This window comes from Tetrao urogallus (assembly GCF_951394365.1).
Source record: "Tetrao urogallus genome assembly, chromosome: 1".
Classification (NCBI taxonomy): Eukaryota; Metazoa; Chordata; class Aves; order Galliformes; family Phasianidae; genus Tetrao; species Tetrao urogallus.
The window spans coordinates 71,413,725-71,485,813 of NC_136813.1; the positions used below are offsets into that span (position 1 = coordinate 71,413,725).

General features: G+C 40.0%; 1 protein-coding gene across 1 annotated transcript; it reads left to right on the forward strand.

The window, feature by feature from the left end:
* Nucleotides 1–28,568: 28,568 nt before the first annotated feature.
* Nucleotides 28,569–49,780, forward strand: MSL3 (MSL complex subunit 3; the record flags this gene model as incomplete). Its single annotated transcript, XM_079549392.1, has 13 exons — nucleotides 28,569–28,667; nucleotides 30,942–31,024; nucleotides 31,587–31,682; nucleotides 32,413–32,513; nucleotides 33,314–33,402; nucleotides 35,946–36,068; nucleotides 36,510–36,670; nucleotides 38,146–38,304; nucleotides 38,764–39,026; nucleotides 39,208–39,317; nucleotides 39,509–39,608; nucleotides 40,015–40,099; nucleotides 49,681–49,780. The coding sequence occupies 13 exons, from the start codon at nucleotides 28,569–28,571 to the stop codon at nucleotides 49,778–49,780; spliced, it is 1,569 nt and encodes a 522-aa protein (XP_079405518.1).
* Between the last annotated feature and the right edge of the window lie 22,309 nt (nucleotides 49,781–72,089).

The following is a 72,089-nucleotide window of genomic DNA, read 5'->3' on the forward strand; positions in this document are numbered from 1 at the left end:
TAGGTTTAGTCCACAAGTTCTGGCCTGTTTTGTGGAATGTGTGCGATTAGGGGAAGCAGGGGGGATTTTGTTTTTGTCAAGGATTTGCTTTTATTACAAGCATCAAGTGTCACTGAATTGGCATAACCCCAAACATACACAGGCAAATATGCTGTTTCCACTACTTGAGTGGTGGCAGCAAGTGCCAGTGGTATAAGAGTGCTGCCTATCCATATTTGGGGTTGTACTGCAGCTTTCAATTTTTTTTCAGAATACTAGGGGCTGGAATCTGTCAAATCCACTGTGTGGCATACACTGGAGTAGAATGTTGGAGTTTCGTGCCAGTTGAATGATGGTTCAAGGATTCTGTTAGATTATTCATATTTATTTCTAAACTCTTTTTTTAGGCCCATAGGAAGGATTTTTGCCATCCGAAAGGATTTTGCTCAACAGATACCGTAGGATACTCAGCAGTGGTTAAAATAGTCTGATCTGGAAAGGGACAATGTTTTCCAGGATATCCACAAGTGTTCAGTGCATTGCACCAACTCTTCACTTCTCTACCTAGCAACATCTTGGGCCAACCTGCAGGGAAAGGAATGGAAACTAACACCATTTAATGAATGCTGTAATAGATCCCAATGCCAGCCGTATGGCCTTGGTGCTGTCTGTGTTTGGTATTCCAGATTACGTAACTTGTTCTGTTATCTTTGTTTGGATGTCTCCATTCTTGAGAACAGCAGCTCAGTTTTTATTTTACTACTGATACTATGTGAGCACCAGATGGAAAACACCTCTTGTATTTCATCTTGTCCTGTACGGGATCTTCAGTTCATAATGTTAACTAGACCATAACTCTCACAATAGCTGTTCTGTCAGTGCAGAGCTCCAGGCTGTTGCTGCTGGGCACCAGATATTCTCCATCTCCTTTGATTTTGTGGAAATTTTCCAATTAATTTCAGTATTGTCATTGACTTTATTTGCATCTAGAGAAGATGCTGGAAGCTATGTGAATTAGAATCAAGCTTGTTTATTTTAGCTACCTTGTTTATAAAATAACAACATTTGGCTTAAAGATCGGCTTGAATGTAAAAACTACAGTGCTATAGTCCCATAATGGAAAGTAAAAGTAAAACCTGCGTAGCCGCTGTTCATTGTGGGTTCAACTACTTCTCCATTGTTAGAGCAGTTTTTAATTGGTAGCACAGGGTATTTTATAATTTTTTTTTAAACAAGTCCTTAACTGAAACAATTGTCTGAACAGCTGTTAAATGTAGACCTGGGAAAAAGGTTGAGCTTGTTACTGGCGCAGCAGCAGCAGGGAAACACCAGGTGACCTATGGGTTTCCCCCTCGCCCACACACAGCTCCTTGCGAGCTCTGTGTTGTGTAACTGCTTGAAAGGAATAAAAGGCTGTGACTTTATGTTTGGGCAAGAGTGTTCTCTAATTTAAATGTGAGACAATAGGCTTTTGTAGTGAATAGACTTTGACCGGAATCTGAGTTTTTCTACCTTCGTCCTGTCAAGAAGAAGGGAAAATGTTTTACAGAGACCTTTTCTTCAAGATTGCTTGAATTGATTTTGTTTTCATGGCTTCAAAGGTTAGCGTTAGGCAGCCAGATTCAGTTTCACCTTCCCATTCAGCAGGACGCTCCTTACGTTTCAGCTTGTTGCAGTGTCTGTATCTCTCCAGTTTTGCAGTTCGGCAGAAGGTCAACCAGTAAAAATAACGTCAACAAAAATGAAAGGATGTATTTGAGGCCAGTTGTTATTTCTGGAGAGTGAGTAGAGAGCTGTAACTTCGCTTTGCATCTGGTAAAATGAGAAACCCTAGTTTTTGTTTAAAAGCAGTGATTGGCACGTGTGTTGTAGGATAGCCGAGATTCATTCCTACAAATCTGTGTTTGGATTATCTTTGGACAATTCTCAGTTTATTTTTTTTTAATTTCAGACTCCGTGAAAGCAGAAGGCCAGTTGGAATGGCAGGCAGAATAAGTGGGTGAGTTTATATATAAAACTGACTAACTTTGGTTTTTAAATATTTACAGATTTGTTAAATACAAAATTTCTTATTGGTGCCAACAGCCTGACTCCGTTGGTGTTTAAGTGGAGCTCTGGTATTCTAGTGCATTCTTTTACCTCTGCTTCTGTTGCGTTGCAAGCTGTGCTAGAGAAGACGTAGGAAATTCATTTTACCCAATCAGCAATTGTAACAATGGACTACAAACCTGCAGAGCAAGCCAGTTTGCTGGAAAACAGGAATTCCTGCAGCGCAGCACTTGTCACAGACTATCCAAAGAGGGCAAAGATTCAGGAAAGTGAATAAATTGAACATTGATTGAATGAGGTCAGGAACAGTCTCCCGGAGGAGAGTCCTGCCCTAAAATACTACTTTGAGAGTATAAGCCAATTTAATGCGCAGATTAACCCTTCTCATTTGAGCAAACTTGTGTGCAATCCTGGATCTTTGCAGATCACGACTGGACACTTCAAAAAAAAAAAAAATAATAATCTGTGTACTATATTTGCTTAAAAAATAAATCCTAATTTGTCTTGTTACACCTGTTAATTTTACTTTTTCACTGACACTATCTGCAACATAAATGTATATTTGACTTAACACAGTATCCTACATTTGCTATAACTCAGGTTGTTGACAGAATTATTCTGTGAGGCTCAGTACCACCTCTTCATTCTTCTCTGAAGAAAATTCTTTAGCCATTCCTGTCATTTCCAGAAGTAATTGATAGCCCACTTATGCATTGCAAAATTCTTGAACAGATTTAATAGCTGACCTAAATTATTGCTCTTGTTTTATCCTCATAGAATAGTTAGCATCTTGAACATCAGACCAAACTTTTGTGGTCTGGTGTTCATGAAAATCCTTCATTGGTTCATGGTTTAATTGTTTTACATCTCTGTATTTTGTTTTCTTTTCCTTTCCCTTTGCATACTAGGGAGTATGATCAAGGTAATACTATGATCCAGTAACGCGCTTGATGGTAAGGGTATGCCTTTAGTTGTTTCAGGAAAAAAAACAAAAAACAACCAACTGCCGTTATCTGCTCTCCTTTAACTCTCTTGATAGTTTCAATAATATGCTTAACATGAAGTGTTTGTAAATCAATTAAAAAAAAAATGTTTGTGACTTCACCTAAATAAATTTTTATATATATAAATACTGTTCTTGATCTTAGTCTTTGTTTTTTTTCCCCTCTCCCTTGCATTGTCACTTCCCATTCTGTAATCACTTTTTTCCATGACCTCTGAGCTTTTACAGAATTTGTGATTTTCAATTAGGAAAGCAAACCAGAGCCATAACTGTTGTCTGGAACAAAAATCAGCCTTTGAAATTAACTTTCAATATTTTGATATTTGAAGGTTGTAACTGTAGTTGTCATAGCTTATTTATGTTTGCCATTTGGTGAGATAACAGGCCTGGATCTGTCTGACAATCTGCAGTATTGAAACACCAGTATTTCAAGTGGTCTCTGAAATGGGATTGTGATCCAGTGCAGCCTGATGCTAGCATTTAGTAGAACAGAATGTAGAACAGTTTTGCAAATGTAGTTACAAGCTGTAAAAATCTTTTCATCTTTGAGAATGTGCTTAAGCTCAGAGTAATCACATGCAGCATTTTTTCCCTGTTCTGTTTTCTTAAGAAATTGAATTTTTGTTACTTGCTGATCTCTAACACGAGCAGGATCTGGAGGGACGGGAGGGCATCAGATGGAGGGAGAAGCAAGGAAGGATGAGCAGACATTGGTCACCTTTGTCCCAGTGACAAATTGCACAAGTGTGAGTTTTAACCTATTGACTCAGGGTGGTGAAGCAGCATCTGTGCTTTTCCTGCCTTACTTGGGAGCAGCACATCCAGCTGGAGTCTGTTGCATTTCCTGTGCCCTTTGCCGAATCCTTCTGCCAAGAATCTTGGTTTTGTTTGTCGCTCTCTCCAGTCCCTATGCAGGCTGGTGCCCTTCCTGGCACACTGTCACTTCCCAGTTTCCTGGCTGGCTGCTGAGACTGGGTCAGACCACCCTGTCTTCTGTGACTGTTGGAGGCCATTTCCAGGGCTCTGCCCTTCTCTCCAGTGTTGTTGACTGTTTTAAAATTGCTTCCTGCTTTCAAAAGGAAATTTGTCTTTCAAATCGTTAGTGGTGTTTTTACGACATACAGGATCTCCTCTTAACCTCCCCCTGCCTTTTTCTTTTATTTTTTTTAATTCTACTTCTTCATAAACTTGGCTTTCATCAGTGTCTTTGAGCCACTCAGTAATTTCACTGTGTGCCCTTGCTTTGGTGTTGACTGCTGGACACGTGCTTCTCTGCTTGTTGCTTGCAAGCTTCTGCATGAAAATTCCCTTCCTAGTTTCTGAGCTCAACTTCAGTGAGTTTCGTCAGTTTGGAGCAGTTGGTTACTGCTGGATGTGCTTTTGACAATGGCTCTGGGTGAGTGCTGCTCTTCTCCTTGGGTTGCTGTGTCCCTGTGGGATCAGTGTGTTGGCTGTGTTGAAAGGAGGGGGTGCAGAACCTCCAATTTTTTGTTCCCCACTGATTGAGTAGATTTCTTCTAGTGATTACAAGCCAAGCTTGCTGTCATTTACATAATATAGTGGGCAGCATGGAGATGTGTGCTGTTTGAAAGCAGGCATTGAGGGTAACCATTTAACTGAGTGATGTGTGAAGAACACAGCATAGAGTAGGTGAGAGGACTACAGTGGAAATCAATCCTGACTTTATTATCCATACACTATGACTGTAGCAGAAATTGGGCAAACATAATTTTTTAAATACTCTTTTGGTAACTTCTGCTACCTAGGTAGGATGGGAAGATGCTCACGCTTCAGTGTTACTGCAATTTCTGATGCTTTGCTTGAAATAAATCTTGATCATTTGTATCAAGTGGCAGCAAAGATGGAAGACTGATGTCATTTCCAGTTGGGAAATTCCGAAATGTGTGGATTTGTTAGGGAGGACCAGCATAGTACAGAAAAAAGTTTTCTTTCGGTTGACTGGAATAGTGTCGCATAGTTCAGGGGGTGATTTCAGATTAGTTAATTGTTAGGGATTTCTGGCAAGACAGGTACTTTTTTCACAGATGTGCTTTTTGTGGACTGGTTTGATAAGCATTTTTATTGCAAAGGGCTAATTAAAACCAGTGCAGCATGACTGGCAGCACTAAGTGTGTTGCAACTTGGAAGGGGATGAGACAAAACTGCGTAAACGTGGGCAAACTTGCAGGGCCAGGGAGTTCAAAGTCAGTGTACAGCAAACATAGAATCAAATCACTGGTTGTTCAGACTCCAACTGTGTGCAGCAGTGAGATGCGAGCATCTGAAAAATGAGACTTAGCACTTCTCTGCCCTTATCTGGTGTAGTGATGGGTCATAAATGTAAGTTGACAGAACATTTTGCACATGAGGTAGCCCTTCACATCTGCAGTTGAGGAAAATTATTACTTCTGGGCTCTGATGAAATCCTGTTGATTTTTCAGCATGACTCCAATTCAAGCCTAAATGTTGCTTTCCTATCCTGCTTTTTCTTCCATTACCTCATTGGCTTTGGTTTTCTCCTTGATAAAAATCTGGTGAATGCACCAATGTGTTCTGAGAGCCAGCCTTAGGATCAGGCAATGTCTGCTGGGCTGTCTGCACACACAGGGCCTTTCACACTGATGTGCGTAGTTATACCAAGTTAATATGGTCCATTATGAATAAATTTCATAAACATCTAGGTTAGCTTGCGTCTAACTGTGTGGGTGGAGTACACATGGGAGACTTGAGGCTACCTGCAAGGCTCATGTGTTTGTCAGGAGGTGGTGCAGCTATTCACAGATCTATCTGTGCACTCCCATGGTAAAATCAAATCCAGAACCCCAGAGACTGTTGTGAGCAGTGAGTGGTGGGATGTGAGTCAGTGCTAAAACCAAAGCGTTTGTGGAAATGCTGCCTAGTAAAGTTATCAAATACTTTGGGGGTCACCTGCTTAGTAGGGACTGCAACAACTGACAGTGCCTATGGGAGTGCTTTTGGCAGTTCTTTTAGCAGAGCATTTATGTTCCTGAAAATTTGATTATAGAGAAATGGTGACTATAGAGAAATTACAAAGCTAGATCATACTTTTCCCCTCTCATTTTGGCTCTTTTAATTGTGAACATTTGAGGCCATAAAATCCTTTTTGCACAGTCACTCTTTAGCTTAAGTTGTTACATTCTGTGTAGAGTCAAAAACTCAGCATTCACTGCAAGGTTTTTTTTTTTTTTTTTCTTCTGAATCTTGTAACGCTACTACTGGATCTGCACCTATTTCAGTGGATGTCAGAAACGTCACTGTCCGCAGTCAGGAATGACTGTTTAAAAACTGAAACATGGTTTGTAATACACTGTTAAATTTGTTTGCATACGAAGCTTCAGTGTATTCACTGTGTGACTTTTTCTTCAAAGGCAGATAGATGCAGGCAGCTGAAGGGCTGGCAGTGCTGACTATGCAGCTGGTGGGGCTGTCATCTATGAGCTGCAAGGCAGCATGGTGGCAGGGGCCCTGGACTGTGTCTTCCCCTATGTATGGGTCTTCCAGGTGTGGACAGGACAAGACAGCTTCCTCAAAGGGTCTAGCAGATCAAGAGCTCTTACCTCCACGGCCCAGGCTTTCCACCCTTCCTTTTGTTACTCTGGCCTTTATCTTCCACCATAGCTCCCTCTGCTCCTCTGTTTTGTTTTTTCATTTGTTTATTTTTTCCCCACTCTGTAACAGTCAAATGTCAGTCGTGCTCTGGTGCTTGGAAGGAAGGAAGGAGTAGCACTTCGCGCACGCAGATATTGTTCTCTACCCAATGTGTGTCTCCTGGTGATTATACAGTGTGCCAAACAGGCTTTTTTTCTTCTTAAAGCTGAGGAATGAGGTTTATACAACTATTTAACAGGGTTTCTGGAGTTAGAAATGTTTGCAATCTTGAATTCCTGACGATGGAATATAGTTTGGTTCAAGGTTAGAAACTGTGTGGGGTGCTTCTGCTCAGAGAGTGCAAGTGTGTATCTTGCTGCCTTTGGTGTGACTGCAGATAATGAGAGGGAGGGATTTGAAGCAATGGGTTTATCAAAGTGCTCTGGATTGAGAGGAGAAGTATTTCACATTTCTCCTTTCCATGTTATTTTTCACATCCTTTTTTCCTCATCAGCAATCTCCCATGTCAGATGAGTGTTCAGTTACAAGCTACTAGTGGATAACAGGAGAAATCTTCATTACATTTGATCATTAAAGGAAATGTGTGACTTTTTCATCTTCAAGATAGAGATTTTCCATAAGAAGCACAATAAATTTGGTGGTGTTGAAGGGCAAGAAGGTGGCTTAAGGGGGTCCGGTCTATCCTCTTCTTTCCCTCTAAGAAAAAGGAGACTCAGCTAAGCAGCTTGATGTGGTACAGGTCAGTGAAAAAAACTACTTGTCTTGAGGAAGTTTGGTAATGAAAGGAAAATAAAAGCACACATCCTTTCTGGTGTGCAATGCCCTGAAGGCCAATATGTGAGCAGAATGGTTTGGTGGGTAGGTGAAGGTGGGCAGGCTGCTGGTCCACTCCACCAAGCACAAAGGCACTTTATGGAACTGGCTATAGAAAGATTGCTCCTGTTGCTGCTTCTTAGCAAGGAGACAAAGTGCTTAGCTTGTATAACTGGAATGTGCAACAAATAACAATGTGCAACCTACAGTTGCAAATGCTTTTTTTGCTAGGAGAGTGGGTGGTAATTTGTATGCAACATTTCTGAAAATGTATATTGTGCATTAAACATATTGATTGCATGCAAATGAGAAGGAATAAAACTGACTCTTCCAATGCAAACAAGGTACAGAATGATACATTTACCTTTGTTAAGATTACTCACTGTTTTGTGGCTTTGTTAGCAAGCATTTAAAAACTGTATCCCTTTTCTCATTGCTGAAACCATGGGAAACATACAGTTTTAGCATGTTATAACACTGGAGGCAAGGCTTGCTTGTGCTCTGTGTCGTGCAGAGATAGATAGATATATATAAGTATGTGTGTATGTCTCGGTTGTTCCTCAGAATAGAGAGGAATGGATAAGTGCCACATTCACATCACTCGTGCAACATTCACATCCCTCTTGCACAAAGAAGTTGTTAATGTGGAGTTATTCCCAAAGTTAAGAAGCTGCAAACAAGACCTTGGGTTCCCTGTGATTCATGACAACTGAGCTGTTGGGCCTTTGATTCTCTTGGTCTCTGCAGCCCATAGTTCCATAGGAATAATGAAAATCCAGAGTGTGGAAACCAAGATATCCATCTTCTTTGTGGGAGGGCTTTTTTTTGTTTGGTCTGTTTTGTTTTTTTCCTCCCTGATATTTCTGCAGCTTCAGCCTTGAGACCTTGTTCTGTGAAGCTGCTGGGAGACTCATTGGATCCGACTAACAGTAAGGTGAGGAGGGCTGGTAGAGACATCTCATAGCCAGTGTAAGGATAGAGCACTGAATGCTACTGAGCTTACTCCAGGAAATGTTGCTGATAGTTTGATTTGTATCTCACAGTGGTGGAGGCCCAGACAAGATAAACGTGCTTAGTTAGTGCTATGGTTTGTGTTGACTTGCAGTTTATGGCAACTTACCCTGTGCACCAGCCTGTAGTGGCATGGATGTGGGATGGTTTGGCTGAGGTAGGAGGAGAAAGCTTTCTGGCAAAAACACGTCTGAGTGGGATTGTTGGCTCAGAGGCTTAACATTGTAAACTCAGGGAAGTAATATGCCTCTTCAGAATGCAGAATTTACTTTCTTGAGATCAGGGTGTTGCCTTGAGCACACTGTGCCTGTTTAACATAGTGAGCTTTTTTAACACGGTATTATAAATGGTGAGCCTGGTCAAGCAAGAACTTGAAAGCAAAGAGATGTTAGCTCTTGACAGCTTCACCTGTTGGTTTGTTCTACTTAAAATCTACTGCCAATGCAATGAACTTCTCTGTTGCTATTTTAATCCCTGTGAAATTCCACAGAGAGTTTCCAGTGATCTTATTAATTACTTTATGAACAAGAAGGAAAGGGCCTATTCTGCCAATGTGTTTTTTTCTTTTGTTTTCTTTTTTCTTCTTTGTGTGAGAAATGCCATTGTTAAAAGAAGGTGAGTGATTTCAGATTTCAACATAAAAGCTTAGAGCTGTTTAGGAAGCTTCTTAGACTTCAGTGTACCTGAGCTCAGAGTTGTGCTGGAACATTTGCTAGTGTTACTGGGAACAGGGATGGAGAACTGTGATGGGATGATAGGTGTGGACAATATGGCATGCTAGCTGGTGCTATGTCACAGCTGGAGAGCAACCAGCTGAGCCTATCTTGCACTGGGAGCTAGTGGCAGAAGCAGGAATTTCACTGATGTCTAGAAAAGTTCAGTTTTACATATTTGTGTGTGAACATCAGAAGTTGTGGCTACAGAACATCAGGAAGCTGGAGACAATACAGTCAATAGTAAATGACAGGAAATATGCTTATTTTGAAAAAGGCTTCCAAGTAATAAGGAAATAGCAAAGTCAGACGTTGCTCCATATTGTGCTGAAGACAGTACTGAGATGCAGCTCAGAATTATGAAGATGCAGGTCAAATTGTGAAAGTGTGCCATGTAACTAGTTCTTCACTATATCTCCTGTTGTGGTTTCTAATCCAGTCTTTATCCCAGCACCTCATCTGTTGACGGGTTGGGGTTTTTTGAGGAGAAGGTCCCAGAAGCCAGGCAGTGGTGGTGCCCTGAGTAGAGACAAGCTTCTTGTCTACCTTCCGTGTACTCCTTTGCTTTTATTTGTACTGGATGCTGTCTACTGTTGTTCTGTGTAGTCAGGCTGTTTGGTTTTGCTCTGAATTTCCCTTAAAGATGGACTAACCTGTATAATTTGCAAATATTCCAATATTCATTCTGATTTCTTCTCAGTGCAGGTTCTTCAGCATCACATTGCTAGCTAAGTGGGTAAGAGAAGCTCAAGCTCTGTGTCCTCCAGCATGTTTTGTTCTTACTAGTTCTGTTGTCCTCCAAGTCAATGTGCTGTTCTTTACAGTACAAGCTTCTATTTCTCATGTTTCTAAAACAAAGCTTGTACACATGACCTTGGATTCACCATTATGCCAAAAAAAGCAACCATATTGTTTAAAGTAACACTGCTCCTACAGCAAATAGATGATAATTATTGCAAGCTTTCCCAACAGATGGGCTTCATATGTTCTGCATCACACCTGCGTGCATTTTTTTACTTTAGAGAGTATTTCCATTTGAGTGTTTTCATCGTTGAACACTTATTTTAACAAATTCACCATGAGAAAAGTTGTTTTTTTTTCCCCTCAGGAAAATAACAATTTCCATAAAACACAAAAGGTACTAAAAACCCATCTAAATAATTTTAAGATACTTTTGCTCCATTTTAATATGTGAAAGGAAAACAGATTAATCTGAAATTCTGAAGTTTGCGCAGAAATGCCTTTTACTTTACTGCAGAGACTTGCCGTAATGAATTACAGGCAGCCTTTTAATGCACAAAGGAGTGTGTGCTAATACAAAATGAGGTGGATTTTTCAAAACACAAACAACTCAGAAATTTGAAGTTATTCCACGCTCTACTTACAAGATAGCCAAACTGATGTAAACCAATTTGTAGCATCATCTTCAGTTTCTATTTCAGCAGTTCTGCTTGAAGCCAGACCTTTTTTGTTAATATGGAGTTCTTCTGGTTCAAGGTAAAAATTGATGGTCTGCTATTTCTAACATTTTACAGAAACCTCCCCTCTGAATAGACTTCTCTAAATTAACCATTGCATGTGCAATTATTTTCTACTTCTTACAAAGCCAAAGCTGAAAGAAGCAATTTAAAAGCTCAATTGCTACTTGGAATTTAATCTGCCTTTAACATGAAGAAATTCTCATTTCAAGATTTTTTGCAGTCATTTCTCTGGTCAGTGTTAATGGGATTTTTGGGGTGTGCACAGACTTCAGGATCTAATGCTTAGGGATTTAGAAATGAAGAGCTGTCGTGCAAGTGATTCCAGATGGTTGGATTCTTTTGTCAGACAGTATCCTGACTCTTCCCATGACATAAATTGTACCAAACATCTCATGATTGTAAGATGCTGCCTCTCAAGTGGCATTTTGTGTAGCTGGGCTGCACTGAATTTATCTGATCCACATGTTTCACTGTGGAGAAGGGAGCTATGTGGTGTCAAGACAGCTAAGCTGATCCCGGGTTTAGATACCACAGAGCCCCAGCAGCATCCATGTCCTGTTAGTCTGCTGAGTCCAAGTCCTAGGCTTTAGGACGTAGCATTAATCCACTCACCACAACCAGTGCACCCAGGAACACACAGCAAGTAAGCTGCTGCTTGTCACTTATGGACAAGGCAGATGTCACCTCTGCAGTGTGAGCTACAGAGCCAGGATGTGACTCAGAAAGCAGACTGGGCATACAGGACCAATGGATTCAACCCACAGCAGTTCTGATGGCAGCAGGGACCAGGCCTGTGTGTGACCAGCATCAGTGCTGTCAGCTGCTGTACATGAGGCCAAAATATTGTGCTTGGCTACCTTTATTCCTCTTTTCCTCAATACATAAATCTAAGTTTAAATAAATACATTTGAAAACTACATGTAAATATAAAGTTAATTTCATTTCCAAGTCTTAACTGAATGCTAACAATCTAAGCATAAATAAAAAAATAAATGCCCATCTGTGTTTGCTTTATCCGATACCACATTTGCATCGATGTGATTCAGAAATGGAGTCCTCGGGCTTTTCCTGTTACTCCAGCAGGGAGGGAGTCCTCTATCTGGAAGCTGGCTACCTGATGCTGCAGTGCTAGCAGAGGTGCTGCATGCACCAACTGCAGCAGTAGCTGTTGTCTGAACTTCGGAGGGTAGTATACCTCAACAGCATACCACAGAGCTTTGGCCCTGCACATTCAAGGCATCTTTTATTGAACCAACCACAACAAGTGGAGTGAGGACAGAAAAATAGGCCACGAGCAGTTTGTAAGTGTTTTCCAATTGCTCTCTTTATGCCCATTTGTTGTAGTATCTGAGGAATATTTCCCACCATCAGAAAAAAAAAAAAAATTGGTCATTTTTTAAGACAGGCTCTATCTTCTCATGCATGGAATTGGTAACCACTGAGCTTCAATATAAACTTTTCTTTCCTGGGTAATAAAACTTCTCATTATCCTCTTGAGGTACTGACAGTCTTCATTTATTGCTTTCAGATCTCTCAGGGGACTGCAGAGCAGATAAAAAATGAGTACTTCAATTTTTACAAACTTTTAGTAGATGCTATGTTTTCATAACACAGAAAATATTACACATCTTGTCTTCCTGGCTGGAGAAATGAGCTCTTTCATATTGCAGTTTTAAGGGGATGAATTCATCTGAGAACTACCATTTGTCCTGGGAAAAAGATGAGAAGAGATAAACAGAATAAATAAACATTTGAAATGGAAATAGTGACTTAGTAGCTGCACGAAGCTGAAAGCAGAATCCAAGGGATTTCTTTGCACGTATCGTAGTTTGACATGTTAAATCAAGAGAAAGAACACACGGAATCTGCCCATTCTTTCCACTGACTGCTTACATGCTCAACTCTATTAAATAATATTAACAACTCCCAGCCAACCAATGGACAATATATTGAAATGGTTAGTTCACCATATTGTTAAATCTAATCCTTTTCATTCCCATTACATTAAGATACTCAATTTGCTTTCAAGCTGAAGCTTTACACACTTGGGGGCTCTTGTGTTTGGTTTCATCCATACACACCCATCAATAACTACCAAGATATCAATATCGTAAAAATGAGGTTGCAATGCTCTTGAGTTGAAGTTTTAGGAAAGGTTCCATCCCCTTTCGCAATGTTCACAGATCATACAAGGGTTTCACCACTGGGGGAGGATGTGTGGCTTCTGTGAATCAGCAGAGCTGGCTGTGTACTTGGCCTCCTGCCATCACCAGGGATGTGCCTGCTGGTATTGAGAGACTGCTGTTAGCGCGCTGCTGGCACACGTTGGCACCAAGGTCCCTACAGCAGACCAGTGTGATGCAGAGCAGTCCTCAGGACCAACCTCACAGCAGCACGTTGGTATGAAGTCGCTCTGTCATTCTCTCTGGGATGCGCCCAGCAAATCCCTGGCTGAGCCATGCAAATAGGCCTTGGGCACATTTCCAGGCTGCGTCAGTGGGTTACAGTGCCTGACTGGGAGCAGGGCATCAGTCAGTAGCTGCATGATGCATGAGCTCCTGCTCTGCCCTGTGCAGAAAGGTACTTTGGCATGCCTTGGGAAGAGTAGGAGTTTGCAGCTTGCAGGATACCTGTAACTGTTAGGGCTGAACCTCAGACTAGTTTTTCACCTCTTAAAGCAAGCCAAAATGTTAAAAGTAAAAAACTCCCTCAGCCTTTTTGAGATGAATTTCTCTACCTTTTTTTTTTCTTCCCCAACCCCCCAGTAAACAACGTTTTTAGACAAAGTTAGAGGGGATTAACAGGCCTAACACTATTTCCTACTGATAAGGGACAAATATCATTAGAGAAAGCACCTTTACAGAACACTATGTGTTCTTTATCAATACTGGCCACAGCGAGTTGTTAAATCTGAAATATTCCTCTTCTGAAGTTTCTTGTGAGCTTTCTATTCTTTGCATATAGTCCCTACCCTCTGTTTCTTTCCTCCTTTGCTGTTTACTGCTGTTTTAGCTTTTAAAAAATCCTTTTGCTCTGAGTCAGATCAGCTCAATCTAAACAATACTGTCCTGTGAGTGTTTTTTTACTGCCTTGTGGCTGAGGTCTGCATCCCAGGTCCCATCCTGGACCTGGCCCCATGTTCCTGCCATGCACTCAGCTCCAGAGTCCCACTCCCAACTCACCCTCATACTGAAGGGCTCCTTACTGCTTCTGCTTTGCTTTCCTTCTTACACACTGGCACACCTAACTGAGCAGCTTGGGAGCTGGTTAAAAAGCGTTTTCAGTGTTTTGGTCTTTCTTTTGCAATAGATAAGTAAATAGATCTTTCCTAAACTCTGTGGCTCTAATCAGTAAAGCAAAGGTGGAAAAAAATCTTGGCCTAATGGAAACCACAAAGGTAAGATCATGCACTACGGGAGTAAGGACAGATGAAGCAAATGATACTCAGTTTCACAGCCAACTTGTTTCTGTGTTGCTTTTTTTTTTCATTTTTTTCCCTTGTTAGTCAGTACTACCATTATTCAATAATCTCCTTTCGCAGAATAAGCCATATGGCAGTAATGCTAATCTGCTTTAATTGTATCCTTCCACTTTCTAGCCCTCTATGGCTTCATGGCCCCTGTGCTCAAGGCACTGAAGCAGAGCTCTCCTTGAACCTATTGCTTTTGCATAGTTGTTGTAACCCTTTGGGCAAGCTGTAATTCCCCTTTTTGTTTCACAAGACTGGAAGTCAATCAGCTGCACTCAGGAGATGTGGTACTTTGCTGGTGCTCTCAAGTCTGCTTCAAGTCACTACTGGTCCTCCCAGGTGCATGTTCAGCAGGCAGAGTGTTATAAAACCACTTCCTAAGACTGATTTGAACAAATGCTGACATACAAGTAGCTCTGTGCTCCTGTGGCACAGCTTGTGTAGAGGAAAAATAAATGCTGGCATTAACCTGTCAGATCCAGCTAGTCCTGCTGACACCACAGTGCAGTAGTTCCTGCTCAGTTACTTGCTTTGTTCTCTAGTACGCAGGATTCTTGGTGTATGCTGTGGTATGAAAATAGGAGCTGTTATAAGACAGAAAAACCATAACAGCTCTTTCTGCCCCACTCTCATTACCATCCGGTGTTGCAGAGCTCCGGGCCTGCTCTGAGCCACATGGAGCGTCTGACAAGGAGCGTTGTCAGGAACTCAGTGCTGCAGGTGCCTGCTCGCTGCTTTCCAACATAAACCATTCACACAACAACTCTGATCTTTTCTGTGACTGGTGTGTCTCTCTGTGCGGGCCTGCTGCCAGCAGCACGTGCATAGGTGGGCGAGAGTCTCTCTGCCTCTCTGCCTCCCGGCCTCTGCCATCATCTTGAGATGGCAGCCCTGCCTGGCTTGGCCTGTACCCACCTTAAGACAGGTACCATAGGGAAATGTATCTCACAAACCAAAACGTGTTCCTCATGAGGACTGAGGCAGCTTTGTGAGAAGCTGTCTTCCTTTCATTCACACAGTTTACCATGGATATGAGTTCAAGAACAGGAACACTGTCAAGAGAATTATGTGTGCATTCAGATCTGCTAACAGGAAGTAAAACCAGCAGCAGGCTGAGCTGACACATCACTGTAAGTGAGCCAAGTGAAAACCAAAACCAGATTAAAACACTCCTTTATTTTGAAGCCTTTGAATCCTAAGCTTTATCTACATTTTGTAGTTGAAGCAGGTAATACTTACCAGCAAGCATATCAGCTGTCTGCTTTAGCCTACGGTTGCCTTTAAGCCAGGGGTTAATCTCCTGACAGGTACTTTACCACACCACAGATTCTGTCCCTGATCTTCATAGGGTAGTGCACAAGCAGAATAATAATCACTCTGAAGACTTCTTTCTAAAAACACCATAGATACATCAGTTTGAAAATTAGTTAAGATGTGGCAGTGGTAAATATGAAATGTTTTTTCTTAATAGTTGCACTTTATTTGCAGGGAAGTCATTTTAACAACATTTTGCAGAATGAAATAAAGCAGTTCTCTTAAGAAATGAAGCATTCTTTCAAAAACAGTTATGCTACCCAGTCTGTTTTAACTTGGTGGGAACAAAACAAATGAGAGATTTACTTGATCCAAACCCAGTGACTGCATCACCTGTAAAAGCAATGTTAGTCATGGTAAGGAATATAGCATCTGTTCTACTGGACCACCTGGCAGCACAGATCTGATGCTGTCAGATGTGAAAACCTCAGTTTGTCCATAAACTTGGCAGTGTTTAGCTAATACCCCAGAAATCAGCCTGGGCCAGAAGGAAAACTTTCCACCTTTAGGTGAAAACATGAAGCAAGGTGAAGTTTATGGCATGTTGGGATCCAAACGCTGATGCTATCATGTTTGCACAATCTGGGTAGAACAGTTTTTGCAGAAGTTCATAATGCCAAGAGGTCTGGAGGTTCTCAGATATACCATAGGTGCACTTCAAATCTGAGAATGTGGAAAGGACACATCCTGAAAGAGTTTTCTTCTGTTGTTAGAATAGGAAGTGTTACTCATTCCCTTACTTGGCTCTTTAATAGAAGTCAAGCACCAGGAAGAATGTTTGCAAATGCCTTCACAAAAATCAAGAACGCCTTTGCTAATCATTTGCACCAGAAATCATCTAGGTGAAAAATGTTTTCCTCTTCGTAAGTACGTCATATGTAAAGAAACATACAAGGCTCCTGGGAGTATCTGCATACTTAAATGACACCTGAAGCTACACAGAACTGTGTTGGGCCGAGGCTGATATTTTGGAAGCTATATTATGTGCTGCATTCAAACATTTACATTTTCTTGAACAGAAAACAGAACGTGCCAAAGCCAGACCCTCCCCTTAGCTTGTGTCTGAGCAGGTGAGTGGGCTTCAGAACTCCCCAGGAAGTTTGCTTTCCAGGAATGGATGATAATCTTTTCCATAACAACTCAGAGTCTCTTTTACACTGTGAATAGGATGACTTCCATTTTTTTCCTTGCTCACACTTAGATTCTTTTACTTAAATGTATCCCTAAAACATGGGGGATTACTGTAATATAATCAGATGAAGTATTTTCCTTACTTTTAATTATGTTTAGCCTTAGAATGATGTTATGTTACTGTGAAGAAAGGACTGCGTTTGTTTATAACTGAAATATGACTTGAGTCTAATAGTATTTCTGTGTTCATTTATCAGTGTTTAAATAACCACATCTTTTCCTATCTGTTATTTTTCTGGAACTTCAGCAGTAAAATGTTCTTCACTCTTAATTTTTAAGTTTATTTGTTCTATGTAGACTATATTCCTTTTATAAATTATGCCCTCTCTATTATGCTCTATAAGTCCAAGCCAGTTTCCTTGAATCTCCTTTACAAAAGTATTTTAAACATTTCTCAGGACCTTTTTCTAGTCCTTGGTATTCTCAGATATGTAGAAGTTATAAATCTATGCTACTTTCTATAGCCAAGGCTATTCTGCTTAACAGCTTAGTATACACAATCAGAAGAAGTTTGGACATTACACAAGTAGTCTGATATAAACAATTGACTCCAATAAATAAATTAAGTAGAAATATGAAAACAACAGTGTCATGTAAAGTGATTTAGTCTACACAGGAATCTAAGTGCAAAATGTCATCCTTTGGATGCCAAATATTGTATTAATATGGGATGAGAACAAGCCACTTACTCTAGCTAGCATCTCTATAGTCCCAAGATTCTGCCATTCCAACGTTAGTATCAGAAAGAGCAATATAGGCAACTGAAAATCATTCACTTCATAAATTATTCAGAATATTTCAACTCTTCTCCTGTTGGTCCTCACAACCTGAGAAGATCCCAAGGTCCACCCCAGTCCACATCCCTCACCCAGGGATTCCATCCAACACTGACTCCCCTGACTTGGCAGGTTTTATCACCAACTTCCATGGCAGCTCTTATTTGATCCTTGATGAAGAAGACTCCTGCAGGACCGCTTGACCCATAGACACTCAAATGTAGCGCACCATAGGAACCACAATGGATCAGGAATTAGGACCTGCACTCCTCTGGGCACTAGAAAGCCTCTGGTTTGCCAGACACCTTTAGTCATTCTTTAAAGAATCACAGTATCACCAAAGTTGGAAAAGACCTTCAAGATTATTCAGTCCAACCACCCACCCATCACCAATAGTTCTCACTAAACCATGTCCCTCAACACAAAATCCAAACATTCCTTGAACACCTCCAGGGTCGGTGACTCCACCATCTCCCTGGGCAGCCCATTCCACTGCCTGACCACTCTTTCAGAAAAGTAGTATTTCCTAACGTCCGGCCTAAATCTCCCCTGGTGCAGCTTGAAGCCATTCCCTCTAGTTCTATCACTCATTACACTTTACTACTGCATGCAAGGAAAATAAGCATAATACATCTCACACAATTGATATTTGCTGTCTCTTATATATTCCTTCTTTTGTCTAGCAGTGTATCAAATTCAGTTACCATAACATAAATGATTGCAAACTATTTTGCTGGCTTGGGAATTTAAATATTTGCACCATTTTAAAGTCAAGTGGAAAAGCCATGCGTATAGATAAAAATATAATTTGAAGAGCTCTCGTCTCAAAACTTTGTGGGTTTGACCAGGTCAGTTTATATCATCTCATCCAATTGTCTGCAACGAGAAGGGGCTTCAGATAAATATCAGGCTAAAGAGTGTAACTTACTTTTCTCTCTCAAGATCTACTCCCTTCTAGAAAAACAGGTAATAACAATAGGCCTTATAAGAAAATTGTTTTTCCTTACTAGGCAAAAATCTATTTTCCCCTCTGTATTTTCTTTTGTCTTGTAGCCAAGTTTTTTTATTCTTTCCCATGGTTCAAGCAGGATCCCCTGCTGCCTTCAGTTTAACCAGTCCATTAAATGGAGCCATATCAAAATGTTCCTGTAAATCTACTTTAACCAGGGCATGTGCATTTCCCATTTTCCAGCTTGTCTCTAAATTTCTCTAAATTACACACACAAATGTAATGACTAGAAGAACAGCTAAGAAGTTTTCTCTTTCTAAAAAAATAATTTTTCTTAATCTGAAAGATTTAGGCACAGTTGAAGCCAGACATTTAAACAGATACTAATATTTCAGCACATTTTAATATGCTTTGCTGAGTAGGAACTGAGTTTAGCTTGTGCTTCTTTTCCAACAAAATGGAGAATTTCAAACATGGGCTTATTTGTTTTGCTTATTTTGGGGGCCTCTAGCATAAGAACCAAAGAATATAATGAGCCCAGCAGCAGAAAAGCTTTCCTGCTCTTTCTTTTTGAGGTGTATTACCTTCGATAGTTGTATTTGCAAATGGCAAAATAAACAAATTGCACTGCACGTTCTTTAAATGAACCATTCCTACCTGGGATAAGCTGTTTAGTCAAGGGCACACTAATAACAGAAGGTAGAAGAGACAAGAAGGAACAAAGACATACTCATTTAGGACAAAATAAATATGCTGAGAAGTGAATAACTCAAGGCTTGACAGCATATGACATTTTCAATTCTCTATGTGCCACTGATAACAGCCTCAGTAATAGACAAGATTAAGAATTGTTTTTGTTTTTTTTTTTAATTTAGCATATAAAATCTCCTGGTATTTATGTACTAATCAGGTGGGAAGAATATTTATAGTGTTAAAATAACAAAGCTTATATCTAAAATTGAACAAATGAAAATTAAAAAATCAGACTAATTGGGAAATAAATGTTTGGCTGTACTACAATTAATTTAAATATTAAATTATTAGATAAGTTTGATTGAAAAAAAAAAAAATTACAGACCTATCAGATGTGCCTCTTGAGCAGCACGGATGTAAAATGGGACAGATGGTGGGCATGGTAGTTTCTCTACCTTAGAAATCCAAATCCACCTTTCTTCAAAATGGAGGAACTGATGCAGCCAGCAGCTACAGGACCAGGCTAAGATGAGCTTTCCTCTTGGCACTTAGCATTTCCCGTGTATAATTAAGCACTGACCATTGCAGGCACAGATGCAGGCTGCACTTCCTGGGAGAATGCCCCAACCTGCAAAATCATTCCTGATCATTACTTTCACAGTAGCATTTATACTCAGCCAAACAACCTTCATAGAGGCCTGAAGGAAGCTCAGTGCATCACTGGATGTGGTGTGGTACTCTCAGCAATGGGAGAAAGTCCCTGATAATGAGGGAGTGGAAAAGCAAACGAACAAGAAACCTTTGTTTTTTCACTCCCACTTGCAGACTGGTTTTCCTAGCCTTCCTTATGACTTAATTAGGATGGACTGAGAGGGCAGAAGGGATGAGGAACATTTGCACTGTTTCTGAGCTGGTTTCCAAGTCACTCACAGCTTGGGTGCAAAAGAAAGGCTGTAGGGTGTGGTTTCACACTGCACTTCATTCACAGAGATCTGCTGGGATCCGTGAGTCCTTTCCCACAACATCAGCTACTCACCGCTCTTGGTCCTTGACTCACAAGCCCACCTCTGACCTCCACCTCATGCCAAATGGCCCGCTTTTTATAATCGTAACCAGGGCTACAACACCACAGATTGTCTGCCAGCAGCAATTTGTCTCAGTCTATTCCACCAATTTGGAAAGAGCAGAAGAAAATGTGAGAAGAGGTATAACTGCTCCCAGAACTCCACCCCTCCTTACACTCATTTTTCCAAAACCCATTAGTCAGATCCTCACTGTGAGGACAGCAAAGGCCATTTCTGATTATTGCGCATGAAGCCAAGACTGCCACTCCAAACTACCAAACTATTTTGCCAATACACGCCATGTGGGGAGCACTATTATGATCTTTACTGTGTCAGAAAGAATTTCTTCTCTGAGCACTCAGAAAAATTGCATTCTGTTCCAAAGTAGCTACATGCCAAGTTTCAAACTGAAGTTATTTTGGGGTTATCCAAGCAAGCAAGAAAAGAAAACACACATCCCCCAAATGCTTTGACTACAGAAATTTATGTTCAGGGTCGAAATATCTCAGGAGATGTCTAAAAAACTTTCGTGAATCATGAAAAAGTCACTTAAAAGCACATGGGTCAAATAAAGTATGAAAAATATCAAACTACAGGAAAAATTATATATCTGAACTTCAAAATCAGAGTTACTTACACCATCATTTCTTTAACAAAAAGAATAAAAGTGGATTAAGTTAAGAAATAATTTCTTCAGTATGGATTTTTTCCATATCAGTTTGTTTAGAAATAATTCAAAAGAACTCTTCTCATGTAAGAGGAAAAACTTTTAAGCACGCTCCAAGGAATGCATTCTGTATTACTCTAGGTATTTTAATTTGTGTTTTCCAAAGGTTACCCTGGTAGCCTTTTTGCACAGATATACCATAAATTGTATAGCCAAGATCCTGCAGTACCAGAGACAGCTTAACCTTTAAGGAATGCTGTACCACGGCTCTAGGTACTACACACCCACTGCTCAGCACCAACCACATGTTTGTGTGTGATTGGCACCATCTGGTCTGAAACTGGGACACAAGGAGGGTGCAGAGCAGTGCTAACTCAGTTATGGCGATTAACTTCATGCATTTTGATACACTGGCTAAACACAGTTCTGTGAACAGCAAAGTATATGCAGCCGTGCCTTCCATTCTGATACAGGAATTTAAGAACAGGTTTCAAGATTGCTGAAAAAATGACCAATTTATTTGCAACTCCATTTTCATTTGACATACGTATATTACCTGCAAGTTTTCAAATGGAATGTGTAAGAGTTGCAATCAAAAATTCTTTGACAGACTTTCATAAGCCAAAAATAAGATCACACATCCCATTATTTTTATGGTTTTGTTGCTCTCCTTTTGATATGTTTTAATAAAAAACATTAAAAATTAAAACATTTTGTTACTTGTATACGTTAACTATGTTATATATTTTATGAGGGCTGCTCCGAAAGTAATGCTTCCTATTTTATGATACTTGCCCATGACAGAGGCAGATGTAGGTGGTATGGCAGTAGAGGTTGAACCATCTCACCAGTATCCATTACATGTTGTTGCTGTGTGACAGAGGGGCTAAATGTCACAACGGCATCTGATATGTGAGACTGGACAGTGAGGTGGGCTGAAAACTGGCTGACTGGCAGAGCACAGAGGGTTGTCGTTGGCGGTGCAGAGTCCGGTTGGAGGCCTGTAACCAGCGGTGTTCCTCAGGGTCGGTGCTGGGTCCGGTCTTGTTCAACATCTTCATCAGTGATCTCGATGAAGGGATAGTGGCCACCCTCAGCAAGTTTGCTGATGATACGAAGTTGGGAGGATTTCCTGACACGCCTGAAACCTGCTTTGGCAGGGGGTTGGACTCGATGATCTCTGGAGGTCCCTTCCAACCCCTACAATTCTGTGATTCTGTGTGATATGGCAGTGCAGATGAAGAAAAGAGTGGAAATGAATTCCTTCTTGCAGAAAAAAAATGGATCTGTTGACAGCCACTGACACTTGCTGAATGTGTCTGGAGACCAAACAGTGGATGTGAACAAAGTGAGATGGTGGGTGGTGAATTTCAGCAGTGGCAACAGTGACGGTCACCTCTGCTGGTGCAGACCATTCTGAGCATGGCATTCTGAGCAGGCCCTTATTCATTGCTGGTGAACATAATAGCTAATGGTGGTGAGTATGTTGAAAAAGAGTGTTTTGTAGCTGAGAATGTGCTCTGTGAAACAGTGTTGTGCTTTTTGTATCTGTTGTAGTTTCCATGAAAACAATTAGGAGGCATTACTTTCAGAGCAACCTTCAAAGATGTTGCCTTATAGACAATTCCCCTTCACTCAGTGCAGCCCAGGCAACCCAAAAGGTTGGACACTCATGCTGCAACATATTTCAGTGACACTCTGCACCTTGGCTTTTGGCACCTTGCTGTGCCTGACTTCTTCAATGTACCAGAACAGAAGTAAAGGGAGAAGCAGAAAGTGGTGGTGACTGCATGGACCTTACAGAATGAAACAACCATAAACAAGGTTATCTACCAAAAAAGGTTTTTTTTTTTTAAAGTCTCCTGCCCCTCTCTACTTTGGAGAAAGATGACTGCAGAGAACTAGCTTAGCAAAAGAATGGATTTATGAAATGAAGGATTTTACTCTATCAGCATATAAACTGAAGACATGCAACAAGTTGGCAGTCTTTGCGGATCGTAATTTCATAAGGAAAAGTGTAGTTTGCCAGCCCATACTTCACATCAACCTTACTGACTCTTTGGATAAGTGCACAAGGTCAAATTTTAGTATTAGTTACTTCAATGACTTGCCAGTTTGTTCTTTTGCAGCTACATGAGGAGAAATATTGACCCAGTGCCTACGCTCCTCCCTACCTGCCCTTTCTGACTCACCCCAAAATACTCTATTTGAAATCCACCTGACTAAAAACCTTGTGCACCAAGAAGGGAAGCAGGTGTGGGGAGCTGAGGGCTACAAGACAAGACTAGAAACTGTAGCATGGGCAGAGTGGGAGATGCCTGCATGAAACTTATGGAGTCCCTCCTGAGCACTAACAGAAAGCCTCGGGGAGATGTTCTCAAGTTTCTTATTTGAAAAGCAGAGCAGGAATAAAAAAAGGCTTTTGTGAAAATGCAGATGAAAATTTTCTCATTGATTTTCTATGACAGGGATGGATATCAGCCCATTACTTCAGAAAACAAAATGTCATTTCAGCTCTTCTCACCCCACAAAAATAGGCAGTGTGTGGGGAAAAGACCTCAGAAAAATCAAGTGATAGCAGGTGACAAAAGAGGATGCAGTTGAAGAAAGCAAAGAATCAAAAATGTTAAATAAGAAATGAAGAAACAGAGAAGAGAGAGCTTTCTGGAGTTGCAGAGTTCATAGGAAAGAGCTGCCCTCCAAAAGCCAAGGATTTCATCTTAGTCTCTGCAGCTGGTTAAACTTGAGGACTTTTCTGCATACTGCATCAAGGGATTGCCTCCTTGCAAGAATCTGCACCAAGGGAGTGACTTTGAAATGAAGAAGCAACCAAAAAACCCACCATTTTTTCTCTGATGTGAGCACTATAGAATGCAGAAGGCTGAGTCCTAAGGCATGCCATGCCCTTCATGGGCATACCAAGGGCAACCTGCTCTGCCAGCTGGAGATATGCTCTGGTCCACAATCCTACCATGCTCCACACATCCAGAAACCCATTGTCCAGATTTCAGGGAGCAGAGTCCTGCTTCACTGTGTTGCTAGAAAGCTCTTCCTTACCTGGCTCTCCTGCTGGAACTGTTCCCTCCCCACTTGAACTGCACATGCCTTTGCACTCTGCCTGGCTCAGCACTTCTCCAGACACAAGGCAGCCATAGGAGCTGTGTTTTCTTTTTCCGCTCCAAGCTCCTGACTTTGGGGCAGCAGCTTTCTGCATTATTTATGATGTCTCAGTGTGAAGGCCAGTAATAATGGAGGCTTGGATTCCAAGAAAGCAATTCTTTTTTTCCAAACCAAAACATGCACAATACTAATACCCAGAAAGACAGCATTTGATATTATAGACAATTAATCTTTATGGTATTTGGTATGTATAAATACCTTACTTCTTCTTCCTCTGTAGTCTTAGTTCTCTATAGCAATTAATAGTGCAAGAAATCAGCTAAATGTTGCATACATTCCTTATTGTGGGTGGGATTGCACATTTGTAAAGCCCCAATGAACAGCCATTGAATTACGTGTGATTATGAGTATTTCATACTCTCTTTTTCCCTTAAAATCTGTAACTTCATTGACCCCACTGTGGTCAAGCTTTTCTCAGAACAAGTGTGCTCAGCTGACTGAAAAGCTTTGAGGCAATGCATTTGTTACATTTGCTTTTCTGTGCTTTGTCAAACATGCATCCTTTTTTTGCATGTTTTGAACCTGTTCTGAACAAAGAACTGCTGACTTTGAAATACAGTCACCCTTTTACTTTTGGCAAGCAACAGCAGAACAATGGACAACAGGGAGAAAGCGGAACATAGGAAGTTTCATACTAATGCAAGAGCTACTTTTTCACTGTCAGTGACAGAGCCATGGAACAGGCAGCCCAAAGAGGCTGTGGAGTCTCCCTGTGTATAGATATTCAAGACCCACCTGGGTGACCTGCTGCAGGCAACCTGCTTTAGCAGAGGTAGGACTACATTATCTCCAGAGTTCCCTTCCAATCCCTGTGGTCCTGCAAATCTGTGATTTTTACAAGCCAGAAACCAAGGCAAAAAAATATTGATATAATGCGTGATTGGGATGTTCACCTGGAGTTTCTTCTTTTTCTTTTCTTTTTTTTTTTTCTTTTTAAAGCATATTTCTCACTACATATTGTTTGCCCAAGCCCAGTTTTGGTACAGCTATAAGATCTCAATCCATTCTGATTCTTCAGATCAGCCTCCCTGCTGCACAGCTGACTATGTCCCACAGGACAGCTGACTATGGTGGAGGAGAGAAGAACCAGAAGCAGAAATATCTTAAGCTGCTTTAAGGAATCCTGGTCTGGGACCTTCTAAAATTAAACAAGTCTCCACCGATCATGCACAGCATGTTTTTTTTGCCCAAAGGTCTCTAAGGCTATGTCTACAACACTAGAAAAAACATGGCCTGGAAAGAAGTGTAAGCACTGAGCTGCTAATTGCTCATTATGCTTAATTGTAAGCTTTGGCTCATGTCAACCAGCACTGTCCCAGACAGTATCCAGATCAGGAGAAGGCACATGCTGAAGCCCATTTCAGAGGTATTACGAACCAGGCAAAGGCTACATCAGCCTCCCTCCTTTCCCTCTCTTTTGCCTAGTGTTCTCTCCTTTTGCAACCCTCACACTCCCCAAGGAGCATCATGCAACAGATGCTAGCTCTGTCCTAGAAGCAACCAACAGCTTTGCCTGAAACTTCTCAGTTAGAAACAGGTACCCAAACATGAACATTAGGAGGAACATCCCCAACAGCTACCAATCACCTCACCATTTGTAGGTTATGGAAGCCAAGCTCTATGTTTGCCAGAGATGCCTATAGTGTCACATAAATTAGGTGGGATATTTGCGGGTGTGGTGTTTTTTTAAGATCTCTCCATTTAATTATGTTGAAGCAGGAAGTACACTTCATTTAAGCAATGTCTCTCTTGAGCTGTTTCATGGGAAGAAACCTTCCTTCTTTTCCTCTGTTTAGGCTGAAGGTTTATGAAGCCAATGTAAACAGCAGAAACGAGCCTAAGTACCAGAGCTTAACTTGGGATGTATGAAAAGAACAGGCCTTGCCTTAATAAAATGAAACAATTAGTTTGTAGAGATACTGGATAAACGTGTTTCTTTCTTCAAACATTTACCACTTGAGCTTTTTGAGGATTACATCAAAAAATGTAGGACAGTATTATGTTGGTGCTTAAGAGAATTTTTATTAACTTCAAGGAGAAGATGACTGACCTATTACTTCATTGAAATGCAGATATCATATTTTCCATGCATCACAATTCAGCAAGATTTATTTGCTTTCTAACATACAAAGCATACAACATGGCTTATTCAGATGACCACTGCTAAAAGAAAGTACAGGAAAAAAGTAACATAATCTTTAGGGATTTCAATCTAAGCATTACGATGAGAGAATCATGAAGACAACATGACCCTCGAAGTGTCAAAAAAATTCTGCTTGGCATTTCCTAGCCTGAAGGAATAGAGGAGGAATCTTACAGAAAAACTCACAGAGGGGTTAAAAATAATGATTGGTTAAGTATATTGGAGTTGATACTCCACCAATATTTGCAAGAAGAGTACTAAAACTGAGAATGCTGGAATATCCTACAGCTATATCCTACAGTTTAAAATGATGTAGACCAACCTACTATTGCAAATTTACTACTAACTGTAAGCAAAGTATGTGTGTCTCTATCATTCCTTCTGGAAATTCACTTTTGCAATCTGTGTTCTACACATACAAGACTTTCATGATATCATTAATAGTCAGCTTCAACAGCAGCATCTAAAAATTCTTTGATACCTGAACAAACACGCTTGAATGTTTTATCCCCCTGGTGTGAGGGAGCAACCTGGCCTCCATGGTTGCAGCTCCCTGAATGCCCTGAGTCCACTGCCATGCTGTGTGATGGCAGCAAGACTGGGAGCTGCCTCCAGTACCATAGAATAAAAAGCACTGGTTGTGTTGTTAAAATAAAAACTGTGACCACAGGGCTGCCTGTATCTTCAGAGCTGCAGTATGTAAAGCAGCTGAAATGTTTCCTCATGAAACCCTTAGCCCTCATGATCCATTGGGTGCCCTTTGGCAGGGTGTCTTGACGGCAGGGTGTCTTATGGGTTTCCTCTCTCAGGCCGCTTTGTCTCCCAGAGGAGTTCTTAAATCATATTTCTTTCCTGCAAGCTATACAGTGTCCTGGGAACCTCACCAAAATATGCATTGGGTCAGCTCATCCCGTGGCTTGGAGATGTTAAGCAAGTACTGCTCTACTGACAGTTCTCAGCAAGCTCAGCAATCATGTCCCTTTCCTCAGCTTTTTGGACCTTGGCCCCAAAGAAGCTGAACCTGATGAAGCACCACAGCTGTTTATTTTCATATATATACACATAGATGTATACATGTATATATATATATATATATATATACACGTAGATGTATATGTCTATGTACACACTTCTAAAGGACTTGCTGGATGCAAGTGAGGAGCTCTATTTCAAGCTGTGCTAGACCTGATACGTCTTGTATTGGGCCTTCTGTTTATATGCTACACATGACAACTACAACTCCTCACAAATGTTGCACATGCAGTACATATATACACGTGTACAACACCCATTTTCCAAGAGCTTTTTTTCTGTTGGTTTTGCACAGCCATTTGGCAATCAACCCTTCAGAGAAACTGCTACCTTTGAAAATTGATAACTTGTATTTAATGTTCTGGTAGACCTAGGGCTTTTTTGCATAACACTATCACAGAGCCAATGTTTCTTGAATGTGCCCACCTCTGTGCTCTCAGAGCTCCCTCTGGATGGATTTTTGTTAAGTGCATCCCATGTCCAAACTTTTTAGTCTTCCAGTAGCACTGGAGAGCGATCTGGCAAAGTGGGGGACGTGCTGACAAGGGTTATGTGCAGCCAGGTGGATAAGGGAGATAAAAGCAGATGCTCCTTATCTCAAGAGGAAACATGAACACGAAGAAACATGAGACAAAAAGAAAAGCAGCCTGAGTGGGGCTAAGGTGAATAAAGAGAGGCTGAGGTAAGATCAGTGAGAAGCAGTGTCTGGAAATATAGAGCAGTGAGGAGGAAGGAGACAACAGGACAAAACATAGGGCTGTTTCGGGCAGAAGTGGTTGAAGGATCGCCTAGTGTGACTACTGTCACTGGCATACCAGGTCAGAAGTCAGGATACAAACAGAAGTGTGTTGTTCAGTTTCCTCTGCTGTTGTTTCTTCTTTAAACAATGGTAACTCCTGGACAGCAGCTGTTGTTCCATAGCTGCACAAAACCTTTTAAAAAAAATAAAATAAAAGAACTTCGATAATACTTTCTGCAGTCAACATCACATCTACATTATGGAACAGGCTGCCCAGTGAGGGTGTGAACGTCCCCTTCCTAGAGGCACCCAAGGCCAGGCAGGATGGGGCTTTGAGAGACAGTCTAGAGAGAGGTCACACCAGAGAAAGTTCAGGTTGGATATCAGGAACAATTTCTTCTCAGAGAGAGCAGGGAGGTGCTGCAAACAGGCCGCCCAGGGAGTCAGTAGCCCTGAAGGCGTCGAAACGGCCATCTTGACAGCGGAGGACGGCTCCCGGCTTGACAGCACAGCCGGGGCGCGCAGCGCAGCGCAGCGCAGCCCCCTCCCTGCCCCGTTCTGGCAGCCCGCCACCCCGCCGCCTCCTCCCGAGGAGCCGGAGAGGGCGGGGCCGGCGGCAGCACCTCCCCGACGGGCGGGGCGGGACGCTCTCCTTTGCGCCATGATGAACAAATGACCTCGCGGGGAATGAAATTTAAGTTCCACCGGGGGGAGAGAGTTCTCTGCTTCGAGCCCGACCCCACCAAGGCTAAAGTGCTCTATGATGCCAAGGTGACCGGCCGCGCTCGCACCCTGCCCCTCAGCCCCGGACCGCGGAGAGGCGGGGCCGCCCTTAACGCTCCTTCGTCGGTGCGCCGCGCGCTCCCGCCGCTCCGCTTCCGGGTGCGCGCGCTGGGGGGGGCGGAGGAAGGGCGGAAGAGGGACGCGGCCGCGGGCAGGCGGGGCGGCCCCGCCGCTGCCACTGGGCGCGGGGATCGGACGGCGGGAGAGAACGGGTCCGGAGCGGCGGCCGAGCCCCCAAAGCCGCTCTTTCGGCCTGGCCGCTAACAGGAGCGGGCGGAGCCGGGGCCTCGTGTTCTGTTCAGGAGGCGAACGGCGCCGCTCCTCGGTGCGGCAGTGCCACCGCGCTATCCGGCCGCGGCTGGACGCTGCTGAGCGGCCCCCCCCTTTTTTTTTTTTTTCCTTCTGTCTCTAGCCTAGCGTGGCTCGTCAGCCTCCTTACTCCCTGCCTGCCTCCCCCCTCTGAGGGTGTGAGCGCAGCGGCGGTGCGCGCAGAAAAACCGTCGTAAGCGGTGGGCGGCGGTCTGCAGTGGCGGTCCGTCAGGTGACTGCGTTGCGGGCCTGGCCCCTTGTGCAGCTCCCTGCACTTTGTGGGGCTTTGTGTAGGTCCGGTGCTTCTGGGAACGCTGGTGCGGCACGAGCTGATTTTTTTTCAGTCTAAAGTGACCTGTTCTGAACCTGTCAATGGTTTAGCATTTAACGTGGAGGTTGGTGGCCCTGCATGTGGCAGGGGGGTTGGAGATTCATGATCCTTGAGGTCCCTTCCAACCCTGGCCGTTCTGTGATTCTACTTTGCGTGGTGGGGGTTGTTTACTGGTTTTGCTTGTCCACTGAGGGGCAAAAAGGAATGTTACAGCTGGATTCTTGACCAGATGGTACTTTCGTGCTAGGAATTTACTAGTAGTGTCAGTCAGTGTTTTCCAAACGCCTTTCCATGGGAATTTGAGCTGTCCTCATGTTTCTCCACATATTGTTATCACAGAATCACAGAATGGCTGGAGTTGGAAGGGACCTCAAGGATCACGAATCTCCAACCCCCCTGCCACATGCAGGGCCACCGACCTCCACATTTAATACTAGACCAGGCTGCCCAGGGCCACGTCAACCTGGCCTTGAACACCTCCAGGGACAGGGCATCCACAACCTCTCTGGGCAGCCTGTTCCAGCATCTCACCACTCTCATAGTGAATAATTAAGTGTTATGTTCCAGCCATCCCAACAGCCAATCACGGCAGACCTTAGAGGCAACTTCAGAGCAGAAATTTAATAGCACCTTTATCTTTACTTTCAAATACCCTGGACTCTAGCAACGCTCTCCTTGGTTCAACAGTTCCTTACATTCTGGGTTCCAAAATTAAACGTTCCTGTGGCCTATCCACTGGCTTCACCCATGTATGTGGTGTGCCCATTCACATGAGGGTGGGATGATTCCTTTGTTTTTAGTAGTCCTATTGATCTTCTTAATGATCCATTGTGAAATATCTTTCTCCTTTGACTGGCTGTTTGTACTTTATTTTTTCTTTTTTAAATACTGAATCTCTGTGTTCTGAGAAGAAAGCAGATTTAAAAAAAAAAAACAAAAAAAACAAAAAAAAACAAAAAAAAAAACGAGCATGTAATGCAGTTCATCTGTGTGTCTTGCTAATGAGAGAAAGATGAAGAAAGCCTCCTCTCCAAACAACTGTTCAGAAAATGCCTCTAGTGTAAATAATGATTTTTGTTTCCACTTTGACCTCACTTGATCAAAATAAACTTGTGGGTGCCTGAGATAATTATTTTTGGAGCTGAAACTAGGTGGTCTTTGAGGTTCCTTCCAACCCAAGCCATTTTATGACTGTGTCATTTTACCTAAGTGAGGGAGAAAGAAACAGAAACCCACATACAAGACATTTTTGTGTTTCAGAGCTAGATTATGTGCTCAAGAGAACAGTCTTTCTGAGGTTTACATATAGTGCTGTTGCTTCCTGAAGAGGTATAGTCTATCTACACATCCATATTGCTGTAGAGCAACACAATATCACACTGTCTTGAAAGCATTGTCCAGAGGGCAGGATAAAGATGGCTAGCAGCACTTTAGAAGTGCCTGACAAAAAAAGCAACTTTTGCTCACCACTGGTATAGTTTATATATTTTTCTCATATAAACAGTCAATAACAAAACTCTAGTTGTCTTGAATATATTTTTTTCCTGTGTGTATAAGTTCCTTAAACATTCAGAAGTTCACATTCTTTCAAGTGTTGTAATATTTGCTGTTCACTGTTTCAGATTGTTGATATTATTGTTGGTAAAGATGAGAAAGGCAGAAAAATTCCAGAATATCTAATCCATTTTAACGGTTGGAACAGAAGGTAAGAACCTGTATACCTAGTTTTTGTTCTTTCATTACTTCCTTTTTTATTTTTGGCAGATAAAAATGTTATGTAGAATGTCCAAGATCTCATGTTTGTATGAGTATGTTTAATTTATGAGTGCTTTTAATATATTTGAATGTATTGGCTGATTAGTTTCTATCTTTAAATATCAGTGGATCAGTTTGATAACCATCAGTTTAAACTTTATGGGATATTTGTATACTGTGGCTCCCAGGTTTCCAGTAATAAAAAGATTTTTGTCCTTCATTAGACCTAAGCCTAGGTAGTTTGCCTATTGTGGTTAGATGAGTGCAGTCTCTGACCATGGTCTATAGCACATATTGGTGCTACAAACGTTACCATTTGATGCCTAGAAGCTCTCCAGTCTTGACATAGCATTGTCAGTTGGAAGCCACGTGAATACTGAAGAGTGTAACTCAGTGTTGCTTCTGAATGATGTTAAGATAGTACTTCTTACATTTAACATGTATTAATTTACCAACAATCATGAATGGAATGTATGTAAGCCATTAGTAACTTTCTTTTGACCACTCCTTAGCTGGGATAGATGGGCAGCTGAAGATCATGTCCTTCGTGATACTGATGAAAATCGCAGATTACAGCGTAAATTGGCACGGAAGGCTGTGGCTCGCATGTAAGTAATACTTTTGGTTTCAGCATGAAGATTTTTCAGATTTGACCAGCCACTTTTGTAGGTGTATGTGAGTTTGATCTCTAAGCTCATGCTGTAGGTGGTACGTGCCTATTCAGTGCAGTCAGCGTGTTCTTGGGAGCTTCTCTTTCATTCGAAGGTGCATAGCTACGTGTTGTTACCAAACATGTAGGTTTAAATGTTGCTTGATGTTTTAATGTTGTTTAAGCGTTGTCCACATTTAATAACTATATGTTATTCTTAACTATTGCTGTGAGATGCATTTTTATTGGGACTACTTTTTCTCAAAGAAAGGTACTTCTAAAACAACTTAGAGAGGCCTGAGGTACTTTCGAGTCAGAGGCAGTATTTTAATATCAATTAAATGTGGCTTGAGGATCTGCTTGAGAAGGCAAGTAAAAGGTAGTGAAGGTATCTACTGTAAAATGAGCATTGCCTGAATTATTTCAGTGTTAATTCATGAAAATAACCCAAACATACATCCTGTGTGTTTTCATGTACTGGTGTTAGCTAAGATAAACATATTAAATGGCAGTGTTCAAGAGGCGCCTGGATGAGGAGCTATGAGATATGGTTTAGTAGCTTGTGGTACTAATAGGAATGGGAGGGTGGTTGGACTAGATGATCTTGCAGGTCCTTTCCAACCTTGCGATTCTGTGACTCTGTGAAATGAGATTGGCCAAGTTTAAGTGAACTGTTTTATGCTCTATAGGAGAAGAAAAGGAAGAAAGAAGAGACGTTGCAGGTTGCCTGGTGTTGACTCTGTTTTAAAAAGCCTTCCTGCTGAGGAAAATGATCATCATAGCGAAAAAAGTGAGTTTGTTTTTATTCTCTAGTAACTAGCATAATGCCTTTAATGCTGAGCTATGGGTACAGTGAGCACTTTAACTTGCTTTTAGGATGACATGAGTGTCATGGAACTGTACTGAGGCAGTCATATTAAGAGTGAGTGCAGTGTTCCATGTTAAGCATCTCTTAGCCTAGGGTACCACATTTCTTCTTGTGTTCCAGAGACTTTTTTCTTCTGTCAACTCAACTCTTCCAGTCAGTGATATCAGAGTTTTATGCAGTTTTGTTTGCTATGTGCAAGAAGTCCCTAGTCTTCCTTCTGTGGTGTAAAGAAGTTAGATACTTTGCTCGCTAATGTTTCTGTGTATTTCTGAGGAGGTGGTAATAAGACTTTTTTTTCCTAATTTGACTACTTGATTTCACTCTTAAGCCAGCTCTTTCAATTCACTTTTCTTTGTAACCTGGAAGCCATCAAGAACATTGGCACTTCATTGATGTTCTGGCAGTCTCCTGATTGAATAATTAAAACATTAATCCCATATTCAGAACTGAAGTTCAATTAAAAAACTGAAAATATTTGTGTGTATACAGCAATACAAAGAGACTTTCTGAACTGTGTGTTTCATCTAGAAGGAATGTAGGAGTGCTTTTGTAAACTTCTTGTCTTCCATTTTCATGAAGCTTCTTGCGTGCTGTAAATACTGCTTGTGTGCTTAATAAGAATGAACAATTCTAATAACATAAAAATAACAACTTGTTATAAATATAATTTAGGTCTGTGCAATGTAATAATGTAAAAAATATCTGAAATCTCTTTTACACAGCTGTGAGTAGTTCTTCTGACGACAGTGATGAAGGAACAGATGAAGAAATAAAAAGTGAAGAAAGTGACATAGAAGAGAGGACAGAAATGGTATATTTATTGTCTCCTTTAATTTAAAAATCAGTATTTAAAATGCTGGAGAAATTGAAATGAAGGATATATATGTCACCAACTGGTGGCTTACATAGGTTAGAAAAGCTTAAAATCCAGATAGAATTAAATTTAGCCAGGGACATAAAAGGGAACAAGAAGAAATTCTGCAGGTATATCAGTGATTAAAGGAAGGCCAGGGAAGATGTTGGCCCTTTCAGGAAGGAAGCTGGAGACCTGGTCACAAGGGATACAGAGAAAGCTGAGGTGCTCAATGGCTTCTTTGCCTTAATCTTCACTGGTAAGGTGAAGAGTCACACTGCCCAAGCTGCAAAAAGCAAACGTAAAAACTTGTAGAAGGAAGATCTGCCTGCTGTAAGTGAAGATCAGGTTTGAGACCATCTGAAGAACTGATGATGCACATAGTACATGGGACTCAATGAGATCCATCCATGGGTTCTGAAGGAGCAGGTGGCTAAAAATGTCAAGCCACTATCCATTAAATTTGGAAGGTCATAGCAGTCTGGTGAAGTTCCCACTGACTTTTCCATTTTCAAAAAGGGAAAAAAGACCCAGGGAACTAAAGGCCAGTCAGTCTCACCTCTGCCTGGAAAGATAATGGAGCAGATCTTTCTGAAGGCCCTACTAACCATGTGGAAAATAAAGATGAGGTGATTAGTAGTATGGTACATGGCTTCATTAAAGGCAAGTCATGCCTGACGAACCTGGTGGTGTTTTATGATGGAGTTACAGCATCTATGGATAGAAGAAGAGCAATTGGTGTCATCTACCTGAGTTTTTGTGAAGCATTTGACAGGGTCAAACTAAATTGGAGAAAAATGGATTTGGAGGGTTGATCACTTGCTGGATATCCATTAGCTGGATGGTTACACTCATAGAGTTGCAGTGAATGGCTCAGTGTCCAAGTAGAGACCAGTGATGAGTGGTTCCTCAGGGATCAGTGCTGGGACCGGTGTTATTTAGCATCTTTGCAGGCAACGTGGACAATGGGATCGAGTGCAGACCTCAGCATGTTTGCGGATGACACCAAGCTGAATGGTGCAGTTGACATGCTAGAGGGAAGGGATGCTATCCAGAGGGTCCTGGACAAGCTTGAGAGATGGGCCTACGCCAACCTCATGAAGTTCAACAAGGCAAAGTGCAAGGTTCTGCATCTGTATCAGGGCAATCCCAAACAAAGATACAGGTTGGGTGGCTTGAGAACAGCCCTTAGGAGAAGGCTTTGCAAGTGTCAGTTGATGAAAGACACAACATGAGTCAGCAGTGTGCACTTGCAGCCCAGAAGGCTGACTGTATTCTGGGTTGCATCAAGAGAAGCATGACCAGCAGGCCAAGGGTGGTGATTGTGCCCCTCTACTCTGCTCTTTTGAGACTCCACCTGGAGTACTGTGTCCAGTTCTGGGGCCCTCAACACAAGAGGGATGCAAAGCTGTTGGAGCAAGTCCAGAGGAGAGCCACAGAGAGATGATCAGAAGGCTGGAGCACGTACCTTATGAGGATAGGCTGAGAGAGTTGGGGTTCTTCAGCACAGAGAATGCTCTGGGAGGACCTTACAGCAGCCTTCCAGTGCTTGAAAGAGGACAGGAAAGCTAGGAGAGGCTTTCTATATAAGAGCATGCAGTAATGGGAGAGGGGAGATGGTTTTAAACTGAAAAGGAGGATATTAGGAAGAAATTCTTTACTGTGAGGATGATGAGACACTGGAACAGGTTATCCAGTGAGGCTACAGATGTCCCCTCCCTTTAGGTGTTCAAAACCAGGCTGAATGGGGCTTTGAGCAACCTGGTATAGTGGGAGGTGTCCCTGCCTATAGCAAAGGGTTTGGAACTAGGTGTTCTTAAAGGTCCCTTTTAACCCAAACCGTTCTGTGATTTAAATGTAAATTGTCTACTGTGGTTGAGTTTTTGAAAGTTACATGTGATGTCATATTGTAGAATTTTGATAGTAATCTTTAAGTACACATTTGCTTCTTTTTTCTCCCTTGCAACACATAAGGTTTGTGTGGAGAAAACAAACTAGATTATCTGCTTTTGTAGGTGCTGTAAAATCTTATTGGTCTACTCAGGTTGGATGCAGGAGTAGCATCTTGGTAACTTTTGTATTTTCCTGTGAAATGAGTCTATCGGTGCTGGCCTTTAAAATATGGAAGGCAAACTTCAAGAAAAAACATCTCTTCTGCTTTAGCAAAAGCAGAGTTCGGCATAAGTAGTTGCTCTGAAGGCCTGTGATATTAAACCAGTGTAACATAGGTGATCTGAAGCAGCAAAACATAACCAATCTGTTTGTTCCTTTGTGTTAATTAAGTGAATGCTAAATTAAACTGAATTTGCAGATGATATGAAAGCGGTGTTACTGCTTACAGTACAGCTACTATAAACTTATTTATTATAATTATAAAAGTAATGCAGTTTTACTGTTGCGTGTCAAAACTTCACTGAATGTCAAAGAATGTGTTGAAGTTCTTTTTCACTAATATTAATAAGCACAAACACTGTATTGTTTCTTGCACTGGCCTCTTGTAGAAAGAAGATCAAGACACTCATTCAAAAAGGGAAATGGAAGAAAGAGCAATAAACATAGAAATTCCTGAAGTCTTGAAAAAGAAGCTTGAAGAAGACTGTTACTATATTAATAGAAGAAAACGGGTATGAAATAAAAGCAGTGAAGTTAATATGCATGATGTGGGGTCAAAAATGCTTATATATGGCAACCCCTTTTTTAAGCATTGTTGCAAAGAAAAGCTCAGATAACATAAAGAAGAACAAAAAGAGTGCAGGGAGCAGACTTCTGTATAGCAAGAACAGTGAGTTGTCATTCTATGTAAGGGCTTAACGCTTCTGTACCTGGCTTGTTTCAGGAGTGCAAGTTCTTTAAAGCTGAAAATGTAATTACTATAGTTCACCTATTTTTTTCTAAATATCTACAAACAATTGAAAATGTAGTTTTAGAGATTGAAATTAATCACTCCTGAAGTAACTTTATGCAGTAGAGACTTTAAAAACCTCATAACTTTATTAGCTCCTGCTTTAGATAGTTATATTTATTAATTAATTTTGTAAGACATCAGTTTGTTGTTTCTTTTTCAGCTAGTGAAGCTTCCTTGCCAGACAAATATAATAACCATCCTGGAGTCATATGTGAAACATTTTGCTATTAATGCTGCATTTTCAGCCAACGAAAGGTCTCGGCACCATCAGGTGACTCCACATGCTAATATGAATCTTCATTATGTGCCACCAGAGAAGAAGTAAGTAAGCTTTAGCATACAGCCATGAGAAGAATTAACTTGCATTTTGTGCTCTGTCTTAAGGCTAAACAATCTGTCTTAAGGTTTATATTGTAATGATACTGTTGTTTTACAAAGGTTAAACGCTATATGCAAGCATTTCTAATAACACTCCGAGTGCAGATTATTTGTTTTAATGACATGTATTCTTAAGGCTTAGAGTCAAAATGCAGGAAAACTGAATGCTTACAGTCGCACCAATCCTGCTTATTAAAATTGATTACATCTTTGTATGTTATTTTCAACTGACCTTTGTCATCTTCTTCCTGTTAAGTCTGCGTATTTGCTGTTTTCTTTCATAAAGATTTTCAATATTAAGTAAGGCTGCTCCATTTAGTCTACACTAATGTGAAATTTTGCATTTTATCAAACATAGAACATAATGAAAGTCACAATTTTTTTCAGCACTGTATAACAATGCTATTTCCTGGAATATCTTGGTCTACATGAGTGTTTCACTTTGTTGATGTCATTCATTACATGACAGATTACTTATATTTTCTTTGTAAAGTAATCTCCCAAACAAATTAGATGGGACAGGAGTATGAATGAAAGGTGGTATTTACATTTTGATTTTTAAAGGTGTATATTTATGTGACTTAATAATGTGCTTTAGTAGGTCATGATTTCAGAATTTCAGTGAGCCTTTTAGTAGATGAGCTTGAGCTGATAATGCTATTGTACCTTCCTTACTGCGTGGAAGATGACTGACCTTTTTAAATGTGGTGGAATTTCTGCACATGGTGCTGCCCTGACCCAACTTACAGATAGTGATTTGATTGGTTTTTCTTTTTCTTTTTCTTTTTTTTTGTTTTGTGTTAGTTTAAGCAGATTTAATGGGAGATAGAGAATTTCTAATGTAGATCTCATTGGAAACATTATTTATCATGCCACATGCATATATATGTGCTTGAGAACTGAGCAGTGATTATCTTCATCCTTCACAGATGAAGCACAGATATGAGAGGTGCTTAAGTAGCCAGGATGCTTGAGTTCATGTTTCTTGTAACACTGCCCATCGCCTGACAACATGACTATTTTACAGAAACCTACATCAGAAATCCCTTGTAGCCTCTAAGTGTTGTATTTTCCTAGTACTAGGAGCAGACTGCTGGAAACTGATCTGCTCTAATGCAAATACATCATTTTTTCTTGATTTGCTGGAGATCTCTTAAGCACAGCCTTAACTGCATCTTAGCTGCTGTAGTTCAGATTCTGCATGTGGCTTCTAGGCAGGGATTCCGTCTATTAAATACTTACATTCTCCTGACAGATGACTCTTATTAAATACAATAAACTTGGTATGCTTTTCATTGCTTATTACACAGGGAAGGGATGCAATCAGTATGTCATAGTTAAGATGTAGGAATTTCCCCTTACATAACAAAATATTTTGATGCGTGTCTTTGAAATTCCTCTTTCTTTTTTCTCTGTAGCGTTGAGCTGTGTAAGGAGATGGTGGATGGGCTGAGAATAACGTTTGACTTCACACTTCCATTAATTTTGCTCTATCCTTATGAGCAAGCTCAATTTAAGAAGGTGACTTCATCAAAATTCTTTCTTCCTATCAAAGAGAACTCAACAAATACTAACAGGTACATTGGTTATAAAGAGTGTGATACTGCTTATCTCATGAGAAAAATGCAATAAAAAATGGTTATGTGTTTAGAATGCCATTATTTCTTATATGCTTTGGCTTAAAAGTAGTCTTCTTGATGAATTGCTTACCTGCTCTCTGAATTACTTGCCTGAATTCAGAATACAAGTTGTGAATTTCTATCTGATTAACCTCAAAAAAAGTGTTTGTACTGACTGGATTTATGCTGCAACTTCATGAAATTACATTTTGATGTAATTTTAATTTATGATCATTAACCTTTAAAATAAGTATGCTTCAGGAAGCTATTATTTAAAATAAGCTCTCATTACTTTGCTCATTCTTGAAAGGAGGCTGTGTAATTCAGATAATTGTTTAATAAGATTTGTGAGACTTACAGTTTCGAGGAAAGATCACCTGATCTTTTCAGTTCTGTGAAGCTGTGTTTGTTTCCTAGAAATCAGGAGGAGCTTTCCCCAAGCCCACCTCTGCTGAATCCACCAACGCCTCAGTCAACAGACAGCCAGCCTGCAACAGCAGAGCCAGCCACACCAAAAAGAAGGAAGGCTGAACCAGAAATCCTGCAATCGCTGAGACGTTCTACACGGCATACCTCTAACTGTGACAGGTTGTCTGAAAGTAGTGCTTCCCCACAACCTAAGCGGCGGCATCTTGAGACCCCAACTTCTATGCCAAAGCTCTTCTTGCACCTGGAGAAAAGTAGGTTTTACTGTTATGGTTGTTACTCTGAACAAGAATAAATCCTGTTCCTTTTTAATGTCATGTGAGCTGAATGAGAAGCACTCACTAAATTCTTGTGTTTTAATACTTTAAATATTTTATCACTATTGTTCCACAAAACAGATTGTTATATATATATATACTTGTTTCTTTTTTGAAGAAACCCCTGTTCATAGTGGATCATCTTCACCTATAACTCTGACTCCTAGCAAAGAGGGGAGTGCAGTTTTTACCGGCTTTGAAGGTAGAAGGAACAACGAATTGAATGAGGTAAGAGGTCTTTGTTATTGGCTTAGATTAAATGTTCAAAGTTACAGTGGGCCTCAGAGTAGGACTGCCTGAGAAAAGGTGTTGTTTAGAAGTAAGTCTATCTTCACTCAGGTTTTGGAGTTCTATACAAACCAAACTCATTAGGATGCTGTAATAATCTTATAACTAACACTTACGTGTTTTATGTTCAGGTTTTGTCCTGGAAACTGATGCCAGAGAACTATCCACCAAGTGATCAACCACCACCTCCATCGTACATCTATGGATCTCAACATTTGCTACGCATGTTTGGTAAACTTCTGTGGAATCATAACTGCTTTTCTTTTTGTTTTTGTTGGCAGTGAGCGTGATTTTTTTTCTTTTGTTTTTGGAGAAATGTAAATTTTAATCTGCTTAAAACCCTTAAGATGTTGTTCATTATTTCAGTTTTCTTTTACTGTCTGTAAGCATTCATTTAAGAAAAACCAAAAAGGTAAATAAGTGCTGCTTCCATGCATTATCAAACGTTAAACCCAGCAACATCTGCTTTCTGAACATGTTTGTTATGGTGAGGTTTTGGAAGATGATTGAGCATCTTTCAAAGAAAAGTGGAGGCTGCAGAGAAAATGGATTCTTAGATTCTTTTCTACACTGTGGATAAACGTAACTAGAAATTGCTTTTTAAGAAAAATGTAAACATTATTTTTCTTATTTACAGTAAAGCTACCAGAAATACTGGGGAAGATGTGCTTTCCTGACAAGAACCTCAAGGCTTTAGTAAAACACTTTGAAATGTTTCTAAGGTAATGTGTTTCTAAGGAAATGTGTTCTAAGGTAATCTGCCACAGTAGTACTGACTACACTGTTATATAGATTTAAGCATTCCAGAATGCCAAGAGGTTTCTGAGGTGTTAATTTTCATAGCTGCAACAACATGACAAAGTGAATTACAGAAGTAAAAATAGTGGATGAAGTTTCAGGACTCCTTTAACTTCAATACTTAATGTTTTAATAAACAGTGATAGGGAACTTCAGTATACGAGTTTGTGTGATAGGAAGAACCTCTTATTAATGATGGTGTTTGTTTTAATAAAAGACTGTTCTAGCTCTGCATTTGAACAGAAAAGTTTCTGTTACACTGTGCAGTGTATTGTAGAGGTACCCAAACTCACTGTAATGCTGTAGCTAGAGGCAGCGTGGCTGTGTCTGCACTATGATATACTTGTCATTACTCTCATTAGTATGTCTGCACTGTAGTTTGGCTCTGGTGTCTGAGACAGTGCTGTATTGTGCAGCATCAGCACATCAAAAAAACAAATTTTACAGAGAAAGCTGGTAAGGAGGTGCTGTAAGTGGTAAACATTTGGTATAAATATGGGACTTCCATCTTAGCACTGGTCAAATACTTTACTGAAAAATAATGTAATATGTCTCTAGGATATCAAACCTCCTGTTTGCTCAAGGAGAGCTGATGATCCATGTGCAAACTTCAAAATGCTTTTATTTTAGGTGTTTATTGAAAATACATGTCTCAACATGTTTTCTACAGTAGGATGTTTTCTCTTGAATAATTTCATTCTTGAGTTTTACTGATTCCTTTTTACATTTCTGTTTTGTCAAATTCTTATTAGTACTCATTATCCTGTTAAACGGGACAGCATTAATACTTATTTTTGGAAGCCAGGTACTAGGAATCTTTGCTTGTAGTGAATGTTACTTAGGATGCTTAATCTGCTGTTGATCAGATCAGTTTTCCAGACCTCTTCTTGTTCTGATTCCTCTGTGTCAGAGCAGGTCTTAACTCTGTCTTAAATGCCCTTATCCTGTTATATGGATAAGCTGAAGTGGAATGGGGTAGGATAAAGGAGGAAAGATGCTCCCACATACAAGTAGGGAAGTGACTAAAATTCATACTGTGTCCAAATACATTGTATTCTTCCATTGATCATTCTTGTTCAAACGTCTAGCTATCTATAAATAGGAAAAAGTGGGTGTTTCCATATAAGCATTTTTAGCTCAGATAATGCTGTGCTTTTGAAGCAAACGTCTCATTAGTTCCTTCTTACCATGCTTTGTGTTGCATTGCACACTAGTCTCAGAATGCACAAACTGGATTCCCTTTGGAAGACAGAACCATGTTGCAGTGCTATGGGGCACTCAGTGCTGAAGACCAGATTACAATTAAACCAAAATGACACCACCATCCCCTCCACCCTTGAATGAGCATAGCGTGGATATTCTTAGCTGATCAGATACATGACAGTGTCTGAGGACTGGGCATAGTTTGACAGTGCTTTCTAAGCTGTTGGTTTTTGCTGATGTTTTGTTTTGCTGATGCTGTTCTTATGGTTTCTATACTGAAAAGGTTCTGTAACACGGTCAGAAGTTGTCAAATTGAGAACATTTCTTAACGACATTCAGAACTGCAGTTACTGCTGTAGGAAGTGTTTAATTTTGCATAGCTCTATCACAAATGCTGTTCTTAAACTCAGTTTCTTACTAGATGTGGTGCTGTAAATTTGTATGCTCTACATAGAAGACAGTAGCAATTGATTTTTTTTTTTTAAAAAACAAAAAACACCATGTATTTCTGGTGCTTTAGGACATCTTTCCTTTGGGTGTTTTTCTTTCCCATATGTTATTGAATGTGGTTAAGTAACTTTTCTAGAACCTCAGACTTGATCTCTGTAACAGAAATACTTCTATGTTACCTGCTTCTCATCACAAGAGGAAAAAATTAAGTTTGAGGCAGTGTCTTGTACATATTTTTTCCTCAGATTGCTTTTTTTTTTCCTTTTGGGGAACAAAGGGGTGAATGGATGCTTATTAAGAATATTTTTATCAGTTCTGCTCTGGCTTAGTTTTTTTAAACAAGAACTATCTTACGAAGTTTGTATACATTAGGTAGGCACTCTGAAGTGAAGTGACTAATTTCTTGCAGTGAATTACTCTGCGCTGACAAGCTTGAAACAGTCTTTCTTTATTTTTCTAATAGCAGAAAAGGAATTGAAGCTAGTTAGCATTAATAAAAACTGTTCCTGATCCTTCTTTAAGTTCTAGGCAGAGTACTCCAAGCAAAGCAGTTTATTCACTTTGTTAAAACTTTAATGTGATACACAGCTGATTCAGTTTTGGCATAGCTACCGATTTCATTTTGAACTATTATTATATTGCTGAAATGTACAGTTTCATTTAACATTTATACTATTAATCTCATGTGGGCTTAGAAACTGAGACTTGTTTAATGTACCACTTTGTCTGCAAGCTGGCTTGATTGAGTTTACTCGGTACTTTATAGATGCATTAAATTCACTTCAAGATGCTACATCAGTAATATTTTTTCATTCATTTGTCAGATTGCTGCTCATCAAGATTGATCTCAGTTTTCCAGACAGCAATTTTTAAGGAGTGTGTGAAATTTATCTTTGAGTTTCATATTAAATAGAGGCTGTACTCTTTGTGCATAGTGCAGCATTCTGTGAGTACCTAATGAATACTTCTTCATGGAGAACATAACATTTGATTTCTCATTTGCAGAATTTGCAGGAGTAGAGAAAACCAGTTTCTCAAATTAAATGACAGCCTTAGTCTTCACTTCAAATTGTGTGGTCCTGAAATAATTCGTAGTATGTGTAGAAGAGCAGGAGTCTGAAAAAGTGACCTAATTGCTTGTTGGCTTCAGAACATTTCTTAATTAGAATTTAGTTTGCAGGAGCAAACAGTGGAAGCTACCACAATAACTGTTGCCTGCTGACTGGTAGTTTTCTTACCAAAGAGCACTTGATTAAATCTCCCTACAGTTGGTAAATGTAGAGATCAAGTATTGCCTTTTAACTAGTTCCAACTTCAGTCATGTTTTTCATAAAATGCTTATGAATAAAATGTGTTGTGTTGTACATGACTTCTCTTTATTGTGAGTTGCTTAGCATGCCTCCAGATGCTGTTTAAACAACAGGCAAGAACGTGCCAGTTTGCTTCCCTGTTTCCATCTCTTTGAATACAGCCTTGACTTGCAAAACTGTTGTCCCAGGGCTACTGACCAGCAGTAGATGCTTAAGAGTTAGGAGACTATAATCTGTCTGTTATTTTTAAAATAGCAAGACTCATTTTCTTTGAGGTAATTTCTGTCGGTGTAGTTTGTGGTTCAGAAACGTAGGTGTTTCAAGTTTCTGGAAGCAAAGAATGAGTAAATGAACAATTATATTCCCAAAATGCTTTTGAAAGTTGTGATGTTAGCCTTGGCCTGGCAAGTACCCATAGCTTTTCAGATTGTAGAAGAATATGTTCTTAATAGTTAAATTCTTTGGTTTTGTTGAAACCCATTGATTTCTGTGTTTCCTGTAAGTAAATTCTTAATTATTTTTCTGATATTTTATAACCTGCTTTTACTTACTGTGTGAATCTGCTCCGTGGATGAAAAAGTACCTTCAGTGTTGTTGAGTATGTTATGGGGAGGGAGCCATGTCAGAAAGTGACCAAATCACCATTTCCAAAAGCACTTATTAGAGGGATTACGGGCTGTTAGAAGTAACCTTATAAACTAGACCTCTGTTCTTGGCGTCACAATGTTTCTTGAGTGTAGTTTACTTAATTGCAGTGGTAAATTGTGGCCACTAGTCTGTGCTAATGTGCTGTTAATGAAAGAGTATTTGTGGCTTTCTGAGAAAGGGAAAAAAAAAAAAAAAAAGTACTGCACATGGTGAGTGCAGCAGAAAACATCCTTATGTAAAGCTGCTTGTGACTGAGTTTCATCTCGTTATGCCTTAATGTTGCAAAGTGACAGCAGATTGGAAATGATCCTGTTTGATAAGTCCAAGTATATGATTCTGCTATTTTTCTCCTGTTAATTAGCACTTTTCTGTTTGCTTATCAATTCTTGGATTAATTGGTTCCTTGCTTAAAAACTACTCTTGCAGTACAGCAATTAGAACGTATTAGAAAGCTTAAATGAATTGTATCTTAAATATGATAGAATCAAAGTTCTGAATGTCAGTGGCCAGGTAGGGGTTTCCAAATAATAATCGTTAAAAAAATATTCCTTTGCTTGTTGTAGCTCTAAAGTTTTGAAACACTGCGATGAAGGACCTTTGCCTGCACAGTGAATGTATGTGCCTTATCGTGTTGGGCCAGTACTCACCTTTGCATTTTAGTTTCGTTGTATTCATTGGGTGGCCAGAAGGCTAGCAGCCATTTAGGTTCCTCCCAAACTTTCGGCGCCTTTACAGTAAATGCTTTTAAATCAGTAAGAAGTGCCTTGTACTGTGGAGTCTTCTGTTTTCTGGTCTCTGTTCTTCTGCTCCATCTGGTTGGTCTGAAGAATCTCCTTAAGTACACTTACTGTTCTCAAGTGGGGTTTGATTGCTTTATCAAAAATATTTATGGGAACTGTACATTGTGGATTGCTGCTCTTCCTTCAGCTTACCAGGTCATCAGGTGCCTATGTATTTGACTGAGGAGCATATCCCTAATCAGAATAGTATTTCAATCACTTATCTACAGTAGAGTGTGCCCAAAATATTTTGTCTTACGGCAGCTTGTTCAGAAGATAGCTCTAGGAATTAATTCAGAGATCTGTAATGGACTTGCCAAAAGTGAGTCTTCGCCTTTGAAAGCAACCAAGAATAAATGTAATCAGTCTTGTAGAACTGTTTTCCCAAAAGTAGTGGTGTATCTTTTAATTTTCACTCTGGTTTCCTGGGTTATGTTGGCAGCTTAGCATATTCAGAGTTATCTGTGCTTTCCTTTTAAAGTCCATGGAGGATGATCCTGGTTTCTGTATATATGTGAATGGTGAAAGTCTAGTCAGCAGAACAAGGCTGCTGGTTTCTTGGGATATTGGATATTAGAATAAGCATCTGAAGGTTTCCTGAGTGTCCTTTCTGGAGACTTGCCTCCCTACCCCCAGCTGGTAGGGATAGGGAGGCAGGTGTTGGCATAAACCCTTGTATGAAACTAAGCCTTTTAGGCTTAAAATGCTGCCTTTCAGTAGTGGTCACGGAGAGGAGGCAGCTTCTTAATCTGAAAAAACATTTATTTTGAAGAGATGGGTACGAGCTCCATGAGTCATCATGTTCTTTCAGCAGATTTCTTCAGATAAATCAATACAGATGCCTTTCAAACAGTATTTAGCAGAGGCTACTGATCTCTGTGGAACACCTGCTTACCTTCTAGAGCTCAGATAAATAGCTGAAGTATGCAGGATGGAAATATTTCCTGGAAATATTTTCTTTCTCCTCTGTATTGTATGTTATGTATCTGTAAATCATACCTCTATAGCTGAGGATTAAATTTATATTAGATCTATGTATTATTTATTATTAAATTTAATATAAGGTAAAAGTAAGGATTTCCTTTCTGTGGAATGTTCACACCTATCAGGCAGTCCCTTAGCTTGTTCATATGGTGATAGCTGACATCCAGAAGACTTGTTTTTTTTCATGCAAAAATTGTTAAAGTAGTAAGTTGTGTTGAGGCTGCCAGGACAAGAATATTTTTGGTATCAGATGTTGCTCTTAAAGCTCATACTAATTCAGTGACCTTGCTGATAAATGTTCCTGACATACATGCCAAGTGGCCTTTTAATGTGGGTGATGATAGCTCTGTGCCTCTTCATGGTAGATCTGCCTGTATAACTCACGGCCAGATGGTAGTATGTTTGTGGGGCTATTGCTTTGGAGTCACCTGAGGTAAACTTGTTAATGGACTGCCTCATTTGAGGTGCAGAATGTAAGAATCCTTGAAGCTAGGTTGCCCTTGCATCTATTTTCTGATTTCCATCTCCTAGCCCTTTCCAAAGTGTTGCTTTTCTAGGAATCTGTGGTAGAGAGGGAAATAGCAATGTTATGTCATTACATCCATGTTCTGAAAACGAGGGTAAACTGTAAGTGTTGTTTTAGTGGGTGCTCAGCAAAATAAGTGTGCAGTCTCTCATCAGGAAGTATGTGTATGATGTGTCTCCAAACTTCCATTAGAAGGCAATTTCACTCTTCAGATTTAAGCTCTGTAAAAAGTATAAAAATGTAAAAGCAGTAAAGCAGCAGGTGATATTTTTCCTGGATTTGTAAGGGGAAGAGTATTGAAACAATTTCTGAAGAGATAAATAGCATTGTGACTTCTGATCTGTAGCAGAACATTTTGAATCTACTAAGTTAGTACAGTGCCCTCTGCGTCTGAACCTTGGCTCACAACTTGCAGGTTCAATGTAATTGATCTTTGTGCATTTCAGGTTTTCCAAGAGCAAAGCATTAGTAAAATATCCAATAGCTAAGAGTTTTGAGACTCCCAATATTTCTGTGCTTTTTTCCTATACGGGTGTAGTATGGATAGGAAGCTGCTGCAGAAGGGCTGCTGCTATTTTTATACAGGTAGGCAAGGGTCAAAAACTGACCTTGTGTCTTTTCATCTGTTTCCTACCGCTTTTCTACCGAAAGTAACTTGTATCTGCTCTTTGTTCTTTTCCCTTTTTGGAGTTGCAGGTATGCCACAGACATCTCAGCTAAAATTTCCCTGCATTACCAGCTGTCATTTCAGCTTGCACCAAAGTGCCATTTATGACCTTAACTTAAGCAAAAGTCAAGAAAATTTTAAGAGAGAGTGAACTTGTTTCCCATTACACAGACTCAAAATTTTTGGTGACGCGCAGATCTCTTCTAAAGGCTCCTTTCTTTCAGTGTTGCTCTTTTAAAACGTACTAACTCATATGCTTCCAGCTCTTTGGTACTGTGTTTTAGAGGATATGGCACAATTTGAAAACGATTCAATTACTCCTGTGGTTTTCAGTCACTGTTTAACGTGTATTAATGAAGAATTGGTAATTGATTTCTGTTGTGCAACATCTTCATCTTGTGCAATCTGAGTATGTTACAAATTAGATGCAAGGCTTTGTTTTATGCCTTATCACACTCCCATGCCAGCCACCCATCACCTCAGAAGTGATTTATAGCTGACTACAATCAGAGATCATCACAGTGATTATTCAGGTCTTTTTTGAACTTTAAATTGCTCTGATTTCAGTGCCTTTAATGTAGTTTTGCTAGAGTGTGCATGGTGCAAATAAAACAGCATGCTTCTGTGAAGATTAGGAAGATCTGATTGTGTGAATGGTTCTTGTTTTCTATAGATCATTTTCTAAGGAGCGTCTCTGCATTTTATGAAAGTATTTTTTACATATTACAGCAATTTATGGCCTCGTGTAGAAAAGTAGATGGTGACTATTAATGACTTGGCCTAATTAAGTCACTAAGTAGTATGGTTCAACCAGTATGTTAATCAAGTATTAGTGGCTCTAATCTAGACTTGTTCTGTTCTAGGTTTTTTTCTTCTAGTTTGAGGAAAGAATAAATATCTTTCTGGTCTTCTCTCTTTTCAACATTTAACTATTTTGGGTTCTGCACTCACCTTGTTGCATAGATTGACTGCATCTTGTTCATTCATGGAGAAAAATTTCACTGCTGTTTTTATTTCATCTATTTAAATGTCTTTATTTCTGTGAACAAGAATTTAGTATAATGCAGCTGTGTAACAGTGCTGTAAAATTAAATGCAGCTTTTTTGGCTTGGCTTCCATATATATATTTTAAATGAATTCTCAAAACTGTATAGTGTAATTGTTTTGCTTTGTGCTACTTAGTGAAGTTCAAAGCTGCTGTTGGAACCAGTGAGAAACTTAGCATAGCGTGAATACTAATAAACAAGAAGAGATGCTGATGTATTTGACAGACAGGATTTTGTGAATGAGGACTGTGTGGAAATTCACCATAGCTCTTGTTTGTTATGATAGCTTATGTGGTGTCAGTCTGTGGCAGAGCAAGTTGGGTCCTTGCTTTAAATACAAGAAATAGCTTTCTCCCTTCTTGGCAATAACTACAGCAGCTGAATGTTGCCAGGTCGCTCTTCAGGTGCTGTTATTAGTATGTAATGAAGACTTTGCTGATTAATTCCTTGGGTGATGTCTAAAAGCAAAAATAAACCCCCATTTCATCTTCTGGAAGTGAACTGCTGGACGATCAATACACTTGCATGTCTTAACCTTGAAATGTTTAATACCAGAAACTAGCCTAAGTCTCTCTGTAGTGTTAATTACTGAATTCTTAGGGAAGAACAGATACTGACAAAGTGGATTCTTAACAAATGGTGGAACATAAAATAATTGGCTTGTTCTAAGAAACCTGTATCTCTCATTGCTTTTCCAAGAATTAGAGGGGTATAACAAGGTATGCCTCTACTTTTGCAATTGTTTGGTGACCATGTTTTGGTAAAAGGACTGGGAGGGACTGGAATCAATCTTCATCATTTATCTCCATTTGTGTGCTGTAACCTTTCTGTATGAGCTCTCAGCAGTTAATATATTCTTATTTTAAATTTCCCTTGCCTTGTATAAGACTCTTATAACCATCTTATTAGTATTCTTCGACACTTGGGCTTTCTCAAGATCAAAGGATCTGCCTAGTTTAGGCAGAGTAGCAAATGATGTTGGAGAAATGGTACAGTTTTAATTGCGCTCACCTTACAGTTCTTTTTCTTTATTGGGAGTTCTGTTCAGAGTTGGTTATGCAAAGCTCAGTTTTTTGAAGTAAAGTTTGTTCGTATGCATCAGGTTTAAGAACTGTTTTGCCCTCACACCCCCATTTTCATAACACACATCTCTGAATGTAAAGACAAGACCAGGGTGCTATTTTCTTACTAGTGTTACTAAACAACGGTGTTCAGCTTCTGTAATGAGCCAGGAAAGGGTTGTGTCTTAGCAGACCTGTTAAAGTGCTTGGCTGTGGGAACAATATTTGAAGAGCAGACTGGAGAAATCTGAAATTAGGGAACAGATTTGCAGAAGATACGTATGTCTTTCAACAACAAATGCAAAAATCAAGCACACTAGAAGGGTGGAGGTCCTAAATGCACAGTCATGCAAAAGAATAAATCATAGTTTTATTTGCCTGAAAGGCTACAGTTTGACCTAATGATTACGGGCCAATTAAGTAAGATACTTATTGCTGGCGTGCCTGACTTCTTGTGTAAATGACAATACTAAGCTGAGCGTGTGACTGACATAAGTTGGAAAAGCATCTTTTTGCTTGTTTTCCCCGATAGCTCTTTGAAGCTGTTCTTAGAGAAGAGTGCAGCTTGTGGATTTTTATTGTGGAGCTTTAGTAAGACTTGTCACACACCTGAATTTCAGAATAATTTTCTCAAAATGAAGTTTGTTATTGTGCAGAACTTACAAATAAATAAAAACAGGGCAAACTTTTTGCGTGACATATTTCAAAATGTAATAATTCTTAACTTGCAGGCTGTAGTTTTGCTGAGCTTAAAAAATGAATAGAAATCTGCTTCTGTTAAATGTTTCATATTCTGTTTTCTCATTGTTTTTTGTGTGTGCTTTTGCTTAGGTTTTTAGCAGAATACCACGATGATTTCTTCCCAGAATCTGCTTACGTAGCTGCCTGTGAAGCCTACTACAGTACTAAAAATCCCCGGGCAATCTACTGAAGCTATTAATAAAGATTGAATTCCTACTATATGTAGCCTGTGACAGTGCTACCATGTGGCTACAAGATGAAGATGAAAAGAATTGAAACAACTTCTGGAGTTTGAAATAGGGGGATATCTTCTGTGACGGCTGGATTACTTAGCAGGAATGAGGAACTTCTTCTCAGAAAGTGTGTATAGACTGCGTTGTGAATTGCTTAGGGATTTGAATCAAACTCTGCTTGAGATGAATGAAGACGCCTCATTCTGTCTGCTAATGCATAGAACTGCACAGAACTATTAAAAAGGGAGGCAAAAGCAGATGCATTAGCAACAGGACATTGCAATTTTGTTTTAGCTTGATCCTTTCCAGCCTGAGTAATAAGACTTGACTACGCAGTTACATGAAGAGAATTCATAACTAGTATCTTATGAATTTTTCCTTGCAAATTGCACTTCGTTTTGTGAAACTTAAAAAAGATTGCTTAAGTTAAAGGATTATCTTGCTGTTTGGCTAGTATGACATCAGCCTCAAGAGTGACTTTGCTTAAATGAAAGATGTGTTGCTTACTTTGCATTTTGCAAAGATGTCGCTAGCTCGTGGTAAGGCTATCAGAGTTCCAAGGAGAACATGCCTTGCCAGAGATACAACATCTATCTGGCTATAACAGATTTCCAGAGCCATTATAAAAGAACAGATTTTCTACAAGTAAGTGGAAAAGTCAATAAAGTCATGGCAGTTTAACTGGCAAGTACTCTTTTCCTAATAAAGAACACAATGACTGCTTCTTAAATGTGTGGTTTTGACTGTCTAAAATGTCTTGTGCTTGATTAATATTTTTGAGATTAAGTATGCGTAGCATTAGATGGGAGTATTGACAGTGTAGGGAAGAAACCTCTTTCTCTAACATTGTTTTCTTACCCAATCTTTAAAACTGGGTAAGGAAACATTCTTTAACTCATCCCCTCTGGAAATTGGCATTCGGTCACAACTTATTTTATATCAGTAACAATACATTCAGTAGAATGTAATTGAAATATTCTTGTCTTGAACATCATCAAAACCTTGTCCACTGCATAGAACTCTGTGCTTTAGAGTTTTCTTACTTGTCAAGACAAACAGTGGGCAGAAACTTGGACTCCAAACTTATGGCCTAGTGCCCTCTTCCCTTTGTAATCCTTCCTACTTTACAAAACCTCTCTTAGAACACTTTGTGTAAAAGACAAAATATTTGACATAGATCTGGAGAAGCTAGTAGTTAGGAATTATTTTACAAACGTAAATGGAAAACTTAGTCTAAGAGGGCAAAGCAAATCTGAAATCTACTATTGACACTCATTCTCTTTCTTTTCAGCACTGAGCTGGTTTGTTAAGCTTTTGAACTGAAGTTAGGGATTACTTCAGCTTTAGCAATTTAGGCTCTGTTCTTTAGAAAAGCTTATGTAAAGACTCTGTTGAATGTAATGGTTGCTAAACAAATGTTTTGCATGGATGCAAGCAAATTGGTCCTTGTTTCTAAAGGTTAATGTTCAGTGCTACCCTTTTTATTGTGTTTCTGCAATACAAAAATTGTAGGCTTTAGTCTTTCTCAAATTACAGAAGTTTTGAATCCAGCAGATTCCAAATACTTCAAAATCTACTCTGCTGCAAGTGTTTCATTCTAGGCTTGGACTGTAATGTTTTATAAAGATGATTCAACAAAATTCCAGTGACAATCTAATGAGACATTTGTCTTGGAATGCAGCCTGAAACTCCATCCTTAATCAGTTATGGTGTAGGAATGTTAGTGTGTATAATAGAGGAAATTTTTGTTCTCCTGTTTGCATCTGAGTACCAGACAAGTTATGGAGAATTTAAATGTGATTGTCTGCCTGTTTAATTGTTGTGAGAGTTTCTGTTTGCAGTAGTTATTAATTGTCATTATTGACTCATTACAAGGTCACAATGATTCTCAAAAGAGAAGGCCCAGCTAGCATAGTCTGGAATGAACAAACTTGATGGTTTTAAAATTCACTTGAAACTGTTATTGGAGATACTACAGACTGTCTTGCTTGTAACAACCAAAAAGCTTTTCTCAAAAGTATCACCTTTTTGTACTTCTTGACATTTTCAGTTGGCATGGCCTCCCAGGACAGTATCTCTGAATTTATAAAAACTTGTTTATATTCAGCTACATCAATGTGCATCTCTGACATTCCTCTTCCCTACTGTTGCACTTTCTTTAGCAGATTTTATTTTCATATGTTTGGATGTGGTGTTTCTGTTTTTCGCTTGTTTTTCAGTTTTATTTTTAGCGGTGACAATGCAAGAAACTTGCAAAAACTTGAACCAAATTGGGGATCAGTAGTTCTTGGTAGTCCTAAATTATATCAGAACTTAACAGGTTAGCCCTAAAATTCCCACTGAAGTATCCAGAATCTTAGGTGGACAGGGAAGCTTAATACTGTAACCATACTTCTGTTTTTTTTCTATGACTCTTTAAATGTCCTTAATTAATCAGATTTTTTTAGTGGGATTCATAGCCATCCGAACAGATAAAGAGGTTTCTGTGCTTAGCTCTTTGTCATTCACTGCTTGCTGCTTGTAGAGCTGCTCATATCAGTGTTTTCTTACCTGATTCGGCCAGCATGGCTTAGGTTAGCTGAAGAAACACAAAAACCTGACTGAAACAGGCTTGTGAGTATTTCATGACCATGCTTGCCAGCAGGCTGCTGCAGAGGAGAGGCTGAGCTGAGGAAGCAGCTTGAAAGACAGTGATGAGTTAAACTGGCACTGCCGTAACACATGTGCCCTGCTTCCGAGGGTGTATTCTGTGTACACATTTGAGGAAGTTATACTTGTGTGATTATAGTGCGTACTTAAGCTGGTGAATTTCTGAAGGTAAGTTCTTGCACGTACCTTCAAGAGTGGGCAGTGTCAGTGTATTGAGTATGGTGTAGGGTTTTGAATACTGCTGTCTGACCCTTCCTGTGGGAAGGCAAAGGAAAACTGAAGCGTGCTGGCTTTGATTTTTGTCAGCACTGAGGTATGTGAGCGGCTTGACGCTGGGCTATGACAGTATGAAACTGAGTGAAGTGTTTTCAGATGACCAAAGGAACTCAACAAAATGTAACCCTAATGTTCTTCAGCTTGATTTCTAGTTTTTTATTTTACTTGCACCTATTACACTTCCAAAAACCCAGGTGGTGCTGTTCTTTCACATGTGCCATTTAGAGCTCTTGCATTGCCTTTTGTTTTGGTGCTGTGTTGCTACGTGTTTCGAACTCCATGGAACAATTAACTGTTCCAAAGCTCATGCTTTTGTATAGTGCCGTCTTTAACCATCTTAACTTAATAATAGCACCTGGTCACAAGTGTTTTGGATCTAAAGTGTGCTATATGCCCCACTCTGAAAGAAAACACATGCAGATGTTGGGGTTTCAGTTAGCATTTGGTGGAGTCAGCTGCTGCGTCTGAGATGTCCAGTATGAACTTGTCAGGCACCAGTGTGGGATCGTGTTGCTCTTCATAATGCTGAGAAGTGTCTGCAGTCACAAGAGGAAATAAAAGGCTGATAGGAAATAAAAAGCCTTTACTGCTTTTCATGTTTGCATCATAATTGTTATCAAGGCATTTGGTAAATACGCTGAGGAGTTGGTTATTGGAGTTAAAGTACATACAAATATGTAAAATCCTTAATTTCCTGAAAACTATCCATTGCTCCTCTGGAGTTGTAAGTATTTGTCTCCTAGAAGCTTTTGTACAGGAGTGGAAATGCAGGCTTTTCATGGAGAAAAGCAGCAGTGTGTACGTGACATGACCTTAGCATCAAATGAAACCTTTCTTGTGGTAGTTAGCTGCACAAAGCTTGGGCAGCCCCCAGTCTTAACCTCTGGCCGGCTGTGTTTGATCACTTCCTACCTGTTGGACTGTTGACTGAGCAAAAAAGCAAGCTTGCCCTCAATGGATAAATTCTGCTTACTAATTTTAAGGAGTAAGTGCCAGATAATCACAGTGTGAACATACTTAGCTCAAATGCATCAAGAAGTGTATTTCTGTGCTTTGTTCCTGTGTACTGTAGCATGTACTCTATGATATGACTTGAGAGCATTTAATAGCATTGTCAGGCCAAGTTACTTACTCTTCTGTGTAAATACAATTCAGTGTAATGAGTTTCTCTGAACCAATGGTTCTTGGTAGCGTGCTGCTTTCGTGATGTGTGTGACCATAATCAGTACAATCTGGATGTGTTTCCATTGTCATTTTTCCCCAGTTGTTTATGACACAGTGTACTTGGAGGGATTGTCAACTTGTTCTATAGCTGCACCACTTTTCTGTAAGAAATGAATGAATACGGGTGCTATACACGTACAGCCAGAGAAATATGGTATCGAAACACTAGAATACATTTCCTTCCTCAATTTTGGTGATTTTTGCTTTAAAAATTTTGGAGATTAAATCGCCTTGGGAAAATGCTATTAGCAATGAGTAAGTGACAGATGCGGATGCTTGCTAAAATCTAACTCGATACATCCTCTCTATAGCATGCATTATGTATTTTGTCTTTTTAATTCATACAACAGCTGACTTTTTTTTTTGGTTGAGGCTCAAGATTATTGCAAACTGAGTAAAATCAGTGAAATATAAACGTGTATCCAGAGATGAAAAGGAAAAAAACAAAAAACAAAAAACCCAAAGCAGAAGAAATCTGTTTTGTTTTTTGAAAAGACATACATCATGTTCCTTTGGTATATCGGTTGGTTGATCACATCACATAAAGTGGCTAACAATGTTAAAAAGAAAAGAAATTAATGAGATGCAAATTGATAAGTCCTGGCACTAATGGAGACCTTTAACTGTGTCTGCCAAGGAGTGGGGTAAGTTCTCTACCTTTTTTTTCCTGATAGAAATGACTGAAGGCTTTGATTGAGAATACCTTTCTCTCACTGTTACAGGATACTGGATCTACTTCAGGGGAAAAAAAAACACCAGGTATTAAAGTGTTGAATCATACAGTATGTTCCTGTGGATATTTCAGTGTGATGCCAAAGTGTATTTAACATCTGCATAGCAAAAAATGTTGAGATAAATGTGTTCAGTTTCTAGGAAAATGAGGAGCAGGCATTTCCATCAAAGCAGTAGTGTACTTCTTGTGCCTCTAATCTCTCTGAATGTTTTTCTAGTCTTTAACTATAATCTATTTATTCACAGGTCTAGTATTTTAACTTATTAATCTCTAAACTCCTTGAAATAAAGATATTTCCTAAGTACTTTTTGGCTTCACTCCCTTTTTTTTTTCTTTACTTAGATTTTCCTAGTAGTTTAGAAAACAACAAAATCATGCCTATGTGATTCGGGGAGGGGAGAATGGTTCTAACAGACTAAATGTTTCTGATTTGTTTTGAGGTCTGATCACCAAATCCACCTTAAATATAACAGGATTTTGTTGATGGGTTCAAAAGTAAAGCCAGAACTGAGGAGATAAACTGTATGGTTCAAGTATATAGTCAAGTTTTAGAATAAAGTAGACAGAATTGCTTTTAGACTTATTTCTGTATGCATTTCTGTTTTCAACTTTATGTTTCTCCAATTTGTCTCGGTCACTTGATTGCAAGTACTGTAAATTAGGATCATTCACTGGAGTGTAAAATTGATTAAATGTCAGCATGAGTAATCAAAACATCAAATTTTTGTCACTAGTTTTAAACATGTGAAATGTTACCATCCCATGTCAGGAGCAAAGACGTTCTGCCCTTCTTTTTACAAGTTTCTTAGAAATACAATATATGACAAAATCTGCTGTCACGTGGCTGACCTGGCAAAGGTGTCAGTCTCAAGGGAACAGATATTTGGGGTAGCAAATAGCACTTGCCGACATCTTTATCCAGAGAGAAGGTGCTTGTGATGATCTGCTGCTGGGTAAGGGTTGGTGTATAGATCTGCACGTGTGCTGTGGGAGACTCCTCAAATGGAACCAGCCATTGCATCTCATCTCTGTATTTTAATGATAGAGGTGTAGAGAATGGAAGCATAGCTGATATTTAGTGAGTTTTCACTGCTCGCAGTCTTCTGTTTTGTAGGCTGCTGACTTGAGGAATCTGAAGTAGTTCAGTTGTGTTTAGATTTCACTTGCATGACTGCGTAGGAAGTAGATTTTACTAATTGTTTTTAGTCAGAATGAAGAGGAATTTATTTTCTGTTGCTGTGACTGATGCAATGATGTAACTTGGCATTGCATTTGTGCGTTTTTCTAAAAGAAATATAGAATTGTCTATTAGAAACACTTGAGTAGTATCTAATTGGATGTTTCATAAGAATTTTGCTTACTGGCAGATGGATGATATGACACATGTAATGTACATGCAGTATTGCTTACTGTAGGCATTAAAATCATGAGTCAGACCCTTAAAAGTCTTGACAGTGATTAAGAAAATGTGAAGATTAACTCCTGTTCTTTGAGCCCCTTGGGTAACGTGAGTCAGGCTTACAGCAAGAATTGCTCAAGACTTCAGAAAAGAAAGTTGAGCTTTTCTGCTAAACACGAGTTTTAGAGCTGGGGCTTTAGCGGAGGAAAAAAACACCAACCCACAACACAAAACCTTGCAAGACTGGCAATAAAATGATGATTTGGCAATGCTCTAATAGAACAGGATGCTATTAATCTGAAAATAATCAGAGACTGAATTTATTTGCGAACATCTGTGGGGACATAACACAAGCCTCAGATAGCAAGGTTTTCTGGGCAGTGCAGTTGTATCTGTTAATCTACTAAACAGTTTGCCTTTGCCAAAGGCGTAAATCTAAATTTGTGGATTCAATTTTTTTACTTGTTTGGAATGACTATTAGTAAAATGAGAAATAAATTGCTTACCATAGTAACAGAATTGCCCGTGCATGATGATGAAGCTGCTGGAATTGTATCGGAAGAAAACAAGAAGCAAAATGTGGATTCCACTACGATGTGTAAGAGTAATATGTTGCTTATGTTGTTAAACTCACTTGTTGATTTATTTGTCTCTCTCTGGTTACAACATAAGAAACAACAGGTTGTCACTTTTGTCTTAGACCCAGACCTGTTAAAGATAGTGGGTATCTGAGGAACAATTCAGGCTGGGGACAAGTCTGTGCAAGCAGAAGGAAGTCTCTTTCCAAAGCACATGGCAACCTGCATGCTTGTAGATACCTAGGTTTCTCCAGGGAAGATATTCAAATATTAGAAAGCTGAAATTAACTCTTTGCACTTGTGTCAAGTTTGCAAGGCCATTTGGGTGGTAGAACCTCTGCTGGAGGATGTCCATGTCCTGCCCATGGCAGTGTCAGCTACCCTGAAGGAAGAGTAACCGCTGCAATGAAAGCTAGGAGGAGTAGCAGACTGGAAATGCTGTAGCAAATGGGAATGCAGAAAGGGGTACTGAGCCTCAACTTTGCCATTGCTGCTTGGAGAGATTTTAGGGTGAAGAGCTTTGCAAAGATATGAATACATGCACTTACGTGAGATGATCCCTCCCTGTACTGTAATTCAAACTAACTTCAGGCATTCTAGAACTTTTACTTAAGGCTTTTGCTCTTCAATTTTTGTGAATGTATCGCCCTTGCTCTGAGCTTGATATAGGATACCACACTGCTACTGTACCTACTTATAACAAGAGCGTTCAGAAACCTCTGAAGTAAGGAAAGAGAAATAAGGTGAAAAAGTACACAGAACGTGTGAAGAGTAATGATTAGCTGTGGAAGGAGAGAACTGGCAAATAACAGGTTCACGTGCGCACAATACATGGTTTAAAGCAAGTAGAAGGTGAAATTCACCCTGCAGATTTGCTTGCTTCTCCTGCAGATTTAGTTTGTGATAGCTCGTGTCCTGGTAGGCGTGGGCAGTCAGTGAAACCTGTACTTTGAGATCTTGGAGCGAAGAATCTGTTCTGCATGCTATCAATTCTTGCTGGGGCACTGAGAAAGCTGATGATGCTTAGGGAGAAATCACTACTAGTTTTAGTGCCCTTCTCACTGTAGGACTCTTTATCTCCAGTTCCATACCAATCCAGACTTTTAAATGCTTGCATAAATCATTGTTGTTCTTTTCAGGAGCGTGTAACTCACAAACAGTAGAGGATACAACCTGGATTCAATTTTGCTGCTCTTCTCACCTTGTCCTATTGCACTGGTGAGAAATCAGCCATGAATGAGCCATACTTCTATTAGCACTATGGGAATTGAAGTCAACTGTGTCATATAATCGCCAAATCTCAGTATGACTGAGGTAGGAAGAGACCCCTGGGTCCACCCAGCCCAACCAACCGCTCAACAGGGGCCACCTAGAGGCTGCCACCTATGAGGACTTCCATAGTCAGTGACACCTTGGGGCTGGGCAGCAGTGTGCAGACTGACTGATGGTGAAGCTGCCTTTGGGTATCCCTACCTAGCTCAGAGGGAAGCACCTATGGGGTGTTGGCTTATGGAGGCATCTTATTTATACAATTACAAATATATTTATCCAATATAATGATCAGATTTAACAAGCTTATAGAGGTTGGAACGGATGTCTGGAGGTCATCTTGATTGAGGAGAATACTTGTACAAGATGGCAGTGTGGTCTATACAGTGCTGTTGAAGGGTTTGAGGACAGCTGAGCTGTGGGCACCACGTGGATTTAAAAGACTGGATGCAGCACAGGATTTTGCATGGCTTTCTTTAGGATTAGCAGTGTGTTGCCTTTCAGGCCATGCAAGAGGCTCTAATAATGGCTGCAGGACATCATGGAGAATTATTTCTGAATGTAGGTTTTTTTTCATGTTTTCATTTCTGTTCTGAAGTCTGAGGTTTCATATTCTGATCGATTTGACATCGATTTTGACACTTGAGGTATATTTGGGCTGAAAAACAAGGTGAACCTTGTTTTGAAACAGACCTTAGTTTTTCTCTATAATTTTTTTTTTTTTTTTTTTGCATAAATGGCATTGAAGCCATTCTAGTCTTTAGCTGTGTTAAAATATAAAATCAGTGATAATTTAAAAAAAATGCAGCTACGCTTACCAAATGAGATTAAATGAAGCTATAGTGTGCCTGGTGTGAACTTAGCCACGAAGAGGCTCAGTAGTCTTCTAAATAGATTTCTAAATAGACTTGGAATCAGTCATAAGAGCTAAAGAATATCAGAATCTCAGTCTGTCTCCTTAAGGTTACTTTGAGCACATGTGAACTGGGAATGGATGAAATGAGTAATTGGGCTTCCCCCATTGGGAAGATACCAGGGAGTGTTGGGCATCAGTAATGTGCTTGGTGAAGTTCCCATAGTAGAGAAGTGATGGGAGTTGAGTTGTACAGGGGAGCATACAGAAATCACAGAATCACAGAATCACAGAATTGTAGGGGTTGGAAGGGACCTCCAGAGATCATCGAGTCCAACCCCCCTGCCAAAGCAGGTTCCCTACAGCAGGTCGCACAGGTAGGCATCCAGGCAGGTCTTGAACATCTCCAGAGAAGGAGACTCCACCACCTCCCTGGGCAGCCTGTTCCAGTGCTCCGTCACCTCACTGTAAAGAAGTTCTTGCGCACATTTGTGCGGAACTTCCTATGCTCCAGTTTCCAGCCGTTTCCCCTTGTCCTGTCTCCACTCACCACTGAAAACAGTCCGGCCTCGCCATTCTGCCCCCCAAATGCCGAGGAACTGCTCAGAAACGTGGTAAGTGAAGATTTTGTGGTCATGTAACATATGCTTTCAAAACTGGGATGGGTGTATGCTTCTCTGTTCCTATTGATGAAATTATGAATTATTCAGAAGGGAAAAAGTTCACTTTCTGGAATTATACAGATAGCATTTGATTAATATTCAGAAGAAGAGTGTAGTTTCCCACATGGGATTTAGGATGAGGAGTAGAGGATTGCAACTGAGTCACCATATGCTACTCAATCTCTGTGTGTAATATGGTAGTTGTTTCTCTAAATAATTAATTAGATAATGCTCTCTGTTAAGTAATCAGTTTGGGGTTCACTCCAAGAGAACTAACGTGAAATCCATCAAACCAGAGAGGATTTTATTACAATAACCATGATTAAAGATTCAAACTCTAATTTAAGTATTCTTAATCATGGTATCCAAGTACAAAGAGAAGAACGTTTAGACTATGGCGAGGTCACAAAACACTCCTTTGGATGCCTCCTTCCTTGTTTGTTGGTTGTTTTTTTTTTAATTCCTCAGAGCGTAACAGGAAGAAAATTCACGTCTTCCACTTAGAAAAATGGATCTGACAAGTCTTGTGGAACTATGAGTGGCAAACATGAAAGTAGAAGAGTGAATCAGTCAAAATATTTCCTAAAACTTTTCTCTTCCTCTCCCCCCCCTCCCCCTTTTGACAACATTTCTTGAATACAGGGTTATGTTAGGTATTTTTCCAGTCATTCTGTAACATTTATTGTGTGTTAGCTATAATGTTCAAGAGCAAAGTAAAATCAGCACCTTTGTCTCTGATAAATAGCTTGAAAAATGTAAGTACAGCTGCCTGAGTGTTTTGGCCATATAGGAACAGAAAGATGTGCATGCTGCATGGCCTTGAATACTGGGGTTAATGGGGGTCATCAGATGGTTAGAGAGGAGCCATTTCTGTACCACTGTGTCTTGGTAACATTGCATGAGGCACAGAACTGTCTGAGCAGTGAGGAAGAGATAAGTTGATGTGGACAGTCAAGTGTTTTCTGTTCTTCCTGCTTCACAGTGGAAAATACACTTGAGTAATGAGTGCTCCAGAGAGAAAGGATGCATGTGAACATCATTATGTGCAGCATTACACCTAATTATGTGTCATTAGAAGTACTGGGATACTTCTTAAATTAATGGTTGTGGCTGCCTGGAAGCGTTAATATATATATGTATATATTTATTCTTGAAATTGTCCCTCATTTTTGAATTTTTTCATATTAAGGAAGCATTTGTAAGCAAATTAATATTGAGATTATTCTCTTTTCATCTTACATGGAAGAAGATATAAAAAATCATAATTAAAGGTCCTGTTCTAATAATATAAATCCTCAACATATGTGTCTTGAGATGTGCAAGGCTAAGCATCATTGTAGTGCATCAGAAGTAAAATGTTGATGTGCTGCAGACATACTGCATATCCCATCATCCATCAAGTATGTGTAGCAGGATGTATAGAAGTATACAATATATTTACTTCCTATACAGTAAATACTAAAATAATTGTTGTGTAAGCAGTCATATATGACTATAACTAGACATGCTCCAGGCTACGTAGTTCTAAGGGAAGCCAGGCAGATTTCATTGCTCTATTTGATTCATTTGTAATTTCAATGGAAAAAACATAGCTAGATCTGCAAAATCTAGATGGGTTTTGCTGAGGGAATCCATCTTAAACCGTTTCTTTGAAGAAAACAAAATGATAAACCCAAGCAACAAAACATAAGAATATGTGTTTTAATGCAAAACAGGCTGAACAATGAGAAGCCAAAACATTTGAGTGGCAAAATAATAAGGTAGAGTTCATAGATTAGTGTTGATACTGATACTCGTTTCTCTGTAAGTGACCTAAAATAATACCGGAAGAAAACTTAGGCACCAATTGAATTCACAGATGGTATTGAGAGATTATAAAGAAAGCAGGGATGGTAGATGAACCACAAAATAAACCTTACAGTTTAGAGAAAAAAGAAACATTCAAGGACAATATGCAACTTCAATAACTATCAGGTTTTTTTGTGGAGAAAGAGAATGCTAATAACATAAATGCATTCACAGAAGTCCATAGACAGCGATTTCACTGAGAGGCAGGCACCATCTTACATAACAGTGTCTCACAAGCTGTAACCAGGGGCAAATAGCTCAAATCATTTTTTAACAGCACACTTTGGTCTCACATGCTTTGTGCCTGAGGGAGAGGCATCCGTAACTATTTCGCTCCCCTCTGCATAGAAGCTTCAGCGTTTTGTTTTCATTCTCCCATGGAAATAAAGCAAAACTTTGCATCTGTTGTTCCCAGTTTTGTCAGAGCTTGTATTTAAAGGAATCAGGCTTGGCTGCTGTTGTGTTTTGCCAATGACTGTTCCATTACTAAAAGCTCTAACAGAATCAGCATGCCTGTGAAACTTGTTGACTTTCCCTCCACCAGCAGTGTGATGGGTTGGTACGTGACTGAATTCATCTCCATCCACCCGCATGTGACACGTGCTTTCGTGTGTACAAGACAGCCTCCTAAAGCAGATTGGGAAAACTGTTGTGTTTAACTGCATAGGTTTGTTATCCTTGGATAAAGAGCAAGCAAATAACTCTCTGTCAGATGAGCCAGTGGCCTAGAAGGAAACAACCAAATAGAACTTTGGCTATCAGCATGTTCTACCTGAAGAAGAAGACTAGCAGTTATATAAGGGATTTTTCTTACAAGCAGCCCTTCTTTGCTAGATAAAGAAAGATGCAGGTAAGCTGCAGGGACAGGAAGAGGTGAAACTTCAACAAAACCCTGGGGTCTCTGCAGACACTGGGCATGTCCGAAAAGAGTAGTGGAAAAATTGAGGCAGTGATTCAGGTGCTATTTTTTTTTTAAGTTGCTTTTTCACAAGTCTTAGTTTTCTTCACTGAAAGAATAATATGATATTTTTAGAGAAATCTTGGTAGAGTTTTTGTGCTCCCATGTTTACAGATCCTAAACAATGTTAACATTAAACAATAGATGGTGTATCTACAAAGGCAGGTATCAGAAACTTGGAAAACATTTTGGTGGGAATGTAGAAGAAATCTGCAAAGTGGAGCTGCTAATGCCCAGAGATTATGGTAATCTTACCAGGACTTTACTTGGTAAGGGCACACATCACTGCAGGATAATGTCTCTCTACAGGCTGAAGGAATAGCTGCCATATGAAGTTGGATAGCTAATTAGGAAGGGTTTATTTTTTGTTTTAACTGACAAATGGTTGATGCGATGTTGTTGCAAGAATGATTATGTCTCTGTAAATAAGTCATTGGTCACCTGCAGGGCAGGGAAGACAGCTTACGGAGGGGAAGGGCAGCCTAGTTGTTTGGTCTGGAGAGCCAGTGTTTTGGGTTTCCCTTTCCTCTCATGTTTGTCACTGGTCTAAATTAATAAAGGATTGATGTTTCCTAAATGGAAATCATAGAATTACAGAATAGTTTGGATTGGAAAGAACCTCGAAGCCCACCCAGCCCCAACCCCTGCCATGGGCAGGGCTGCTCCCCACCAGCTCAGCTGCCCAGGGCCCCATCCAACCTGGCCTCGAGCACTTCCAGGAATGGGGCACCACAGCTTCTCTGGGCAGCTGTGCCAGCACCTCACCACCCTCTGGGTAAAGGATTTCTGTATAACATCTAACCTAAATCACAGAATGTCAGGGATTGGAAGGGTTCTTGGAAGATCATCTAGTCAAACCATCCTGCTGGAGCAGAAATGCTTAGATTAGGTCGCAGTCTCCCCTCTTTTAGTTTAAAGTCTCCTCCTTGTCCTAGCACTGTGCAAAAAGTTGCTCCTCTCCCTGTTTATAAGTTCCTTTCAAGTACTGGAAGCTGGCAGTGTGGTCTCCCTGGACTCTTCACTTCTCCAAACTAAACAAGCTCTACTCTTTTAGTCTATCTCCATAGGAGAGGTTCTCCAGCCTTCTGATCATCTCTGTGACCCTCCTCTGGACTTACTCTAACAGCTCCACATCCTGCTGGTGCTGGGAGCCCCAGGTATGGCTGCAGTGCTGCAGGTGGGGCCTCATGAGGTCAGAGCAGAAGGGGGCAATCCCTTTCCATTCCTAGCTGCTGCCCCTCTTCTGATGCAGCCCAGGATACAGATGGTCTTCTGGGCTGCAGATGGAGCCCAGTATGAGTAGTTCATAATCTTAAACCTAACTTTTTTACCCTTACTCCCTTGCTTCCTTTGCTAGTTGTTCAGGTGCGCAGACTTGATAACCAGAATTCACCAAATGCTTAGTGCCTTGTTTCTATGCACCTGTAGAGAAGCCGTAGCACAGTGGCTACAACCAGACCTCTGTGCTTCTCATCAAGCGCCCTGCTGATGGATGTGGCCTGACAAAACTTTTCATCAGCCCTTGTGCAGCATTTGGGGCAGAGACTTCAAACGCTCTCCTTTTATGTGTGCTCTGCAAATGACTGCAGAAAGACTTTCTGTTAATCACTCTTTCAGCAGGTTGCAGTCGTGGGCTTTGTGTACTTGCTCATTCTGACTTATTTCTGCAAAGCGTGAGCTGCTGCATGGAGAGCCTCGTTCCTGCAAACCACTGGTAAACATTTTGGAATACACTACAATTTTGGATTTGCTCTTTTCCATAACACACTGTAGCAAAAGTTTGTCCGCTGCCTGGCTGTAGGCAGTATGATTCTTCAGTATAATGACTGATCTGATATACCGTTAAAATTTTCATTTCTCCTCCAGCGATAGGACTTCTGGATCTGTTGGTCCGAACAGTTTCATATCCCTTTTGATCCTACAGTCGTGATGGACTTCATAATTGCTGTTTTGACAAAACAACTGCAATTTCTCTACTGCAGCTTCAGTTTTTATATTTTGTTTTTCTCTGCTGATTGTAGCAGGTCTGTCTGCTATAATTTCACGAGAGCATCTGAACTTGGCAGGACAACATAATTTCATAACATACAGTAATCTTCCCTTATAACAAAAGTACTTCATTCAAATTCTTAGTCTGGGAGGAAAAAAAAATATCTTATTTCAAGCAAAATAACAGGCTTTGCTCATATATTTTATTCAAGTTTTAAATCGCTACTTAGGGGCTAGCTGAAATGCATAATTAAGGAAACCCTAGAAGGTTCCAATTATTTTACTGCAACTTTGAAATGTGCTTCAAGCTTTCTAAAATGTTTTCTCAACATATTGGCTTTTTCTTCTAAAATAGCAGTTGGGGGTAGTGAGCAGCGGACTCATAATAAATCTGAGTTAATCTATATTTTTCAGAGACATACTGCAATGCTGCATTCATGCCAACATGATCATCTTGCCATAATGACTGCATTGTGTTATTAGAGGGCTATTTTTTTTTTTTTAAATGAAGTCATTGCCTGTTTTTCAGTCTAAGTGCATAGCTGTTTTAATTGATCTTGGTCTAAAAGCTCTCTATATTTTTAGAGTTACAAAGACAAGCATCCTGATGTAGAGACATATGCTCCTCTTGTTTCAGAAGAATTCTCTCTTTCTTGCCAGAACTTCTTACAAATGTTTCAAGCTATCAGAATGGAAATATGAAAAGTTTGCAGAAGAAAATATGATCTGAGAATACAATCTCTGCTACTTCGACTTCACTGTTCTCTTCTAGTAGCAAAAAAAGCTTTCCAGCACATTTCTAGTATCTCTTTCTTGGATTAAGCTCAGCCCCAGATGTCCTGTCAAAGTAGCGAGTTGGTGATAATTATCATGCTTGTTAATTGCCGCCATTTACTGCTCCATAAATTATTGGTCTTATATTTTCTCTTCTTAAGCATCATTCACTGAAAATACAACCTAAAATTTCTTACCTCACGCCTGCAGAGTGCTGAGAGAAAACATGGAGTCAGCTCAGCTGAGGGATGGTTACTCATCCATCACAGAACTCCATCTAGGAGTTTGTCCTTTCTGCAGGGGAAATGTAGGAGGGAGGGAAGATTTTCAAATGTTTCAGATTGTGGCAGCATCTGAAAGCTCAGGTTCACAAAGGTGTTTCTCTTTAGTCTAGAAATTTCAGTATCTTTGTTTTATGTGCCACATGATTTCCAGCCCTGCTGAAGCGTTCTAATCATGGAGTATTTTTGTATTTCTGGTTCTGAACTCCAAGGATGAGGTCTCCTAGAGGTATCAGATAAGTGAAAGAGAAGTAATTTTATCTTTGAAAAAGTATTTCTTTCGAAGCTCAAATATTTTCAAGCTTCATTTTCAGTTTCAAACAGTACATTTGGGGCTTATAATCCTTGCTTGGTATCACAAATAAATGGAATGAGTCAGCTGAGTAAGCTAGAGCTATCTTGGATGCCAGTGCAGCAATGTTCCTAGAACAATGAAATAAGTACCCTGTTGTGTGCTGGATTTTTTTATTTAGTTGGATGGTTTGATTTTAGACAAATCTTAAGATTGCAGAAGATAAGTGGTCCAAATTTCTAAGGAATTTAAATGGGGCAGGATTCACTACCGGTTCTTCCTTGAATGACACTCCAGCGTGGGCCCTGCAAATGCAGGCATTATAAAGAATGACTTACAGTTAGTTGCCAAAGACTAGACAGAAGAACAAGCACCAATTGCAATTATGGAGTTCCACTTTCCAGTAACAGCAAATAGGAAACAGCGTAGGAAAAAGATAAACTCAAATTGTATTAGTTGACTATGCTTTAAGAGCATAAGATATTCAAGGAAAGAAAAAAGGATTTGGAAAATAGAGATAGATGGTCTGTTTGGTAAAAAGTCAGAATGAATCAAAACCTGAACTGGGAGAGAAGAAGGGAGTAGCTACTCAATGCCCACTTTGCCCTTTCTTTGAATACGAGGGCAGTGGGTTTGGAACTGACCTTTCTTCCACTCTAAAATTGCCAGGTGTTACATTAATGTGTTGGTTTTTATTTTTATTTTTATTTGTTATTTAGTTTTCTCCTATAGTGTTCAAGAGAGACTTCTAAGCAAAGTTCTTGCCTTGTGTTCTCTGGACTTTTGCGTCTGCAAAAATATTGTGAGTTTATGTAAAATGAAATGAAGCATTGGCTCAAGTTTAACTCAGTTGCAAGAAAGACAGTTATATTTGTAAGTTAAATTAAGCTAATGTATGCACTCTGACATGTCTCAAGGCAAGAGAAGCTCTTTGTTTTAGACATATTTACATAACCTCCTCTGCCTTTTGCATCTTGTTGTCATTCTTTCTTATTTATAGCTTTTCTGTTCCTGAGAACGCATGACTGGAAAACAAAAACGAGAAAGATTTTCACCATTACATTAAGCTGCCATCTCTGATTTTTAGATGAAGAGGACAGCTTTTTTGGTTTTACCTTGTAGTCTCTGCTTGACTCTTTAGCACATTTCCAAAGCTTACCAAAAAAAGAGAAAACAGTTTCACCTGAACAAGTTGTTGACTTGTATGCTCTGACATCTTCACCATTTTGCATTATGGCAGTGTAGATCCAGAGATCTAATGCTTGGTCACACATCTTCTTACAGCTGGGTCACAGCATGAACTAGGAGAGTTTACAACTCAGCAATGGGGTGAAAATCCAACCTCTGGCAATGTGAACTCTCCAGCAGTTTCCGCTGTCAGCACAGCTTGTGAAAGTGATAACGTAAAAGTGCAAAAATATCAAGACTGCGCTCAGTAGTGGCAGTTGCAGAAGCTTAGATTTTGCTTTTAGGTCTTGAGAGGAAGTGAAGAAACTCAGTCCTATACTAACGAAATACAGCAGAGTTGGCATGGCGAAGTGATTCTTATAAGCACCTTTGGGAAAGCAAAAAATATCTGCATATAGGAATGCATTTCTGGAGGACAGGCGGGTTACACTGGCTGGCTTTTCCAGGCAAGAATGATGGCAAATAACTCATGAGTTATGGTTGCAAATACTAAATAAAAAATGCTACTGGCAGAGTCAGCTCAGGGCTGTGACAATGACCATTTTACAACTTCCATCATGGAAGGTTCCCAGCAGCTTTTCCACTCCTCTGACAGTAAGTGAATAGGCGGGCCCCTACAGTTGCCAAATACATTTGTTTATTTAAAATATGTTTGATTTCCTAGATCTGATTTTATCTGGCCTGCATGGTAACATCACTGTGAGATGAGTAACCTTGATCTTCCTACTCCTTGTTTGTATTTTGAGAGTGATACAAGGCCAATACCAGGGCTCAAGCAGGTTGGCAATACAGCCTCAGTCTATCAAAAAGTGAGTACCACCTTCACAAGTCTTAATGAGCAAATTGAGGGGATAAGAAGTTTGAGAAAATAAAGAACTTCCCACAAACGCCAGTAGGATTCCCATCACTCTTGAAATGGGCACAGGCCCATCAAAGAGGGATGAGACCCAGCTCTATTCACAATGAAGTTTGTAAATGACAGGGGGTACTAATTGCAGAGAAATGATGAGGCAAACCTCAAAAAACTGAAGACTGAAGGGAAATATATGCTGTAATTGGGGAGCCGCTGAATGTTTATTGCCAGAGAAGTAGTAAAATAAAAAATTATCAATGACAAAATCTAGTGGAAATAATTGCATTGATAAGAGACAAATCTTTTTCCCAACCCTTACAGAAACTCAGAGTAACTTATTAAATAACAGCAAGAAATATGTAATGATAGATTTCTAGAAACAACAAAAGAATCATGTTTTGATTTCACGATGATGGCATTTGATGGGGTAAAACATTTTGCTTTAGAAAGTGTTATATTTTTTGAAGTTAATTTACACCATTTTCAAGAGCAGCAACTGTCTCTTCATGTTTTTTGTTTCAGAATATTTAAATGAGAGACCTGCACTGGCCCATTTGTCAGAAGTGCTGAGTCCCTTTTTTTAATAATCATCAGTCCTATGTAAAAGATATTGACATACTCATCTGAAAATAAAGATTCCCAAAATCACAACTTGCCTTCCAAAATATTAGTCTCAATTTACAAAGGAGCTCTGAAAACCATCCTCCAAATGGTAGAGATGCTACACACACTATGCTCCATTGAGGCAGGGCCAAGACCTGCAGAGTGAGCAGAAGTGGGAAGCTTCAATTTAGATAAATGAAGTACTTAAGTACAACAATGCATACAACAATAATGTTATCTCGGAATGATAGCTAACGCTTACAGTACAGTTTTTATGAAATATATGAATCATCTGTCTTTCGGGGAACCTGTTGTAGCTTCTCTTGTTTCTGTGCTAATATAGCGATTTAATTGCTGTTTCTTTCCCATCCTCTGGAGAGAAAAATAGTAGCAAACACCAGCATTTAATAACCTGGCCTTGCAAAGGCAGTATATATACCTTCAAAAACATACAAATATTCTGGGAGCATGAGAAATTGTGGAGGGAAGAACGGCGTATTCCTTCAAGCCTGCGGGCACCTGTGTGGAGTGGTGCTGCAGGGCCGAGATGCAGGGAGCCTGTGTGTGCCGGGGCTGGTGGCAGGTCGTTCTGAACCCAGCAGTAGATGCTGCTGAGATTAGTCACACAGCTTCCTTGCTCCATCCTTCAGAAAGATCCTTGGAATGCGTTTCGGCTATCAGGGGAGACAAACGTTTGGATGTGGTGCTTGCCTGGCGTACAGCAATCTGGGCAGAGTGGATACCTTCAGATCGCTACGGTTCAGCTCACAATTGCTTTTATTTGGAGACAGGATTACGGCTGCAAAGACAGTTTCTTGGCCTACTTCTTAGTGACACTGTGAGTTCTCCCTGAAAACCACACAGGCATATCTGGGGATGCTTCATTTCAGCTCGCACAGGGTGCCACTGGGTTGTCTGTATCATTTCAATGAGTTTTGTGAGGGATCTCTCTGCGTGCGTATCTTTCATATATGTGTTTCTTTTCTGGATGGCTGGAAATAGGCCATATGGTCACTTGGAGATTAAAACCCTTTTTACACACTATGATCTCTTGTTTCCCAGGAACGCTATAATAACTCACGGTATGTTTTGTTTCTATGAAACACGTTTTATAATGCCTTGTGCTTTGTTCAGACAGAACAAGGAAAACTTATCAATTATTTTAATTTCCTGCTTCTCATGTACCAGCATAACATTTAGCAAAGTATAACAAGTGTTGGCATTATCCAGGAACACTTGGCAGTGCAAAATCACAACAGCGCTGAAATCTCAGCAATCTTTTCCCTGAGGAAAAGAAAAGAATAAATTTAAAATCAAATGAAGTGCACTGGTGCGAAGCGTAAGCGTGGGCAGAAACTAGTGGGTAGAGCTCACTACAGCGTAATATTCTCTAGCAAGAACTGATTCAGGATTTAGGAAACTCTGAATGTAATATGGGCATTTAGGATGTGACCCAAAAGCCTGTGGAGTCCGTATGTTGTCTCCTGTTGTCCTCAGGGGCTGCAGATGAGGGACACGCTGGTGATCTGGATCTAAATTCCATTTCACCTTTCTCATGTTTAATTCTCTCCTAAAACTCATCTCTTGTTCAAGAATCAGAATGACAAGAGCTGCGAGTGAGCCAGTGCTCTGTTCTGTTTCATTCCACATTGTGTAGAAAACACGTGGATGACAAGAAGGTCAGTTATACTCAATCTCAGACTTTAATCTCTGTGTTTCGCTGGTCTCTAGTTGGACTAATCAGAAAGTACAGTCTCCTTCTGTTGAGCACCACTTATAGTGTGACCAAAGCCATGTTCTCAAAGCATGCATTTGAGACTGTCTCTGCCATTCCACTGCTTTTTTAGAGCAGATTTCATTTCACGTTGGCGAGGTGATGCAGTGTTCCTGACATAGGTGCTCAAATCCCTCACGCTGTCAAGAGTGAAAAATAATCCCTTTCCTGTGCCTTCTGCCATACACACAGATGTACATACACATCCTGGAGCAAAATACTGAACATGCTGAAATCCTGCAGGGCTGCTAAGGTGGGAATGGGACAGCGTAGATATGTAATTTGCATCTCTCATGAGCAGGGCTGGGGAAATGTCGAATCTCCAGACAGGAGGAGGATTTATTGTAAGAAGAAAGAGAGAGAAGTTATAAACACAGCTTGTATTTTGGTATTTATACTGATGAATAAAGAATAGCATTAGCTAGATGTTTCCAAAATTACCAAGGGTGAGTGCTCTGCTTATTGTTTTGATATATTTCTCTTATTTCCTCAGACTGAAGCTCTATTAATTTTTCTCATAAATAACACCTCTTTTTTAATGCTCAAAGCTTCCAAGTGAGGCACGGCTCATTACTGATTCCCAAGAATGGTAATCCTCACACTGGTGAGGATTTGAGGTAGTGGGTACTCAAACCTTAAAACTGATTCTTGTCCTAAGCGTTGTCCCACGGCAAAAAGTGATGCTTCTCCAATTATTACTTCTTCAAACTGCAGTTCATTGCATACAGTTGATTTTGCGTAAGTTGATTCCTAATTTCACACTCTCACTACAGGAGTAGATAACATGATTAGCTCAAGGTCATAAAATGAGTCAGTAATGGGTTGTGTTATTTGTTGGGATCTCTACCAAGTACTTAATCCATGGAACTATCACAGGCAAGATTCTCATACTGAATTGTTTGCAGGACTGCATTTGTAGGAATATGACAGAAAAGGACACAGTTGACTTAAAGGAAACTTGAGAACCCATCAGTTGAATCATATCATAAAGAAAAACTGGTAGCCTACCTCCTGCCAGCTACTTACTAAAAATATTCAACGTTGTTTATTAAAATGCAATCATGAAGTATTGCCTTCTGCTCCCTGCCTCCACACTAATAAGCAAGATATTTAGTAAATCAACCGCTTCCAACCAATGGGAGCCAGCTAATGAATATGAAACCCTTTTTGCTGCACTATGAAGGATTGCCCAAAACAGTGAATGTATCTAGAGAACAATAGAACATAGCTGTTTCTATCAGCATTTCATTTGCATGGGCACAGTTGGCAATTATTTAGAAATTGTTGACATTTTAGAAACTTATTTGTATTGCGGTATACTAAATATTGCAATTTTTTTTAAAGTGTGTGACTTAATTTGCTGTGTGCTTTAGAACAGAATTCATTCTCTATGACAAGGCTAATTCCTTCTTCAGAAATGTCTGGGTAGACCAAGGGTACAAAAGAAAGTGAAAAATGATCCTACTGAAACTGTGGGATTGTCAGAGGAGTGAAATCTGGTCTGGTTCCATTTGCTGTTTTTTATCATGTAAACTTTCAAACCTAAGGCAAACCTAAGAGTGTGTTGGAGCCATCATCCCTGGAGGTGTTCAAGGAATGCTTAGATGATGTACTGAGAGACAAGGTTTAGTCGAAGATATTGATGATAGGTGGACAGTTGGGCTGGATGGTCTTGAAGGTCTTTTCCAACATTGGTGATTCTATGATTCTATGAAAAGTCAGGAACTGTGTGAGTGGAGCCAAGAACTGGACTCTATAACACTTGTGGGTCCCTTCCAACTTGAGATATTCTGTGATTCTGTTCTACTTCTGCTCTTTGTTCCAGGCATGCTGTATCCATTCTAAGGCAGCTGTTACTTGGCAGATTTTCTCTCAGGCTAGTTCAGCCCCAGACATTTAAGCTCCAAGTTGAAATTGGGAACCCTTGTCCAACCAGGCTTACTAAGTGACCCATCATATGAAAAGGCAAAATTGTTTCAGAAAGACCCTCTGCCTACATTTTCCCATTAATATGACATTGCTGCAAGGGCAGTTCTAAATATGGCAGAGGACTTGGCAAGGAG